The following is a 72,089-nucleotide window of genomic DNA, read 5'->3' as shown; positions in this document are numbered from 1 at the left end:
TAGTGAAGTCAGTGTCAGGACCGTCTGTGTTAGGGGGGTCATGTCTGTGAGGGGACCGTGTGTGTGAGGGGACCGTGTGTGTGAGGGGACCGTGTGTGTGAGGTGACTGTGTGTGTGTGTGTGAGGTGACTGTGTGTGTGAGGTGACTGTGTGTGTGTGTGTGTGGGGACTGTGTGTGTGTGTGGGGGACCGTGTGTGTGGGGGACCGCCTGTGTGTGAGGGGACAGTGTGTGTGAGGGGACCGTGTGTGTGAGGTGACTGTGTGTGTGTGTGGGGGGACTGTGTTTGTGGGGGGACTGTGTGTGTGAGGACTCTCTTCTCTGTTCAGCTCTTATCACTGGCACTGCAGGTCTTTGTACTGGTAGCAGTGGGGGTCACTGTTGTTAAATGTATCTAATATTTAATCATCCTCTTTTGAATTTGGAGTAATTGCTCTACTTCAGCTCCACAGGTGTGATCTGTTGTTTATTTGTTGTTGAACTTACTTTACAAAATACAAAATTTGGTTTGCAGAATTTCATAATAATTTTATAACACACACACACACCCGCACCCGCAAACACACTATTGTTCTATGATGTGCAAAACACAGGAACCAAGTGACATTAAAGTTGCCATGACAACAAAGTAATTAGAAGATAATTTATTATGATAATTTTGTAGTAATATAAGAAGTGTACTGAATGTCTTACAGAATCAACTGTACATTTTGGGCTCAAATAAATGTTAAACTAATCAAATCATGTGAGCTGTTAACCCACAAGACTAACAGTAAATTAGCAGGATGTAGGGAACTCTGTGAGTGTGTGTGCGATATCCATTCGTAATCGCTGGCTTTGATGGCTACACTGAGCTCCTCATCTCTGAATTCTCATTTCCAAATGTAATCCAGTAAATTGCGGGCGTTAGTGGGGGATTAACAGGTCATTTACAAACATCACCGAATTATGTCATATGCTAAAGAAATATTTAAATGAGCCTTTCGTGTGTGATAAGTGTACTCAAAAGTAATGGTATGGATTTCGAAGGGAACTTCCAGAAACAAACTGACACAGAACTAAAATCTGTGTTATTATGCTGTTTGAAACGTGCAAGTAAGTATAATGGACTACATGTTTTGTAAAATAAACAAGCAAACAAAGAATATCAGAGCTGAGAAGAATGCAGCACTGGAAGAGAAGACGAGAAGAATTAACCTTTAACATCTACACATTCTCCTTTGGTTTAGATAATCCAACATTATCATCTACACATTCTCCTTTCTCCATCACCATTGTGGAGGCTTGGTTAATCACTTGGCCAGCACATTAACCTCTACTCAGCCTGTATTTTGCCACCAGACAAAGTTGTCAATTTGGTAATAACCACAAATCAGACTACACATGCAGACACACGACACGTGCTAGCTGCCTTGTCTGGAAGTGTGTGTGCTCTGATGATCCTGTTAGTAGGTCAGTCTGGGAAATTTCTGTTGCAGGCTGCATTTTCACACAGGTTCTCACTGGCAGAGCAGTAGTAAACTGGTGTGTGTGTGTGTGTGTGTGTGTGTGTGTGTGTGTGTGTGTGCTCGGTAAAGATCTGCTAACGGCCCAATCAGTGAGGAGACGGTCCCTTCATCCACTCACTGCCGTGCCCTCCAGCACACACCATTAAGGGGACTCCAGGCAGCTGTGTATGTGCACATGGTTTAGATGATGGGAGCTGCTCTTAGGGGCCCTCAGAAACCCACCTGCTCAGACGACTGTCTGGCTCGTTCATCTGTCATTCTTCTTATATGAGAAGCACTTCCCTGCTCTGATCTAGAACTCTTGCACAGATAACGATTCCAGCAAACCTTGTTTTACGCCATCTTACAAATGACACTGATCCAGCAGAACGAAGCCATTTGTTCGTTTATTTACCTATTTGCTTATTAACGTACTTATAAGTGAAGGCTCCATACAGCAGTGTTATCATGGCCCAGCACCTGGTAACAGTCCCAGCCTGATCTCTCGCTGGAGTCTGTGTGCAGGTATCCCTCCCACCCTGACGCAGATCAAGGAGACCAACCCTTGAAGGAAGATCAAACTGGTCCCGTATGAAAGAGCTGTCTGTTTCCGCAGTAACTGCCTCACGCTCTCACGCTCGCGCGGTTGGACGCCACGTTCTTTTTGCGGGTCCGTTTCCTGGACGCACAGATGCGACGGCATCTTCATGTTCCGCCAGACGTGGTGTCGCAGGTCCAGGTGCTGCGTTGGCTTGTATTCCCCGCCCTGCGGACCAGGTCAGCGCCGCCGGCTGTTCGACCGGCACCGGCCAAGTGTGTCTGGGACGAGCCGCGATGTCTGTGCTCGCTCCCGAGAAACCAACTTGTGTTTACTGCCAATTCTCACTCCGCATTTATGAACTTGGTGACATGGCACTGATGTAACTCTGAGCCCTGGCCCTGCAACTGCAGGTAAACGTTTGTTAGATCACCGCCACCCCTACACGCAATCAAATTATGAGGTCAGTCCACCAGAGCAAAAAATAAAGGTGCTCTGCACACTTCCAGAAGCTGGTGTTTACAGAGGCTGGTGTTTACAGAGGCTGGTGTTTACGAAGACTGGCGTTTACAGAGACTGGCGTTTACGGAGGCTGGCGTTTACAGAGACTGGTGTTTACAGAGACTGTTGTTCCATAGGCTAATGTGTACAGAGGCTTGTGTTGACATAGACTATTGTTCCAGATGCTAATGTTTACAGAGGCTGGTGTTTAAAGTAGCTGGTGTTCCAGAGGCTGATGTTAACAGAGACTGGCGTTCCAGAGGCTAATGTTTACAGACTAGTGTTTACAGAGACTATTGTTCCAGAGGCTGGTGTTTACAAATGCTGGTGTTTACAGAGACTATTATACTAGAGGCTGGTGTTTACAGAGTCTATTGTTCCAGAGGCTGGTGTTTACCAAGGCTGGTGTTTACCAAGGCTGGTGTTTACGGAGGCTGGTGTTTACAGAGGCTGGCGTTTACAGAAGCTGGTGTTCCAGAGGCTGATGTTAACAGACTGGTGTTTACAGAGACTATTATTCCAGAGGCTGGTGTTTCCAGAGACTGGTGTTCCAGAGGCTGGTGTTTACAGAGACTAGTGTTTACAAATGAAGTGTCATCAGTAAAACTTCAAATCACGCTCGATGGCTGATTGCTCCTAAAGGTCAACTGGAGCATCCACAACACACAGTGACCCCTCTGAATGATCTAGAACCCCTAACCTGGTTCTGTGTTTAATCAGTCGCTGTGTGCAGCTCGTCTGCGACAGTGTACAGTCGTTTGATGGCCAGATAACACTGCCTTTTGCTTTGTGTCTGTGTGATCAAGTGGGTGATTTAATTTTGTTTTTGATGTGTTATAATTTGCTTTGGTCTGATTTTGCCTTGGCACTGCAGGTCTTTGTACTGGTAGCAGTGGGGGTCACTGTTGTTAAATGTATCTAATATTTAATCATCCTCTTTTGAATTTGGAGTAATTGCTCTACTTCAGCTCCACAGGTGTGATCTGCTGTTTATTTGTTGTTTTCCTGCAAATTTGCTGGATATGTTTACAAAATTTGGTGTGCAGAATTTCTGCTGGATGTTTGTACCATTGGTCAAAATTATGACTTGAAATGGACCCCTCCTACCTCATTACCACACAGACGAGCTGCGACTGAAAGAACTGGATTGAAACTGGATTGAATATAAACTAATCTATAATCCTAAATAATTATAATCTGTACAGATGTCTAATTTTTCATCCCTAGCATTACGCATGTGTTCCCTGTAATCTTGCTCCTTTTTGGAAATCACTTTTTTGTTGGTAGTTCTGTTCCAGCAGGTCCAGACTCTGCAGACCCTGTTCTGTGTTGGACATCAGAATCTGGATTTCTGCATGGAGCAGAAGTGTGTGTTTAGACTTCCTGAGTGGTCTAGACTAGGACCAAGTGCCGCAGTGCATTATATAATGGTGGCTGCTTCATTGATGTAGATGTAGAATAATGTTGGACAGTCTGGACTCACTCCACACTTCTGAGAAAGTTTTATACTTATTGTCTTACTATATATGGATTAAATAAAATCATGTTTTCATATTTCAAATACATTTTATAATTTAAAATTCCATATAATGTTTTTTTTTTTCATGAAAGTCAGTTAGGGTGTGTGGAGTGAACTGTTGTGAATTCATTTGGTGTGACTCAGATCTGACGTTAGTAAACACAGTGTGCTTCATGGGGATGTGTATGAATCCTGAATTAATCATTCTACAGAACACCTTCCCCAGGTCCACACAGATGCCCCGCTGGTTATTGGGGTCGAATTTATCTCCACTTTTGAAAATGGGTGTTATAAGACCTTGGGTCCACCTGTCAGGCATATAGCCCACACTCACAATCATGCTGGCTAGTTTGAGAATGGCCAACTGGAATTTTCTACTTGTGTGTTCGATCATTTCATTTAAGATGCCATCATCATCACCACCACCATCATCATCGTTTCTCTTGCCCTCTTTTCTCCCCTTCTCTCCGACTTACACCTTCTATCCATCCCACTACATCTTTCCCACTATGTATCTCTCGCTCTCCCTTTATCTCTCCCTCTATACATCTCTCCCTGTATCTCTTCCTCTGTCTCTGCCTGTCTTTCTGTGTCGTGCTGTTTACTTCAGAGAAGGTGACTGGTACAGGGAGGCTGTTCTGAGTCGAGTGTTGGCGGAATGTTTGACCTCTTTTTCAAGTGCCGTTCTGAGTGGGTAAGTGCACAAAACTCGATTTTTCTCTTCAGAAACTGAAAGAAATTGTACTTCTCTCATGCAGGTGAAGGATGTGAACCGTCTTTCTCTGATGCATCTCGCGGAGATGCTTTTCTTTCACGCGGGCCCTCCAGTTCACTCAGCATCTGCTACACCGTCCAACGCTGTTTACCTGCTGACGTTTCTAAAAGTAAACAAGGTTTATTAATAGCTCATTTAAGACGCTTTGTTTGCTACAACACCTGCTGTGTGTTGGTGACATTCCTGTCTTCCAGGAATCTTCCTGATATCTTCCTGAAGTCTTACTAAACTTCACAAAGAGCATGAGTGTCCCAGACTGAGGAACACAAGGATGCAGATTTATACTGGGGTAGGTGGCATTGAGATTTGTTAGGTGGTAATGAGATTTGGTGGGTGGTATTGAGACCGGGGAGGTAATATTGAGACTGGGGAGGTGGTATTGATATTGGGTATGTAGAATTGTCATAGGGTTTATGTGGTATTGAGATTGGCTTAGGCGGTATTGAGATTGGGGTAGGTGGTATTGAGATTGGGGTAGGCGGTATTTAGATTTGGGTAGGTGGTATTGAGATTGGGGTAGGTGGTATTGAGAATGGGGTAAGTGGTATTTAGATTGGGGTAGGTGGTATTGAGATTGGGGTAGGTGGTATTGAGATTGGGGTGGGCGGTATTTAGATTGGGGTAGGTGGTATTGAGATTGGGGTAGGCGGTATTTAGATTGGGGTAGGTGGTATTGAGATTGGGGTAGGCGGTATTTAGATTTGGGTATGTGGTATTTAGATTGGGGTAGGCGGTATTTAGATTCGGGTACGTGGTATTTAGATTGGGGTAGGCGGTATTGAGATTGGGGTCGGTGGTATTGAGATTGGGGTAGGTGGTATTTAGATTGGGGTAGGTGGTATTTAGATTGGGGTAGGTGGTATTTAGATTGGGGTAGGCGGTATTTAGATTGGGGTAGGCGGTAATGAGATTGGGGTAGGCGGTATTGAGATTGGGGTAGGCGGTATTTAGAATGGGGTAGGTGGTATTTAGATTCAGGTAGGTGGTATTGAGATTGGGTAGGCAGTATTGAGATTGGGGTAGGCAGTATTGAGATTGGGGTAGGCGGTAATGAGATTGGGGTAGGCGGTATTGAGATTGGGGTAGGCGGTATTTAGAATGGGGTAGGTGGTATTTAGATTCAGGTAGGTGGTATTGAGATTGGGTAGGCAGTATTGAGATTGGTGTAGGCAGTATTGAGATTGGAGTAGGCGGTATTTAGATTGGGGTAGGCGGTATTGAGATTGGGGTCGTTGGTATTGAGATTGGGGTAGGCGGTATTGAGACTGAGGAGGTGGTATTGAGATTGGGGTAGGCGGTATTTAGATTGGGGTAGGCGGTATTTAGATTGGGGTAGGCGGTATTGAGATTGGGGTAGGCGGTATTGAGATTGGGGTAGGTGGTATTGAGATTGGGGTAGGCGGTATTGAGACTGAGGAGGTGGTATTGACATTGGGGTCGATGGTATTGAGATTGGGGTAGGTGGTATTTAGATTGGGGTAGGCGGTATTGAGATTGGGGTAAGGGGTATTGAGATTGGGGTAGGCGGTATTGAGATTGGGGTAGGCGGTATTGAGATTGGGGTAGGCGGTATTGAGATTGGGGTTGGCGGTATTGAGATTGGGGTAGGTGGTATTGAGATTGGGGTAGGTGGTATTTAGATTGGGGTAGGTGGTATTTAGATTGGGGTAGGCAGTATTTAGATTGGGGTAGGCGGTATTGAGATTGGGGTAGGCGGTATTGAGATTGGGGTAGGCGGTATTTAGATTGTGGTAGGTGGTATTTAGATTCAGGTAGGTGGTATTGAGATTGGGGTAGGCAGTATTGAGATTGGGGTAGGCAGTATTGAGATTGGGGTAGGCGGTATTTAGATTGGGGTAGGCGGTATTGAGATTGGGGTCGTTGGTATTGAGATTGGGGTAGGCGGTATTGAGACTGAGGAGGTGGTATTGAGATTGGGGTAGGCGGTATTTAGATTGGGGTAGGCGGTATTGAGATTGGGGTAGGCGGTATTGAGATTGGGGTAGGCGGTATTGAGATTGGGGTAGGCGGTATTGAGACTGAGGAGGTGGTATTTAGATTGGGGTAGGCAGTATTGAGATTGGGGTAGGCGGTATTTAGATTGGGGTAGGCGGTATTGAGATTGGGGTCGATGGTATTGAGATTGGGGTCGATGGTATTGAGATTGGGGTAGGTGGTATTGAGATTGGGGTAGGTGGTATTGAGATTGGGGTAGGTGGTATTGAGATTGGGGTCAATGGTAATGAGATTGGGGTAGGCGGTATTTAGATTCGGGTAGGTGGTATTGAGATTGGGGTAGGTGGTATTTAGATTCGGGTACGTGGTATTTAGATTGGGGTAGGCGGTATTGAGATTGGGGTCGGTGGTATTTAGATTGGGGTAGGTGGTATTTAGATTGGGGTAGGCGGTATTTAGATTGGTGTAGGCGGTATTTAGATTGGGGTAGGTGGTATTGAGATTGGGGTCGGTGGTATTGAGATTGGGGTCGTTGGTATTGAGATTGGGGTAGGTGGTATTGAGATTGGGGTAGGTGGTATTGAGATTGGGGTAGGTGGTATTTAGATTGGGGTAGGTGGTATTTAGATTGGGGTAGGTGTTATTGAGATTGGGGTAGGTGGTATTTAGATTGGCGTAGGCGGTATTGAGAATGGGGTAGGCGGTATTTAGATTGGGGCAGGCGGTATTGAGATTGGGGTAGGCGGTATTTAGATTGGGGTAGGTGGTATTTAGATTCAGGTAGGTGGTATTGAGATTGGGTAGGCGGTATTGAGATTGGGGTAGGCGGTATTGAGATTGGGGTAGGCGGTATTTAGATTGGGGTAGGCGGTATTGAGATTGAGGTAGGCGGTATTTAGATTGGGGTAGGCGGTATTGAGATTGGGGTAGGCGGTATTTAGATTGGGGTAGGCAGTATTGAGATTGGGGTAGGCGGTATTTGGATTGGGGTAGGCGGTATTGAGATTGGGGTAGGTGGTATTGAGATTGGGGTAGGCGGTATTGAGACTGAGGAGGTGGTATTGACATTGGGGTCGATGGTATTGAGATTGGGGTAGGTGGTATTTAGATTGGGGTAGGTGGTATTGAGATTGCGGTAGGCGGTATTTAGATTGGGGTAGGCGGTATTGAGATTGGGGTAGGCGGTATTTAGATTGGGGTAGGTTGTATTGAGATTGGGGTAGGCGGTATTGAGATTGGGGTAGGTGGTATTGAGATTGGGGTAGGCGGTATTGAGACTGAGGAGGTGGTATTGACATTGGGGTCGATGGTATTGAGATTGGGGTAGGTGGTATTTAGATTGGGGTAGGTGGTATTGAGATTGCGGTAGGCGGTATTTAGATTGGGGTAGGCGGTATTGAGATTGGGGTAGGCGGTATTTAGATTGGGGTAGGTTGTATTGAGATTGGGGTAGGCGGTATTTAGATTGGGGTAGGTGGTATTGAGATTGGGGTAGGCGGTATTTAGATTCGGGTACGTGGTATTTAGATTGGGGTAGGCGGTATTGAGATTGGGGTCGGTGGTATTGAGATTGGGGTAGGTGGTATTTAGATTGGGGTAGGTGGTATTTAGATTGGGGTAGGTGGTATTTAGATTGGCGTAGGCGGTATTGAGATTGGGGTAGGCGGTATTGAGATTGGGGTAGGCTGTATTGAGATTGGGGTAGGTGGTATTTAGATTCAGGTAGGTGGTATTGAGATTGGGTAGGCAGTATTGAGATTGGGGTAGGCAGTATTGAGATTGGGGTAGGCGGTATTGAGATTCAGGTAGGTGGTATTGAGATTGGGTAGGCAGTATTGAGATTGGGGTAGGCGGTATTGAGATTGGGGTAGGTGGTATTTAGATTCAGGTAGGTGGTATTGAGATTGGGTAGGCAGTATTGAGATTGGGGTAGGCAGTATTGAGATTGGGGTAGGTGGTATTTAGATTCAGGTAGGTGGTATTGAGATTCAGGTAGGTGGTATTGAGATTGGGTAGGCAGTATTGAGATTGGGGTAGGCGGTATTGAGATTGGGGTAGGCGGTATTTAGATTGGGGTAGGTGGTATTGAGATTGGGGTAGGTGGTATTGAGATTGGGGTCGATGGTATTGAGATTGGGGTCAATGGTAATGAGATTGGGGTAGGCGGTATTTAGATTCGGGTAGGTGGTATTGAGATTGGGGTAGGTGGTATTTAGATTCGGGTACGTGGTATTTAGATTGGGGTAAGCGGTATTGAGATTGGGGTTGGTGGTATTGAGATTGGGGTTGGTGGTATTGAGATTGGGGTAGGTGGTATTTAGATTGGGGTAGGTGGTAATTAGATTGGGGTAGGCGGTATTTAGATTGGGGTAGGCGGTATTTAGATTGGGGTAGGCGGTATTTAGATTCAGGTAGGTGGTATTGAGATTCAGGTAGGTGGTATTGAGATTGGGGTAGGCGGTATTGAGATTGGGGTAGGCGGTATTTAGATTGGGGTAGGTGGTATTTAGATTCAGGTAGGTGGTATTGAGATTGGGTAGGCAGTATTGAGATTGGGGTAGGCGGTATTGAGATTGGGGTAGGCGGTATTTAGATTGGGGTAGGCGGTATTGAGATTGGGGTAGGCGGTATTTAGATTGGGGTAGGCGGTATTTAGATTGGGGTAGGCGGTATTGAGATTGGGGTAGGCGGTATTTAGATTGGGGTAGGCGGTATTGAGTTTGGGGTAGGTGGTATTGAGATTGGGGTAGGCGGTATTGAGACTGAGGAGGTGGTATTGACATTGGGGTCGATGGTATTGAGATTGGGGTAGGTGGTATTTAGATTGGGGTAGGTGGCATTGAGATTGCGGTAGGCGGTATTTAGATTGGGGTAGGCGGTATTGAGATTCAGGTAGGCGGTATTGAGATTGGGGTAGGCGGTATTTAGATTGGGGTAGGCGGTATTTAGATTCGGGTAGGTGGTATTGAGATTGGGGTAGGCGGTATTTAGATTGGGGTCGGTGGTATTGAGATTGGGGTCGATGGTATTGAGATTGGGGTCGATGGTATTGAGATTGGGGTCAATGGTAATGAGATTGGGGTAGGCGGTATTTAGATTCGGGTAGGTGGTATTGAGATTGGGGTAGGTTGTATTTAGATTCGGGTACGTGGTATTTAGATTGGGGTAGGCGGTATTGAGATTGGGGTAGGCGGTATTGAGATTGGGGTAGGCGGTATTTAGATTGGGGTAGGTGGTATTTAGATTGGGGTAGGCGGTATTTAGATTGGGGTAGGCGGTATTTAGATTGGGGTAGGCGGTATTTAGATTGGGGTAGGCGGTATTGAGATTGGGTAGGCAGTATTGAGATTGGGGTAGGCGGTATTGAGATTGGGGTAGGCGGTATTTAGATTGGGGTAGGTGGTATTGAGATTGGGGTAGGTGGTATTGAGATTGGGGTAGGTGCTATTGAGATTGGGGTAGGTGGTATTTAGATTGGGGTAGGTGGTATTTAGATTGGGGTAGGCGGTATTGAGATTGGGGTAGGCGGTATTGAGATTGGGGTAGGCGGTATTTAGATTAGGGTTGGTGGTATTGAGATTGGGGTAGGTGGTATTTAGATTGGGGTAGGTGGTATTTAGATTGGGGTAGGTGGTATTTAGATTGGGGTAGGCGGTATTTAGATTGGGGTAGGCGGTATTTAGATTGGGGTAGGCGGTATTGAGATTGGGTAGGCAGTATTGAGATTGGGGTAGGCGGTATTGAGATTGGGGTAGGCGGTATTTAGATTGGGGTAGGTGGTATTGAGATTGGGGTAGGTGGTATTGAGATTGGGGTAGGTGCTATTGAGATTGGGGTAGGTGGTATTTAGATTGGGGTAGGTGGTATTTAGATTGGGGTAGGTGGTATTTAGATTGGGGTAGGTGGTATTTAGATTGGCGTAGGCGGTATTGAGATTGGGGTAGGCGGTATTGAGATTGGGGTAGGCGGTATTTAGATTAGGGTTGGTGGTATTGAGATTGGGGTAGGTGGTATTTAGATTGGGGTAGGTGGTATTTAGATTGGGGTAGGTGGTATTTAGATTGGGGTATGTGGTATTTAGATTGGGGTAGGCGGTATTGAGATTGGGGTAGGCGGTATTTAGATTGGGGTAGGTGGTATTTAGATTCAGGTAGGTGGTATTGAGATTGGGCTAGGCAGTATTGAGATTGGGGTAGGCGGTATTTAGATTGTTGTAGGTGGTATTGAGATTGGGGTCGTTGATATTGAGATTGGGGTAGGCGGTATTGAGACTGAGGAGGTGGTATTGACATTGGGGTCGATGGTATTGAGATTGGGGTAGGTGGTATTGAGATTGGGGTAGGCGGTATTTAGATTGGGGTAGGCGGTATTGAGATTGGGGTAGGCGGTATTTAGATTGGGGTAGGCGGTATTGAGATTGGGGTAGGTGGTATTGAGATTGGGGTAGGCGGTATTGAGACTGAGGAGGTGGTATTGACATTGGGGTCGATGGTATTGAGATTGGGGTAGGTGGTATTTAGATTAGGGTAGGTGGTATTGAGATTGGGGTAGGCGGTATTTAGATTGGGGTAGGCGGTATTGAGATTGGGGTAGGTGGTATTGAGATTGGGGTAGGTGGTATTGAGACTGAGGAGGTGGTATTGACATTGGGTATGTAGAACTGTCATAGGGTTATGTGGTATTGAGATTGGCTTAGGCAGTAATTTGAGATTGGGGTAGATGCTATTGAGATTGGTATAATGCTACAAGGAAGCCAGAAACACAGGGATCCAGTGGCAGAAGTGAAAGTGTATTAACTCATCTCTTAACAGACACCCTAGGAAGACGAGTGGGTCAGGAGCAGTTCTGATGTAGGTACTAGGGTTCAGAGAGAGAGATGTAGTCCAGACAGGCTTGGGTCAAATCAAGACAGCTGAGTTAAGTCCAGATCCTAGGGGCAGGCAGGTCACAAGGTCCAAGGAGAAAGCAGAGGTCAGACTCACAAGAAATAACACTTGGTGAGGGACATGGTCAACAATACTTCGCATTGAGACACAGACAGGTAGGCGTATATATGGTACTGGAGGGCGTGGCTAATGAGAGACAGGTGTAGGCTAGTACTCTAGATGGCACTAGATGGTGCTAGCGAGTTCAGAGAGTGGGTGGAACGTGTGTGTGACGTGACGGTTGGGTAGGTGGCATTAAGATTGGGGCAGGTGTTATTGAGAATGGGGTAGATGGTATTCAGGAGGTAACTCTAGGTGGTATACCAACATCATTTAACCAATCAGCTGCTTTGAGGTCCAGGGGTTGCTGGGTAACACTCTTTCTCCCTCTATATCACTCACCATGTCTCTCATCCAAGGGATTGCATGAAGAACTTTAAATTGAGCTGAAGATGGACAGGTGTGTGCAGCGAATCACTAAGCAGATAACCGGGACTGGGGGTTTCATTGGGGAATGTGATTGGTGGCTTGCTGCCAGTCAGGCATTAGCAGTTCCTTTGGTGCTCATGTGGTGCATTCTGGGTTAGCAGATTTTAAACCCAACTGCCAAAGAGATTTGTTTTGGAAAGATGGATGAAATAACTTTCATAAAGAGTTTATTAAAAGACCATACCAATAAAACAATTTATATTAATAAATAACTTTCATAGTCATTTAAGTGCTTTGGACCAAAAAAAAAAAATTCTAAACCTGGACCCAAAATTTTGTTCTTCGTCATCATAATCATTATCATCATCATCATTTTGTAGTTGTTTATTCGTTTGTTAGTTTGTTAATCCAGGATTAGTTTGAGGATGAACAGCAGGTGTGTGCCTTACGTGCAGATTCATTATTTTACTATCAAAAAGGTAAAAAGAAAAAAATAAAAGTTTCTGCAGTTCAATATGTCGCACATTTATACTTTTCTAAAGAAACATCTTGACACATTAAAAAGCTGTTTCTATGGCAACTGTAACGTTGAAGTACCCAGTGTTCTACGTACCGCGGCTTTTCTGCTTTATAAAGATCCCCAAAGTGTGTGTGTGTGTGTGTGTGTGTGTGTGTGTGTGTGTGTGTGTGTGTGTGTCTTTTTAAAGCTACAAGGCCATCATTTCCATAAGGATCTGAAAATACTACTCGGTGGGAACCCAAAAAGTGTCTCTCCCAAACACAAATCCTCGTTTGCTCTCTGTCGCATTCACATGCTCTTTCTCTCTCTCTCCGTCACACACACACACACACACACACACACACACACACACACACACACACACACACACACACACACACACACACACACACACACACACACACATTCTGTTTTTTTCCCTCTGTGTCATGTATTGCATATTTTGGAATCAAAGCTACACTGAAATGAAGTGCTGCTGACTCACACAGAAGACAACAACCCCATTAGCGCATGTGTAGAGGGTTGTTGTTATAGTTACTTACCCCTGTGCAGCTTACGCACAGCCTTATAGGAACACGCAAATAAAACTGGATATTTATCCGTCTCCACATCCTAATGGACAAACCTGTTAGGAAGAGCTAACTCTACTGCATAGACCAGTGTGGTGAGGACGTGCAAGCCACCATCCCACTGGGTTCTTCTGCGTCATCGTCGTACAGGTGTGCAGCAGAGCGGATGCTGTACAGCGGTCTGGTGTTGGTGAAATATCTCCACCTGGTTCGTCACTCTGCTTAGTGAGTTCTTAACCATCTCCATTTCGTAATGTGGAGCGATGAGCTTCCACTGAGTTTGAGATAACAGGGCTTCACAGACCTGCTCTCACCTGTCTCCTGGGCACACAGATGCACTAATCACACACAGATGCACTAATCACACACAGATGCGTTCAGATATATTTGGCCCTCTCTCTGACACACACACACACACACACACACACACACACACACTTAAGCTGTCATTTTCAGGACACATATATATGCTCACATAGACACACCAGCAACCTACTGCAATCAGGCCTGACACCACTGATCCACTGATCTGCTGACCCTTCTTACGGGATATGATGATTAACAACAATAAACCACAATACACAACACAGGAAGTAGTTGAGGTGAGACCTTGTACACAGGCGACGCAGGGTAACCAGACTGATGAACATCAGAGCTTTCATTAGAGACACACAAAGCAGCCATGACTCAACACACACACACACACACACACACACACACACACACACACACACACACACACACACACACACACACACACGTATTATCAGTTCATCAGTAAAATGCCTGCCAAACCCAGACTGTGCTGTTGTTATGGTGAAGATTGCCTCTCCTTTTACCACAATCATCTCCTGTCATCAAGTGGAATTGCAGTTTGAGACAGTAATGGATGTGATGTGGACAATGAGTTTGCTACCTTGGTACCTCTCTCACACACTCACACACACTCACACATTCCCACATACTGTCACACACTCCCATATAGTGTCACACACTCCCACACACTCTCACACACTCCCACACACTCTCACATACTGTCACACACTCCCGCACACTCTCACATACTGTCACACACTCCCACATACTGTCACACTCTCCCACATACTGTCACACTCTCCCACATACTGTCACACACTCCCACATACTTTCACACACTCCTACATACTTTCACACACTCCCACACTCTCCCACATACTGTCACACATTCCCACACATATCCACACTCTCTCACACACTCCCACACACTCTTACACACTCCCACATACTGTCACACACTCTCACACACTTCCACACACTCTCACATGCTGTCACACTGTCCAATACCAGGACACATTCTCCAAAAGAAAGGATGAGAGATAGATAAGGGAGTGATGAGAAAGTGATACTGGGTTGAATGAAGAGTGATGTGGGAGTGATACAGTGATGAGAGTGTGATGTGGGAGTGGTGTGGGCATGGTGAGGGTGTGGTGAGGGAGAGGTGTGGGAGTGATGAGGGAGTGGTGTGGTGTGGTGTGGGATTGATGTAATGGTGTGGGTGTGGTGTGGTGTGGGATTGATGTAATGGTGTGGGTGTGGTGTCTGTGTGGTGAGGGTGTGGTGAGGGTGTGGTGTGGTGTGGGATTGATGTAATGGTGTGGGTGTGGTGAGGGTGTGATGAGGGTGTGGTGAGGGTGTGGTGTGGGAGTGGTGTGGGCGTGGTGTGGGATTGATGTAATGGTGTGGGTGTGGTGTGGGCATGGTGTGGGCGTGGTGTGGGAGTGGTGTGGGCGTGGTGTGGGATTGATGTAATGGTGAGGGTGTGGTGAGGGTGTGATGAGGGTGTGGTGAGGGTGTGGTGAGGGTGTGGTGTGGGAGTGGTGTGGGCGTGGTGTGGGCGTGGTGTGGGATTGATGTAATGGTGAGGGTGTGGTGAGGGTGTGATGAGGGTGTGGTGAGGGTGTGATGAGGGTGTGGTGTGGGAGTGGTGTGGGAGAAGTGTGGGAGTGATGTAATGGTGTGGTGAGGGTGTGGTGTGGGTGTGGTGAGGGTGTGGTGAGGGTGTGGTGTGGGTGTGGTGTGGGTGTGGTGAGGGTGTGGTGAGGGTGTGGTGAGGGTGTGGTGAGGGTGTGATGTGGGAGTGGTGTGGGAGTGGTGTGGGTGTGGTGAGGGTGTGATGAGGGTGTGGTGTGGGATTGATGTAATGGTGTGGTGAGGGAGTGGTGTGGGTGTGGTGTGGGTGTGGTGTGGGAGAGGTGTGGGAGTGATGTAATGGTGTGGGTGTGGTGTGGGTGTGGTGTGGGTGTGGTGAGGGTGTGGTGAGGGTGTGGTGTGGGTGTGGTGTGGGAGAGGTGTGGGAGTGATGTAATGGTGTGGGTGTGGTGTGGGAGTGGTGTGGGCGTGGTGTGGGAGTGGTGTGGGTGTGGTAAGGGTGTGGTGTGAGAGAGGTGTGGGAGTGATGTAATGGTGTGGGTGTGGTGAGGGAGTGGTGTGGGCGTGATGTGGGAGTGATGTAGTGGTGTGGGAGTGTTGTGGGAGTGATGGAATTATGGGTGAGTGATGGGAGAGATGTAGGAGTGATAAGTGATTTAGGTGTGATGAGAGAGTATTATAGAATATAGATGAATAATGGTGTTTTGTCGTCAGTGTTATAGAAGGTTGGGACCGTAGGCAGACACTGTCCCAGTATATCAGAGAACAGAGGGAATACTGGGAGAGAGGGAAGATGACAGACGGGACAGAGAGAAAGAAGAAATGAGGAATGGAAAAAGATGGAGAGAAAAGTAGATGGAACGCACGCACGCACACACACACACACACCCCCACACACACACACACCATTAAAGAAGAATTTAGGAATCAAAGCTTTTCTCCAGCTCTTAAATGGGTTCGTTTTAAAAGTGTAGTTAATGTGACGCATATAACCAGCATGAACAAAATGTCAATCACTTCATAAATTATGCAGCAAGGAGCAAGCATGCACACTTACTGGTAGAGCTCTGATCTGGGGTCTGTCCTGATAATGCTCTTATCTGGGGTCTCTCCTGGTAATTCTCTGATCTGGGGTCTCTCCTGGTAATGCTCTGATCCGGGGTCTCTCCTGGTAATGCTCTGATCTGGGGTCTGACTGGTAGAGCTCTGATCTGGGGTCTGACTGGTAGAGCTCTGATCTGGGGTCTGTCCTGGTACTGCTCTGATCTGGGGTCTGTCCTGGTACTGCTCTGATCTGGGGTCTTTCCTGGTACTGCTCTGATCTGGGGTCTGACTGGTAGAGCTCTGATCTGCGGTCTGTCCTGGTAATGCTCTGATCTGGGGTCTGTCCTGGTAATGCTCTGTTCTGGGGTCTGACTGGTAGAGCTCTGATCTGCGGTCTGTCCTGGTAATGCTCTGATCTGGGGTCTGTCCTGGTAATGCTCTGTTCTGGGGTCTGACTGGTAGAGCTCTGATCTGCGGTCTGTCCTGGTAATGCTCTGATCTGGGGTCTGTCCTGGTAATGCTTTGTTCTGGGGTCTGACTGGTAGAGCTCTGATCTGAGGTCTGTCTGGTAGAGTCTTGGTAATGCTGTGATTAGTGGTATATTAGAATCACAATTATCTTGGCCTTGGTTGATGAGTAATGATACAGTGTGAGAATCCACTTCAGTGTTATGAATCCATCTTAATGTTATGAATACATCTCAATGTTATGAATCCACCTCAATGTTATCTGAATGACACTTAAAAGCCACTCGCACTGAAATCAGCAATGATACTTTTGTAAGTGTCATTAATATGGCTGTAGTAATATTAATGGACTATTGCACATGTCATTAACTCTTGAAGAATAAAAGATTATTTCTGTGTGTGTGTGTGTGTGTGTGTGTGTGTGTGTGTGTGTGTGTGTGTGTGTGTGTGTGTGCGCGTGTGTGTGCAAGAGAACGTGTGAGATGAAGCATTATGGTCTCAATTATGTGCCTCTATTGAGATTTTAATTACCAGGCTAAAAGGCCCTGCTGTATCTGGTTCTGGAGGGTAATGGTCCACATTCAGCTACTGTGGTTCTCCATGTCACGGCACTCCAGGTCCAAACATGTTGAAGACGGGTGGAGCCTGTACCGGTGCTGATAATGAGCTAGGGAGCAGCCAGTTCTGCAACACCTTTCTGAACCTCCACCACAAAGTTTATTCTCCACAGTGTATGAAAGGGTGGTGAAGGAGGGGGTCCTCTGTGGAGCAGAAGTACGTTGTGTCACGCCGTCTGACAGGAGCTTGGAGAGGGGGGGGGTGGGGGGTGGGGGGGGTCTGGGGTGCACTGTCGCCGGGGAGTGTTGTTGCCGTGGAGCACTGTCGCCGTGGAGCCCAGCGGGTGTGTCTCTCTGAACGGGGATTGAGTGCCCCGCTGACTCGTGCAGGCTGAAATACTAATGATGAGCTCACACACACACACACACACACACACACACACACACACACACACACACACACACACACACACACACACCCTTGCTGCCTCCCCCCTCCGTCCTGTCTGAGGAAACGTGGTAAGAAAGGTGAGGAGGGCAGACAGTCTCCTGGAAAACACCAAGATTAGTAACAGACACAACAGCTTTGTTGATTAGTAACAGACACAACAGCTTTGTTGATTAGTAACAGACACAACAGGTTTGTTGATTAGTAACAGACACCACAGGATTGTTGATTAGTAACAGACACAAGAGTTTTTTTGATTAGTAACAGACACAACAGATTTGTTGATTAGTAACAGACACAACAGCTTTGTTGATTAGTAACAGACACAGCAGCTTTGTTGATTAGTAACAGACACAGCAGCTTTGTTGATTAGTAACAGACACAGCAGCTTTGTTGATTAGTAACAGACACAGCAGCTTTGTTGATTAGTAACAGACACAGCAGGTTTGTTGATTAGTAACAGACACCACAGGTTTGTTGATTAGTAACAGACACCACAGGTGTGTTGATTAGTAACAGACACCACAGGTGTGTTGATTAGTAACAGACACCACAGGTTTGTTTACTAATAAGACACAGCAGCTTTGTTGATTTGTAACAGACACAACAGGCATGTTGATTAGTAACAGACACAACAGATTTGTTTATTTGGTTGTTTATGATGTGTTATTTAGCTGAGCCTTATATGTTGGAACATTTGAAATCCCCAAACTGGAGCTACACATAACAGGCTTTTAACCCATTAACATGGAGTCTGCAGGAACAGGCCACTGATCTAAGGTTTACGCTCCTGTTCAAAACCGCAACACATATTCCTGAAAGCACTGCATGAAAAGGACTATGACAGATGAGTTAATTCACCTGCTAATCTCACACACTCACTAATTACAACGGTAGAAACAGGCAATGCTACATGCTTGTGGTTCCTATAGTTACGATTAGACGACAGATGAGTTAATTCACCTGCTAATCTCACACACTCTCTAACTACAACGGTAGAAACAGGCAATGCCACATGCTTGTGGTTCCTATAGTTACGATTAGACGACAGATGAGTTAATTCACCTACTAATCTCACACACTCTCTAACTACAACGGTAAAAACAGGCAATGCCATATGCTTGTGGTTCCTATAGTTACGATTAGACGACAGATGAGTTAATTCACCTGCTAATCTCACACACTCTCTAACTACAACGGTAGAAACAGGCAATGCCACATGCTTGTGGTTCCTATAGTTACGATTAGACAACAGATTAGTTAATTCACCTGCTAATCTCACACACTCTCTAACTACAACAGTAGAAACAGGCAATGCCACATGCTTGTGGTTCCTATAGTTATGATTAGACGACAGATGAGTTAATTCACCTGCTAATCTCACAAACTCACTAATTACAACGGTAGAAACGGGCAATGCCACATGCTTGTGGTTCCTATAGTTACGATTAGACGACAGATGAGTTAATTCACCTGCTAATCTCACAAACTCACTAATTACAACGGTAGAAACAGGCAATGCCACATGCTTGTGGTTCCTATAGTTACGATTAGACGACAGATGAGTTAATTCACCTGCTAATCTCACAAACTCACTAACTACAACGGTAGAAACAGGCAATGCCACATGCTTGTGGTTCCTATAGTTACGATTAGACGACAAATGAGTTAATTCACCTGCTAATCTCACACACTCTCTAACTACAACAGTAGAAACAGGCAATGCCACATGCTTGTGGTTCCTATAGTTACGATTAGACGACAGATGAGTTAATTCACCTGCTAATCTCACACACTCTCTAACTACAACAGTAGAAACAGGCAATGCCACATGCTTGTGGTTCCTATAGTTACGATTAGATGACAGATGAGTTAATTCACCTGCTAATCTCACACACTCTCTAACTACAACGGTAGAAACAGGCAATGCCACATGCTTGTGGTTCCTATAGTTACGATTAGATGACAGATGAGTTAATTCACCTGCTAATCTCACACACTCTCTAACTACAACGGTAGAAACAGGCAATGCCACATGCTTGTGGTTCCTATAGTTACGATTAGACGACAGCTGCAACAGACAGTGATGCAGCATGCAATAAGTGCATTCAAATCTGGACTTTCTATCATCAATTAAATCCTCCCTCACTGGTATTTTCAATCTTTCCTCCCTGGCGTTGTGAACGATTGTTGAGTTTGATTGATGTTGCATGAATTCTGATCTGGTGGTTCAGAGTCGTGCTGAATTCTGATCTGATGTTTCAAACAAAGTTGTGCTGAATTCTGATCAGATGTTTCAAACAAAGTTGTGCTGAATTGTGATCTGGTGGTTCAAACAGTCGTGCTGAATTTTGATCTGGTGGTTCAGACACAGATGTGCTGAGTTCTGATCTGGTGGTTCAGAGTCGTGCGACATATCGGATTTTGGAGTAAAGTGCCACATATGAAGTGCTGAAATTAGAATTGAAAGTGACAGTGGACCGTTTGCTCACAACGCCTTCCAGATGACAAATGTCACACATGGAGGAAGATGTTGGATTTGGGCCACACGTGCCTGCTGTTTACCCATATTTACAGCATTTTATTTTGGTTGTATTCCAAGTGACTTTCAGAAAACTATATGAGTATATGTGTATGGAAAGTTTTGAGTGGATTTGGTGTGGCGTCAGAAAGCTCCTCTTAAGCCGAACACACGTGTCTGATCTGCAGCTCTCAGCAGGGAGTGTAGCAACGAGCTAATTCTGCGGATTCAATATCCTTAAGGAAGGGCATACATATGTATAACAGAGTGGGAGAGAGAGAGAGAGAGAGAGAGATGATGAGGCTCATAAGTTCTAGTTTTCTCCTGCTTTATTGCTCTCATCACTTCTTAACACACACTTCTGTTTAGATGAACAAAATGACCTGAGGAGCTGTGACCTCTTGCTGACCTAAAGTAATGTCTCCTGGGTTATTGTGTGTGTGTGTGTGTGTGTGTGTGTGTGTGTGTGTGTGTGTGTGTGTGTGTGTGTGTGTGTGTGTGAGGTTCATTTGTAATCGATTCATCACCTGGCCCTGCATCACACGGTGCTAACTGAGACTACTCTCCTCTCTTTGTGTCTCTGTCTCGCTTTCTTTAAGATATGTGGTGAAACAGTCTGAGCAGCAGTATACCTGCACAGAACTAGACAGAGCTGCACAGGACTACAGTGAGATATGCAGTGTTATGTAAAGCTACATAGATTAGCACAGGGTTACATAGTGCTACACCGATTAGCACATGACTACACAGAGATTAGGACAGGGTTACACAGGACCACACAGAGCTGTACAGTGCTATATAGAACTACAGAGGTTTGCACAGGGTTACATATGGCTACAGAGATCTGTACAGGGCTGTATAGAACTACAGAGATTAGCACAGGACTACATAGGGCTACAGAGAGCTGCACAGGGCTATATAGAACCACAGGGATTATAACAGGGCTAGATAGGGCTACAGATTAGCATAGGGCTACAGAGAGCTGTACAGCGCTGTATAGAACTACAGAGAATAGCACAGGGCTACCTAGGGCTACAGAGAGCTTCACGGCATTGTAAAGAATTCAGAGATTAGCACAGGGCAACAAAGAGCTGCACGAGGTTACTGAGACCTCGAGAGAGGTGCACATAGCTAGAGTGCTCCATTTAGTTGAGTTCTTTGTGTTTCTCCTGGATGATTTAGAGTTATGCACCATGGGTGATGTCTGAGAATGTTGCAGTGAAAGAGAACGTTTCAGTAGGAATCAACATAAAAATGTCAGTAAGGTTCCTAGTGTTGTAAGTAGCGAGACATTTGGGGTTGACGGCAGCAGAAGGTCGAACGAGGTCAAACTTCTCCATGGAAAGAAGAGTAATCAGACGTGTAATCAGATGTGTAATCAGATGGGTAATCAGACGAGTAATTAGTCGGCTGCTGTATGTTTAATGTTCTGAATTAAGCTTGTGTCTGAATGTGCCACAGCTGTTTATATTGTAGCGTTTGACTTTGTTGAACTCCCTCCCCCACAACCCTCCACTGCATCCTCTCTTCACTCCAGCAGCTCCATCTCTTCATTATTCCCATCACTGCAACTACTGAATAACTCACGGTATTGACTGAATAATATATTCTTGTGAAATAACAGAGCTACTCGCGCTAACAGCGCGTCTCTCCTGACGAAGGCTGATGATGAGGATGGTGATTCTCAGCTCTCTGGACTGGAGGTTCTTCACCACCTCCACCTCCACCTCCACCTTTCCCGTTCGGATAACGCTCCGGCTTCCACGTGTTGTCTTGACGAGAGAGCCGGTGTTTCTGCAGGTGTTTCTGTTCATGCTGGGCGTTCTCAGCGTTCACCAGCGTTCAGAAGAAACTGCCAGCACGCCTGACCTCTCATGACTCCTCAGAAATGTGTGTTTAAAGGACTTTTTACTCTCTCCTGGAGTTCCTCTGTATGTGGGTGTGTACGTGTGTGTGTGTGTGTATATATATATATATATATATATATATATATATATATATATATATATATATATATATATATATATATATATATATATATATATATTTATGTTTACTTTTTTCTACATATTTTTAAAAAAACAGGGAAGATGAAATAACACAGTTTGATTTTGCTGTGATGAATGTCTCGTGGAGAACCTGTGGAGAATCTTCACAGGGTCTCCTCTACTCTGAAGACAGCGCTGAGTGTGTGTTCAGTTCAGCAGTGTCATGGGGCCCTATGGAGCGTCTCTATCGGACCTGAAGATGTTCTGACACACGCAGGGCACCTGGAGGGGGAGGGGCTAAAGTTTAGGAAGAAAACTATTTGCGGAGATTTCGTGTAAAAATGTATGTGCTGAGTGTGTGTGTTGAAAACGAATTAATAATAGACCTTATATATATATGCCTTTCCCAAATATATATATGCCTTTCCCAAACTTTACCCATTCGATTAAAATATTAAAATGCCTGCCTTAATTAGTTTTAAAACATTCATTCAGTCAGGTGTGTCCAAACAGAAGTCAGTACAGCCTTGTGCAATATCACTTAAATGTCAAATCATTCAAAACGATTTCCTCTCCACTGCATTATTTCAAAGTTGAGTATTTTCTATTATGCACAAAAAATAATAAAAAATAAAAAAATAAAAATAAATAAGTCAGGTAAGTTTGTTTCCAAGACAAATATAATTTGGGAAAGGTGCCTTTAGTTTAGAAAAAACTAAATTGAAAACAGCCCTAAAGCAGAAACAACAATAAAAGTATATCAGCGCTCACTCACACGTTGTGAAGAGTGCACGCTCTTCTTGCCGAATGTTTTTCAGGGATGTGTAAAAAGCATGTTTCGCTCCGTGTGTTTTTACTGAATATACAGGGGGACTAGAGTTAACCCGAACACATAAACATTTCAGCACAGGAACTTTTATTTTTCCACTATAATCAATAAAATAGAATATTAGGATATTTGTTGTCTGTGACTGGTTGTTGGATGGCTATGTTTTAGTTGTTTGATGACTGCATATTTGGGTGTTGTAAGACTGTGTCTTTGGGTTGATAGTGATGGAAGGAATGCATTCTCTTCCTCTCTCTTTCTCTCTCTCCCTCTCTACAGAGATTCCTATATCTCTGTAGTTTTCGTTTGGTTATTCACTATGTGGGTGTCATTAAATGAACGCTTTCATAGTAAGAATTATTCAAAATAATGATGCATTCATAATAATGTATTCACAATAATAATGCAGCCATAACAATAATGTATTCATAATAATGACTTTATTCAATTAAATATGGAACAAATCTAGAACTAGACTAAGACCATGTGCTAGACCTCATCTAAATCCATAAATGCCTTCTTAAATGATGTTTAAATGAACTTCATGAGTTAATAATATATAATAATAATAATAATAATAATAATAATAATATATAATAATATAATAATAATTCTGAAACATTCTGACATCATGGCTGAGCCCTGTTGGGAAACATTAAAAGCTGGTCTGATGCCCTGCTTACCTGTCTGTCAGATATAGCTCCGCCCTCCACCCCTGTCAGGTGTTTTGGTTCATCCTCCCTCCTGTCAGTCATGTCTGTGTTTTGTTACCCATGCGTGTCATTTGTAACTCCGCCCCCTCGTCATTGTTTTCAGCTGTGTTGTGTTGGGTTCTTGGCAGAGTTCATGTATTTAAGTCATGTATTTTGTCTCTTGCTTTGTCGTTTTGCTTTGTTTGCGTTTGAGTTCTGTCTGTTCCTGTTTTCCAGGTTCATGATTTCTAGTGATCAGTGTGATTTATTTAGGTCTCTGTCTGTCATTTCTGACATTACCCTATCTTTAATATTAGCGGTGTCTGAGGTGTCTGTGTATTAACTATTGTATTGTTTGGTTTTGTTTGATCCCTGCGTTTCTGTGTACGGTTGTAAGCATTAATGAAACCTTGTTTTCCTGCACTTGTATCAGATTCACCTCACTCTGAACGTTACAGTGTTTACCTTATTACCTTATTAGATCTACATACTTCACAGTTATGACAAATGGTGGTTCTTTTCATGTGGGCAACATATTTGAAATGGTTCTGCATAACTGAAATCTATATTTTGTGTAAATACTGTCTTAGAACAGTGCATCTGGGTAGAAACAGGAAACGGTCCTTTCAATGGCACTGTCCGGTCCTATCCGGTGTCATGTAGCAGGTTGCGTTTGGTTGGCGTTTGGTTTGGTCTGCAGGCCAGTGGTTGTTGACCTCACTGACTGTGTCATCCATGAACAGAACAACTAGGCAGTTTTGACATTTTCTTGTTTCTCCTTTCAAAGCTGTTTCAAATGTTTCTGTAATTCTGTACACACATGCAAGTGTGTTCCTTTCTGCAGACGATTAAACTATAGATTTTAAATTACTCCAGCAGTGATGCCACACGGATGCCTGCACTGCTCTGAAATAGAGAGAGGGAGAGAGAAAATGTGCAGATGGGAGAAAATGTGAGAAGGCTATTTCAGACAGGCTATTTCAAAACAGAAGGAATGCAGAAGAGATCAGCGCTGTACCTGCGTGGGACAGATCGGCTGTGATTTCTACATTGGTTACTGTTCTCAGAGATGCTCAGATCCACCTGCTCATGTCTGCAGGCTGAACCAGGGACTTCACATTCATGTACCAGCTGTGCTCTGTCCCCTACTGTCTCCTAATGTCCCCCACTCTCTGTCTCCTACTGTCCCCCACTCTCACTGTCTCCTACTGTCTTCCACTCTCTGTCCCCTACTGTCTCCTACTGTCCCCCACTCTCTTTGTCTCCTACTGTCCCTCACTCTCACTGTCTCCTACTGTCTTCCACTCTCTGTCTCCTACTGTCCCCCACTCTCACTGTCTCCTACTGTCTTCCACTCTCTGTCCCCTACTGTCTCCTACTGTCCCCCACTCTCACTGTCTCCTACTGTCTTCCACTCTCTGTCCTCTACTGTTTCCCACTCTCTTTGTCTCCTACTGTCTTCCACTCTCTGTCCCCCACTGTCTTCTGTCCCCCACTCTCTCTCCTACTGTCCCTCACTCTCTCCCCCACTCTATCTATCCAAAAATCTGTCTCCCATCTCTCTCCTCCTCAGTCTGTTTTTCTCTCTCTCCCTCCCACCGTTTCTCCCTTTCTCCTTCTAGTTCTCTCTCCTCCTCTCCTTCGTTCTCCATCTCTCTCTCCTCCTCCCTCTCTGTTTCTCTTTCTCCCTGATATTTTCTTTAACCATCCACAACACCCACTGAGGGATAAGTTCCTTTTTTATATTTCTTCTTTGTGAGGTGAAATATATGGCTTCACTGAGATGAAAGACTCTAAAATGTCGATTTGAAGTAAATGAATGGAAGTGCTGTATCCAGCCTTGACTAATAACGGGGGCTGGCGCAGAGAAGCACATATGCACAGGAGCACAGTGACCCCGAATACTAATAATTCCCACACACTCTGCTTTCTCATTTTACTGTGTGTGTGTGTGTGTGTGTGTGTGTGTGTGTGCGCGGTCGCGTGCGTGTATGAGAGGGGGGTATTTTAATCTCTTTGTAGGGGCTGAATGACCCTATGAAAGTACTAGCATTATGGGGATGATATGGTTGGTGGAGAAAGGTGCTTTTTTACCACAAAAAATGTGCTTTCTATTTGAAAAACCGCAAGAGAGGAGATTTCCATTTATTTACTGATGATAAGGTTAAGATTAGGTGTAGATGATGGCTACTTTTCTTCTGAAATGCAGAGTACCAGGGGAAACCTGTGTGTGTGTGTGTGTGTGTGTGTGTGTGTGTGTGTGTGTGTGTCAGTAGACTTCATCCTGTCACTATGACTCATCTTTCACAGACAGCATCAAATTGGAGGGCAGACAGGTTGCTGTGTGATTGGCAGACAGACCAAAGGGGCAGGAGACAGGATGTTTAAGGAGCTCTTGTGGTGTCCACTATTAGACATGAAGGCTTCTAATGAACTTTGACGTGTCCCACTTGCACAAGGTGACCGGCTGACCCTGGATGACTCTGGAGAACCCTGGGTGACTCTGAATGACACTTGGCTGCCCTGGCTATCTCTGTCCCATGTGTTCCATGTGCTTACACAGCCTACGTGTCCCCTGTGCTTACACAGCCTATGTGTCCCCTGAGCTTACACAGCCTACGTGTCCCCTGTGCTTACACAGCCTACGTGTCTTCTGTGCTTACACAGCCCACGTGTCCCCTGTTCTTACACAGCCTACGTGTCCCCTGTGCTTACATACCCATATGGAAAAGTTTTTCAAAAAACACATATGATTCTTATGTTTTTTTCCTGAATAATATAAGTTTAGTGTATGACACTACAAATCCATATACAATGCATATTAATTTAACATACTGTGAGACATATATGTCATACATACATGTACAATCTGTATTAAATCAATATATTGCCCAACATATGTCCTTGACAATGCAAGATTTTACAAAGTTAGAGTAAAATCATATAGAATGAACATGGATGGATAACAACAAAACTAGCGTGATGAGATATGAATGTAGCATATGTCTTCCTAAGCTACATTGTAAATGATCTCTATCAATGTACCCTGAGTTTACACAAACGTTGTCTGATTCAGCTTCATGTAATAAAAAGTATATGAAGGTGCCAAGGCATTTATGACCCCATCCACACTCCACCCCCTCCTCCACCCCAAGGTCACATAATAATAAATAAATTCTAATATTTTTAATCTTACAGAAATTCATGAAAAAACAATACAATGAGTCAAAGAACAAACTATTTATTACTGTGTATTTGAACAAGATGACATTCACAGGATATTATTATTCTTTATTATTTATGTGCATTTTGACACATTAGTTCTTAAAATCCAAACTTTTTTACTGATATTTACAGACATCATGTAGATAAAAACAAAGAAACAAAAATATGTGTGAAAAGTTCATATATATACTGTAAACTGGCAGCTGTTACTGGTCCTGAAAGTAGGCCTGCCTCAAGCTGTAAAATTGTAGAACATCATCACATCATTTTATAATGACAAGACCTATGTCATTAAAGGTTTAACCAAATGGGGAAGCTTTGTTCAGCTTTGTTCACTTACTATAATAGGTCTTGATCTGGCTACACACAATAGGCCCTGACTTTTCAGAGTTAATGTAAACACATGGTCTCACAATATAATTGGTGTCAATGGCTCTTTCAAATCCGGTAGGAAAATGTACAGACTTCATAAAGGACAATGATATCCTGACTGTGTGTCCTTTAACCAAATTCTGTACTGTACTATTACCAAATTTGCCAATTGCATAGAGGTGCTGTTGGTTGTCACTGACACAGAGGAAATGTGAAATCTTGAAAATACTACCATCTTTCAAGATTACAATGGAGTTGTTTCTTTTCTTGCTCTTTGTGTAGGTTAAGCTGTGAATAATTTCTCCATTGACAGATATTCTGTTATAGTAACTCCCAACTGAGTTTGCTGGTACCTCATGTACTGCATGTAGAGCACAAAGGTCATTTTCAGACACCAACCTCATCTTTGGCACTCCAAGAGCAGTCACCCTATCAAATCTAGCACAGTTTCTTACATTGTGTCTAATGGAAGTCATTTCTGTGTAGAAAGCTTTCACTTCAGGGGAGTCATCTGATAAATAGCGTTTAGCTATGCATGGTAATTTACGAGACCATGTTACTCTTTTGCAGATCTGCTGAGGCACTGCATTTGAACTTTTTACTTGTTTGAGCAAATAGCCATTAAAGTTTTCAAACATGAATGCAGAATGGGCCCACAGTGGACCCAAATTCTCTACACTCTGGCTCAAATGCAGGAGTGAATGCACATTGAATGACATCTGATCTATGCCATACAAACTCTGAATGGATCCAACAAAGAGCATGAGAGCTTCATGAGCGTGGTCAATTTGTTCTTGTGTAATCTCTGAGCCAAGCAAAATGCTAATGCCCTCCACCAGTAAAGCCCAATGACTGAGATATTTGTTTGGTAGTATCCCCTTCAAGACTGGCACACTGTAATACAAAAGCCAGTTTTGCCATTCGTGAGCCTTCCAAAATTTTCGTTCCAAGACTGATCGTGGGACTCTAGAAATAGTGCTTGGAGGCTTAATTGACATAAGATTTGCATCTATTCTTGCAGTGTTTAAACCAATGTACCATGGGTGAGTGGAATTTTTGGAATCAAACCACAATGCAGAGATCTGTCTACACACTCCAAGCAACACACAATGCATGTAATCAGGAACCACTCCATTTATTATGTCAAAATGACGTAAATCTGCAATTGCTGATGGACCTTTAATGCCTAATATGATTTGTTCTTCGATCTGAGCTATCTCTGCTATCTCTACAGTTGTATTATGATCTCTGCTATCTGGCAGCTGTTCCAAGCAAGGGTAGACTCGTGCAGTCCCATTGCCTTTTCGTAACTGCATACCAGGATGAAGACAATGCCCACAACCATACTCCCCATTAAACTGCTTTAAGTTTTGGAGTAATGGTCGTGCAACAGCATCACAGATGGCACATAATGGAAAGACTCTAACAGTTTTAACCAGCTGATCATTTGGATCCTGCCACTGAACACCAGTTTGTGCAAGACTGTTGCATTCTTCAACAAAAGGCTTGAAGAAGCTGGTCATATTGGGTTTTGATGAGCCAAACCACAATCCACACAGAAGGACATGTTTGTCCCTCTCTTCTGGGGGTATCTCGTTCACTGAGCACAGTAAAGGCCAAATGCTAAATCTAGATGACCGGAAAACGGGCACACCATCACAATTAAATGATAGGGAAAGAAAAGAATCACAATTTGATTTCAAATTCTTGTACATTTCTCCATCTGTAATATCAGAGATGGTATGACTGCTATGCTCACTGGAATAGTACTGCACATTTTGATTCTCCAAAAGATCCTTCAGTTGATCCTTCAATGATACATAGATGAAAAACTCACCATTCTCTACACTTTGTCTCACAGTTTTGGATGATGAACAGTACTCACATTTCAATTCATTTTCTTTTGACAATGAAGACCCAAGATAGTTGGCACATACGCCACAATAATGATGATACTCAGGTTTGTCTAGAAAATCAGTAAAAGGCTTCTCTAACATATACTTGCTTGCAGGGATAGAAACAGAACCTTGACTATGTAACTTTAACAGTTTTAAAAGATCCTCCATTAATGCACCTGTGACATTGTGTTTCAGGGAAAATGCAAGGATGGTCAGCCAACTAACATCTTCAACAGGAACAACTGGGGGGCCCATATATCCGTCCATTGCTACTTGCTCTGATGTTGACTGTATTCCCTCCTATGGGAAGAAAGTAACAGCATGATTAATCATAATTTGTCACTTAAAAATTACAATACAAAATTTATGGCAGTACCCAGTTCTTGCTTGCAATTTAAACTACTATGGTAACTAGTATTAATTTACTTAAGCTAATATATATATTACTAAAAAACAAAACACAGATTAAATGGCATCTGAAATCTACAAATGTACAGGGATACCTAAAACTTTATATGATTTCACCACTAAATTCCATGCATGCATTATATAATACAGATAGTCAGGTAAACTCAATATTTTAAGGCACACTGCTGGATAGCTTTATAAAATTATTACAGCTTGAAGAAAATTTAGTCAAAAGCTTTTCCAACTCATGTTTAGTACTGCATCTCTGTTTGGGCAACCATTACAAGTGAGCTTACTTAAAAATGATTAATGTGGTTGCTTCTTTATTACCGGTAACTGTTTAAATAATTTAAGATTTTTCCAATTCCCCCACAGACTCGGACTTTGCCACAGTTCAAAATCATGATCTCCTGACAATGCAGTTTGCCAGTTTTGCCATAAAATTTTAGAAATAAAGAATGAAATACTATCAAAATGATTAATAACATTAACAAAAAAGAAAAATATGTGAATGTGAAAATATTTCTAGTTTCGTTAATTCTGAACTAAAAATCGGTGCAGCTAGTTGACCTAGGAGAGCGGATAGGATTATAGCAGACCCTTCTCACCCCGCACATGGACTATTTGACCCACTCCCCTCAGGCAGGAGGCTTCGGTCCATTCGGACCAGAACCTCCCGCCACAAGAACAGTTTTTCCCCTCTGCCACTGGACTCATGAACACTACATAATCATCATGTAACTTTAACACTTCATAACTCTGCCTTGGTCACTTTACTTGCATTGTATTACTCCATTTGCATTGTTGTACATGTCTTTTATTTTTATTTTTTCTATCTATATTTTATATTTTTAGAGTATTTATTTATGTGTACTTAATTTTGCTGCACCTGCAAATTCCTAGTCCGTGAAACCTGTTTTCATTGACAATGGCAATAAAACTGCATCAGATTCTGATTCTAAACATTTAAGCAGTAGTTTCTAATCTATTAAATTTAAGAAAAGATAAATTAATGAATGCTCAGACAACTGCTCACTTACCTTCACTGTTGAGGAGGTGCATTGTTCATCAGTGTCTGGTAAGTGTGACACAGGGCCCTCATTCTAGAAGAGGAAGTAATACCATGTAATATCTGCAAGAAATACATGTTCTAACATAGCCAGCTGCTATCTGAAAAGAAAAAGTCTACCTGTGTTTCTGTGAAAATGGAAGCTCCTTCTTCCACCAGGGAGTGTGACATATGATCCTGAAAAAAATTAAATGTTTAAAAGAAACAGTTATATATAATAGCATTGCATCTAGATAAACAACAATATATTTTATATAAATTACTTGTAATGTGACATATTTCAAGCCTCTTTTGTTTAACATTTACTGAATGAATGTCTAGTGGAAAATGCTCACTTACCTGTACTGTTAAGCAGGTGCAGTGTCCTGTAGTCTCTGGTAAGTGTGGCACAGGGCCCTCATCCTAGAAGCGGTGAGAACAACATTTAATAACTGGAAGAAATACATGTTCAAATATAGCCAGCTGTATCTGGGAAGAAAACGTCTACCTGTGTTTCTGTGGAAAGAGTCTGTCCTGTACTATCTGGGTGGTCTAACAAATAATCCTAGAAGAAAGAAGGCTCAATTGTTTTAAAGGCTATTATACACACTTTAAGAAATAACAAAGTACAAACAAGGATTACATCAACAGAAACTAAAGACTACCTGTGTATCTGTGGAGACAGAATTCCATTCTTCCACCAGTGAGTGTGACACATGTTCCTGAAAGAGGTGAAAGACCAAATAAAACATGCAGGGCAAGATAAATGTTTGTTCAAATGTAGCTAAGTAACAAGTTTAATACAAAAGTTAATAGATAGATGAATTCACATTTAAAGATAAACATGCCTCACAGACTCAATAATATGTTAGATAAAATCTGACTTTTAATCTGCAGGAGCCTACCTGTGCAATAGCTGAAATTGCTGTGTTCTGCAAAATCTCCCTTTCCATGCTATGCAGATATGATTCTATTTTCCTGTACAATTTAAGAACAAATTATAAACAGACCATACTGCAGACCATACTGCTATATTCTCTATACTTGTATATATGACATACTTTGTTGATTTTTAATGTAAAAATACACAACGTAAAAAGTTTGGTATAAGCATTTTCTGCAAATATCTGAGCACAATTTATATTTATTTACTGAGTTTAACATAAAAAGCATAAAATATGTCATAATCCCGGTAAAACCAAATTATATATGTTCATGTTTGGTTAAATTCAGCAAATAAACATTTATTCTATATTAAAATGTACAGAACCGTGTTATCTAGACATTGTGCTAATGTATTCCACAAAATAAAATCAACAAAACTTTACTTGCAGCTTTATGATACAGCAGTGAAACAATTAAAGCATTTAATCATGGTAAATCATATTTTGTGTAGATCACAATTAAAGGAGATTTTAAATGGTTATATCATGCATAATTTCATATAATTTAATAACATAATTTGTGTTTAATTTTATTTCCATTGTGTGAACAATGTTGAAATTGAGCATGAAGTTCCCCTTCCACTTCAGGGTGAACACAGTGAACCATTACATGCTGCACTTAAACCAGAGGACTAGAGCGACAGTAAAAACAGTCGCTAATCAAACTCATGAAAGTAATGCTTCTTCAACAAAATACTGAATTAACTTATAAACAGGAGTTGTGTAGCCTATGGCTGAACATACATTGCCTTACTTTAGTTGCTAATGCGATATTCTTAACAGTATATATACAGTCTGACTTCAGTTAGGATTTATCCAACTTTATATTCACCTTTTTTTCCACCTTGTTAATGTGCGATTCGGAATCTTTCTTTCTTTTTCTTGTGCATTAAAATGGCAATAACGTTTTCGTTTCTGCATTTCATTTACTTTCTGCTCTCTAAATTGACTCTATATAGGACACACTTCTACCGCGGTTCTCTGCCCTAAACGAGAGCGGGCTTTTTTAAACGAAAAAAAAAACAAACAGTAAGATGTAATGCGCTGATTGGCTGTTAGTAGAGCTGCTGCGCTGATTGGCTGTTAGTAGAGCTACTGCGCGGGTCTAAACGGCTGAACATTCCCACATTTTAAACGATCTCTGCCGCAGTCATCATTTCGCCACTACTAAATTCAGGTAAGAAGATATTTTGTATTTACATGTGTTACTTCAAATATAGCGAGGTATAATTACTTTGTTCAGAGCACACCAGCTAGTATATGCATTACCTGGGGATTTTAGAGGATGTACATGTAGTGGCGCTTTTACCAAAGTTAGTTTTCTAACGTTAACGTTAGTCGACCCCCCCACACCAAAACGGTATGTAGCGTAAGCTCTCGGTGTAGTTTTTACGGACACTTTTTACATTGGTTAGACATAATGTATTTCTGTCATCTTGACTGTTGTTAACACATTGAAAATGTCTTGTCGACTTTGTTGCTTTAACATTAGCTAACACGAGCTAGCATTGGCTACCGCGAGACCTACCTGGACTGATTATACCAGTGAAGTGTTGTATCATGATGGCTTGTCATACGCTTTTGATGCTTAGAGAATTTAGTTTAAAAATTGGTCTCATTTCAGTTGCAGCATTAATTGACCGATATATGACAAACTCAGCATATAGTTAGACACCACCTTATTTCTGCTTTGTATAAGCTAAACTAGCTAATAAACTACAACACGCGTTTTGCAGCCCCGGTGTTCTATTTAGCTCTGACACCCTCCTTGAAGGAAACCTTCTCCCTCACTTGCACTTGAAATGAGTGTGACAACATCACACTGTTGAGACGTGCACTTTAAATACAGCCATGACTAAAGAGTAGCTGTGATGGCATATGCATTTCTTTCAATCTTTCAAGCAAGATGAGAAAGTTTGCAGTGGAGTAGTGGGGAAGATGCTGGTAGCTACAGTGAAGTCAAAACTGAAGCAATTAGGAAGTATGACGACACCAAGATGGATGAGGATGGCTACCCCATTACGGACTACAGGGCAGCCATAGAGTGGCGGAAAGGGAAGAAACCGAAACATGGCTGGCCAATATACTGCGCCTCCATCAAGTTTGTGAGCAGTAAGTAACTTCTGTTGAATTTAATATTGAATTTGAACTTGTATATTGAACTTAAAAAAATTTCACCTGTTTTCTTGGGTTAGTAACCATGGCAACATGGCATGGTTTCATGGCAACAGTAACCAATGTTAAATCTGTCTGGTTAATGTAATAGAACAGTCAAAATGTATAATGTTTTATATAGGTTTAAAGGACACTACATTGGGAGCAAGGTGCCATTTGAGATTCAGCTGCGAAGCAATATACATGATACATACAGTTTGCATTGTTCAGCTTGGAACAACAGATAATTCAAAGGGTCAAACCTAGGAAAATTAATAAATATTTGGTCTGAGTGAAGTATGATGAGTGTTTTTCTACTTTATATTTCAAACTACTTTTCAGATAATCGGTTTCACATCAACAACAAGATCAGGGAGTTTCTGTGCTCACTGTCCGTGGAGAGAGAGGAGCCATTGCCCAAAAAGAGGGTGCCTGTTCCACCAAAGAAACTGACTGAAGATGATTCAGAAGACACTGACATAGAGTGTGCACCGGTAAGAGTTTATATACCATTAACATTGTATTTACAATGTTTGTATTTTCAAAAAATTAACAATTAGATCTTTAGGTTGTTCCTAGTTCCAACTAGGTGATCACAACAGAATTACAAATATGATTAGAAAAAAATGACCTGCCCACACTTTGTTTTTGTTCTATTTAAATCACAAGATTTGACCCAGCAAGGGAATAAAGAACTCAGAGCTTAGACAAAGCAGTCTGAACCACTCTAGCCACCAGCTGACTGAAATAATTTGCAATATATTGATGTTAACTACTTTCTTTCCTATTTCTCACTCCAAAAAACCGCAAGGTGATTCCAAATACACAAAAGGGCACTGCTCAGACGTTCCTTAAAAAGTATCACTCAGTGGCTTCAGTGGGAGTTCCAAGAAAGCTTGAAGAGCTTGCTAGTGAAAATGAAGAACTGAAGAAAGAAAATGAGAAGTTGAAATCCATGCTTTTCAAAGGTATGGCATCTGGGACAATATGTCCAAAAATTAAACCATGCATGTTTTTTTCTTTTTTTATTTTTTATTTTTATTTTTTCCCTTCAACTTGTGCAATTGTCTGTTTGCTTCCTGTGAGGTATGGATCACAGCAGTTGCTGAGATGGACAGTCTGGCCCACACTTTTAGCCCACTCTTTCACTAACCTTGTGTCTAAGCAGGTTACAACTCTGACATTTCCATATTCTCTCTATGTGCCCTTTTTAAACAACATGATGTAACACTTTCACATCTCATTTGTGAAAGTGGAGCAACAGGTGAAATTCTGCAATAGGTGTAAACAGATTCTGGCTGGAATTCTATTACTAATATAATTTTTTTTGTGATTTTGTATTTCTAGAACTGCCAGAGATTATTAAGGAAATGAAGACTGTCCTGAAGACAAAAACCTCGTCATCAAACTCTGACTTAGAGTCAGTGTCAGAGGAATCTTCTAATGTCTGCCAGCCTTCTGTGCTGAGAGCAGAACAGGTAATATGGTAATTCTTAAAAGTATTTCTCTAATATATTACAAGTAGCAGTTAATTCTATTAGAAGTAGTATATACAGAGAGAGAGAGAGAGAAACACAGTTGAAACACTGTATGCCTGTAGTAAGTCCCTGTTATTGTTCACATCTAAAATAGGTGGAAATTTATCCTGGATCCAACATATTCATTGATCGGCTTACCTGGGCTGTGGCGCAGAATGCAAACTCTGCCTCATCTTTTGTTCGGACACTCCTAACAGCAGTGTTCCCCATGGATGTGCTTCTTGTTAGCAACCTTCGTGGCAAGTCAAGGGATTCTGGTGATCAGCGTCAAGCACTGGAGAAGAGCAAAGTGGATGCAATCTATAGTAAGTTTTTAATTTCATTACAGCTTACACAAACTGCTTGTACTGTGTCCAGTGGACTACCACTCCAAAATATGTCTGCTCGGTCCTGGTCCTATGGTGGCTTCTATCCATTGTTGGACAATTGATTGAGCAATAATGGATGGTGTGCAGCAAGTTTCTGGATGAAGGATACATCAATGTTCAGACACTCTTACATCAAAGAATTGTGCAGTTGGGCCAGATTTGGTGGAAGCCTTCCCTGGTGTTTTACTGGTTGTTTCATGTGGGATTCTGGCAAAGCTCAATTAAATCAAATTAAGTCTGTGGATGTAAGAATGTTTTATGTAGAATGTACATGCATGCATTAACTAGCCTAGAGCTCTGTATGAGTTTTGAAACTTACTCTTAATAAAAGTTACTGGGTGTATAAATATGGCCACCAAATATAGACATGCTATGACTGAATGTTTACAGTCTGTATATTTTGACTTTTCCTTTTTTCTGTTAGGAGCAACTCTGGCTAAGTGGCCCCACGTGATTCCTTCAACTATTGGCACTACGATTAATGCTAAGTTGACAGAAATAAGAGCAAAGAGGAAACTACAGAAGCCTCAGGAAAAACACATGCTGTGTGATCAATAAGTATTTTTACCTCTTACATCTAAGGTGGTCAGCACCACATTATTTTGTTTGATTTCATTTAGTAATTTTGAATTAAAGCTGAATTAAAGTGCATTGAGTTGCAATACACTTTAAAATGTTCGGTATTAAACTGACTGCATTGATTAAAGTGCATTTTTGTGCTGTTCAAGTTACATCATGTAGATAAAGATTTTATTTTTCTTTTTTAAAGTGAGTAATAAACAATGCTGAAAGTTTTCCTGTGTGTTTGTGTGTGTGTGTGTGTGTGTGTGTGTGTGTGTTTAATGTAACATTTGAATACACATGAACATATTTACATTTAAAACATTTAGCAGATGCTCTTTTCCAGAGCAAATTACAAAAGTGCTTAGTGTTAAGTCTTATCTGTGTGCCTGCGTATTGTGTAACATAGTGTACCATATAGGGATAATATAGTAGTAATGAAAGTAATCATGAAAACACTTTCTTGTCCACAACGCATTTATCACATTAAAACCACTGTAAAAATGTAAGTATAATATGAACATTTTCTAGAAATCATACATGTTTTTTTCTAAAACCAGTGTAGAATTTTATTAGGAAACAAGAACAAACAAACATATTTCCTATTGAAGTCATATGTTAGAACATACAATTCAAATGTAAGATTTATGCAAAAAATAGAATAAATATAATATAACATAAATGCAAAATAATATAATACAATCCTATAGTTTTCCTATAGGAGTCCCTTATATGTCATGTGTGTCTTTTTGTATGAATGTGGCCATAATCATACAAGAAAACACACTGACTTGTAGTGAACATATAAAAAACATTATATGGTATCATATCTGATTTAAGGAAGAAAAACACCTGTTCACCATATAGGAACCATATAGTTTTTTTTCATATGGGATAGCCCACGTGTCCCCTGTTCTTACACAGCTCATGCGTCTTCTATGCTTACACAGCCTACGTGTCTTCTGTGCTTACACAGCCCACGTGTCCCCTGTTCTTACACAGCCTACGTGTCTTCTGTGCTTACACAGCCCACGTGTCTTCTGTGCTTACACAGCCCACGTGTCTTCTGTGCTTACACAGCCCACGTGTCCCATGTGCTTACACAGCCCACGTGTCCCATGTGCTTACACAGCCCACGTGTCTTCTGTGCTTACACAGCTCACGTGTCCCATGTGCTTACACAGCTCACGTGTCCCATGTGCTTACACAGCTCATGTGTCCCATGTGCTTACACAGCCCACGTGTCCTCTTTGCTCACGTGTCCCATGTGCTTACACAGCTCATGTGTCCCATGTGCTTACACAGCTCACGTGTCCTCTTTGCTCACGTGTCCCATGTGCTTACACAGCTCACGTGTCCTCTTTGCTCACGTGTCCCATGTGCTTACACAGCTCACGTGTCCTCTTTGCTCACGTGTCCCATGTGCTTTCTCTGCTCAGGGCTGGGGTTCTTTCCCTATCACCATGACTACTGAAGAGACACTTAGCATGAGGAAGTAAAATCATTCTTGTGTATTTAAGACAGACAATGAGCAACTGGGGTGTGTGTGTGTGTGTGTGTGTGTGTGTGTGTGTGTGCACTAATGTTGAAGGGCAGAATTATTCTACTCCTTAATACCTCTAGAGTGTCAGTGACACACAGGTGATGCTAGAAAACCCAGACACTCTGCCAGCTGCCTTCACACACATCTCTCTATCCCTCCCTCTCTCTCACTGTATCTCTCCCTGTCTCTCCATCCCTCCTTCTCTCCCTATCCCTCCCTCTCTCTCTCCATCCTTCTGCTTCTTCTCTTTATTTCTCTATTACTCTGTGTCCACTACTCTGTGTTTTGTGTGTGTGTACAGACTCCCCTGTAGCATGTAAGGGTTTGGATCTTGAGAAATTCAGCCTCCATCCATCAAGTATTATCAGTCCAGCATACCCTCAGAGACTCAAGCATGCATTCACACACGCAGCCATGCATTCACACACACAGCCATGCATTCACACACACACACACACACACAGTGAGGCTGTGTTATCTGTATTTGTAATAGATTAATGCGGTGGCTGTTGTGGCAGAGGTTGTGTTTGCACTAACATTGCATACTGGCCTACTTTTCAATACACACACACAAAAAAACACAGACACACAAAGATACTCAAACACAGAGGTATTCGCATACACAGAGACTATCATACAGGCAGAGACACACTCATGCAGAGACACATTCTCGCAGAGACACACACCTGTATGGACACATTCAGACAGAGACACACTCATGCAGAGACACATTCTCGCAGAGACACACACCTGTATGGACACATTCAGACAGAGACACACTCATGCAGAGACACATTCTCGCAGAGACACACACTATCATCTCTATCATCACTATCATTCTATCATCTCATCCTGGAGCCCTGATGTGCAGGATGCTGTGATGGTCACAATGGTGATGGTCTGACTGTTAACATCCCTCCTGACAGGTACTAGTCCCTAACAACATACACACTTCTGTAGTAACTACTGAAACGCTCAGTCAAAACTGTATATATCTGCAACCTTATCCAGTTTCAGCTTTCTGTAAGTAAGCTGTGTTCAGTATATAAACTATGTTTTTATATAAACATATATAAAACTTCAAGGATTTGGGATTTGTGTGATTAGGGAGATTAGGATTAAGCTAAAATCATTCTGCTAGGGATTATTTACATACAGCAGATGAAAGCATGTCCTGGCTGAGATTATTTCCAGTTTATTACTGCGTGCGTTAAGAGATTATTCCCAGGTTGTTACTGTGTGTGGTGGTTGGGTGTGGGCTCAGCTACTGCAGGCCTGATCCACTCTCGGCCGCTGGGTGGATTTCTACACCCGACTGCAGGGCGTGTGGACAGAAGGAAAACAGGTCAATGCGTGAACTCAGCAGTGCTGGGGAATGTTCGATTGCAGAATCTCTTTGAAACACAGTGTTGCAATGTGATGCTTGGAGACATCCATTAAAGTTCAGTGTGTTTATTTCATGCGGTGCGAGTGGTTTGGGTCGTCTGAGTGTTTAAGCAGCTCACACTGTAACCGCCTCGTGTAAATACCACTGCAGCCAGAAGAGTACCCTTCATCCTGGTATTCATGACGCCACCTTCGCTTAGGAAAGGTTTAGAAGTGTGTTGTAAAAGAAGCATGTGTCTTCTGGATTGGGTGGTGTGTGGGTGGTGTATGGGTGGTGTGTTGTGGAAAGGGTGGTGTGTGGGTGGTGTATGGGTGGTGTTGTGGATAGGGTGGTGTGCGGATGGTGTATGAGTGGTGTGTGGGTGGTGTATGGGTGGTGTGTTGTGGATAGGGTGGTGCGTGGGTGGTGTATTCTGGATAGGCTGGTGGAGCATGGGTGGTATGTTCTGGATAGGGTGGTGTGTGGGTGGTGTATGGGTGGTGTGTTCTGGATAGGGTGGTGCGTGGGTGGTGTATGGGTGGTGTGTTCTGGATAGGGTGGTGCATGGGTGGTGTATGGGTGGTGTGTTCTGGATAGGCTGGTGGGTGGGTGGTGTATTCTGGATAGGGTGGTGTATGGGTGGTGTGTTCTGGATAGGGTGGTGTGTGGGTGGTGTATGGGTGGTGTGTTCTGGAGTTTAAATGCTGTAGAAATGAGTTTGATATTGGTCCAGCGCTCAGCCAATGGAGGATGACAGATCCAATACTACAGCCTGGAGAGAGAGAGAAAGAGAGAGAGAGAGAGAGAGAGAGAGAGAGTGAGAGTGTATGTGTGAGTGTGTGTGTGTGTGTGTGTGTGTAGGTATGTGTATGTGCGTGTGTGTGAGTGTGTGTGTGAGTGAGCGTATGAGTGTGTGTGAGTGTGTGTGTAGGTATGTGTGTGTATGTGTGTGTGTATGTGTGAGCGTATGAGTGTGTGTGTGTGAGTGTGTGTGTAGGTATGTGTGTGTTTGTGTGTGTATGAGTGTGTGTGAGTGTAAATGTTTGTGTCAGGCCACCAGCGGTGCAGTGAAGGATAAAGGGTTCATTTAGGTGCTCTGCTCAGACTGATCTTTCTTTCTCCTTCCCTCTCCTACGCGCTCTCTCTCTCTCTCTCTCTCTCTTTCCTCCCATGTCTCTTTCTCCCTTTCTCGTTTTCGTGTGAGGTGAATAAATACGTGCCACGTTTCCACACCCAGCTGGAGGCCTTTTGTGGAGGACAGGGACCACTGTAAATACTTCACTTCCCACAATCCTCCACTGCCCCGCCTCTGCTGCGTTCTGGAGTTTCCAGGCAGGACAGAGGAACTTCCTGTCAGTGTAATCACACCTCAGTCAGGAGTCCCTGCACCTCACAGGCGATGTCATAACAAAGGAACCTGTCAAACAACAGTGTGGCAAATCTGTATCGTTCAGCTTCACAAAACAAACATCCACCCAGACGTTTGTTTTACCCACCAGGCTTTGCTCATTAGCACCTGTTTGGAAGTTTGAACTAATTAGTGAGACCAGCAGGGCCTCACAAAACCACTGCAGGACATTAACCTGAAATTACACACCTCTGTCATGATGTTATTAACACGTGCAGTGGTTGAGCCACTCTCTCTTTCTCCCCCCCCTCTCTCTCTCCCCCTCTCTCTCTTTCTCTTTCTCTCTCTCTCCCTCTCTCTCTCTCTCTCTCTCTCTATCCCTCTCTCTCTTTCTCTCTCTCTCCCTCTCTCTCTATCCCTCTCTCTCTCTATCCCTCTCTCTCTCTCTCTCTCTCTCTCTCTATCTATCCCTCTCTCTAGCACTGATCTGTTCATCTCTCTTGTCCAGAGCTGAAACAACAGTGTGAAGTCTTGTGATTAAGGTGACCTGGTGTAAAGAGCTCTGTGTTGGGGTGGAGGGTGACCTCTGTAGCTCCTGTAGAAATGAGGTTACACACACATACACACACACACACACACACACACACAAATGGCAGCATGGCCCTGCTTCAACAAAAAGCAAGAGCCGAGAAATAGTGTGAAAGAAGCTGATTGGCTTACTGACCTTTCTGACATTGTCACATTGACTGGCAGCCCATTCAGAAAAGAAAGAAAAAACAGAATGTCATCACAGATGGTTAAGGACTGCCTCCCCTAGTCTAGAGTGTAGTCTAGACCTCCGCACCCTAGACATGGGACCATCAGCCTTAAAACATCTTAGAGAATGAGAAGTGTGGATATCAGAGAGAATGGGAGAAATACCCAGGTTGAAAGACAAAAAACATTCTACTTGAGTGTGAGGGGGTGGGGCCCCCAAAACCCCTCCCATACACTTACAAACACCTTCCCCAAACACCTCCTCATACACCTTCCACAAACACCTTCCCCATACACTTCAGCAAACACCTCCCACAAACACCTCCCACAAACACCTCCCCCAAACACCTCCTCATACACCTTCCACAAACACCTTCCCCATACACTTCAGCAAACACCTCCCCCAAACACCTCCCCCAAACACCTCCCCCAAACACCTCCTCATACACCTTCCCCAAACACCTTCCACAAACACCTCCCACAAACACCTTCCCCATACACCTCCTCATAAACCTCCCACAAACATCTTCTCTATAAACTTTATGCAACCACCTTGGGCTAAGTGGCGTCTCTAACAGATATGCATGGTGCCGGATGCCAGGCCCAGCAGGGTTCTGGCCCGCTGTGGTGGCAGAGAGAACCAGCTTCTGCTGTCGTCTCCCCTCCTTTCATCTCCAGACCCATGTGGTGCTCTGCTGAAATTTTGGAGCAGTACAAACTGATTCAGAACCTCCCTGAGTGGTGCAGCCAGGGCTGGGAGCACAACCACGTGCACCTTCCTGGACCCAGCTCCACGTGCACCTTCCTGGACCCAGCTCCACGTGCACCTTCCTGGACCCAGCTCCACGTGCACTTTCCTGGACCCAGCTCCACGTGCACCTTCCTGGACCCAGCTCCACGTGCACTTTCCTGGACCCAGCTCCACGTGCACTTTCCTGGACCCAGCTCCACGTGCACCTTCCTGGACCCAGCTCCACGTGCACCTTCCTGGACCCAGCTCCACGTGCACCTTCCTGGACCCAGCTCCACGTGCACTTTCCTGGACCCAGCTCCACGTGCACTTTCCTGGACCCAGCTCCACGTGCACCTTCCTGGACCCAGCTCCACGTGCACTTTCCTGGACCCAGCTCCACGTGCACTTTCCTGGACCCAGCTCCACGTGCACCTTCCTGGACCCAGCTCTACGTGCACCTTCCTGGACCCAGCTCCACGTGCACTTTCCTGGACCCAGCTCCACGTGCACCTTCCTGGACCCAGCTCCACGTGCACTTTCCTGGACCCAGCTCCACGTGCACTTTCCTGGACCCAGCTCCACGTGCACCTTCCTGGACCCAGCTCTACGTGCACCTTCCTGGACCCAGCTCCACGTGCACCTTCCTGGACCCAGCTCCACGTGCACTATTCTAGAGAGATGAGATGTTTGTAGCAGTCACACTGCATGCAGATAATGACGTGTCCACAGAGATATGGGTTATTCAATTTAATTCCATTTAGTTTTATGAATGTAACCAATTCATAGCCATTGATTTATATAAACTTTAAAGTACCGCACAATATGACATAAAACACTGAGAGGAGTTTAAAGCATTCACACTGACACTGATTCAAACATTACTGAAAGAGTAAAACAGATCATAGAAATTGCAGTAAAGCAAAAATAAATTATTGCTAAAAAATAAATCAATTTTGCTGTGCCACATGTGGTTCAATGCACTTAGAAGCACAAGTCCAGTCTGGGCTCAGAGATAGGTGTGTGTGTGTTTGTGTGTGTGTGTGTGTGTGTGTGTCTGTGTGTCTGCATGCGTGTGTGTATGCACCTTCCTGTGTACGTGTGAGTGTGTGTGTCTGTGTGTCTGCATGTGTGTGTGTATGCACCTTCCTGTGTACGTGTGTGTGTGTGTGTGTGTGTGTAAAAGTCAGATAGGTAGTACCTGTTATCTCTGGAATAAGCATAAACTCATTTAATTTAATCAGCCAACGTCAACAGCACCAAACTTTGCTTATGGCACTTTTACATGGAGCCCAGTAGGCTGGATTCATGAATGCCCCATCCAGAAATATGACATTCTTGGCACTAACACACAACACACACACACACACACACACACACACACACACACACACACACACACACACACACACACACCTCTGAGATCCGCACCTAGGGCAGGTTGATCACCAAACATTCGTATCTCCTTCCAATGACGAATAATAAACACTGCAGTCTCACTAGACTTACACTTCAAATAACCTGAAAGGTGAAACTAATTTTGCTCATTAGGACGGCACTCTGCTTTCCTTCTGACTCACTTCCCAGCAGCTCCACGGTCTGTGCAAAACAATGGATGAAGCAATTATTCTAATGGACTGTAATGTGTGTCCGTGTGTGTGATTGGGCGTGAGTACAGGGGCGGGTGTGCGCGTTTGTGTTGGTAGAGTGCAGCGTGATGGACACTGGTGATGGTGTTAACAACCTCACTCTTAACACCCCACCTCCTCCACTAGTGCAGCCCGTACGCACAGCGTGAGTGTGTACTTAACAAATTAGAGCTGGAACGCGCCCTGGAAGCTTTATTAGTGTTCAGCAGGTGTTGTGTTACATCTGAGAATGTACACACTTCTGGAAAAAAGAAAAAATGTCAGTGTTGGGTGGTGATGGTGGTGGGTGAGTCCTCTGGTACTATTAGGAATCAATGCAAAGGTTTTTTTTGGAATTTCTGCACACACACACACACTCAAAGATAGATATATATAAAGCACACATGCTCACACCACTTAATTACATACACCTGTGCAGCTGTTCATTCATGCAAATATCTATTCAGCCAATGACATGGCAGCAGTTTGGGCTGGGGGAGGGGGAGGGAGGGGCAGGGGAAGGGGGAGGGGCGGGGGGGAGGGGGAGGGGGAGGGGGAGGCACTGGAGGTTCACATCATGGATCTGGAGCCAATAATACAGCAGCAAAGCAGCACTGTCATGTCAATAGGACCAAAGTCTCTGAGAAATTGCTGAAGTTAAAGCACACACACACACACACACACACACACACACACACACACGGTGTCTCAAAAGCAAAACAAAACAAGTCTTCATGCTCATTTTTCCAGACGTGGCTGAATGCCATGAACATAATGTCTTTAAGATGAACAGCAATCTGTATCTTCACACAGTATATGTTTTTAGACTGGCATATCCTTACTTTTGCCATAATCTGTGTGTGTGTGTGTGTGTGTGTGTGTGTGTGTGTGTTGATAAAAAGATGTAGAGGTAGTCAGAATTGTGGTGAAAAACCACAGGATGTTTCCAATTCCTTCAGTAGCTGTACAAACGGTGTGCTTCACAAGCACCATCCTAGCTGGTGAAGACCCACCGATGAAGACCCACCGATGAAGACCCTCTGATGAAGGCCAATTTGTTTTTGACTGCATGTTTCTTTGCGTCATGGTGCAGTACTGCTGCACTTTGGCCAGTGGGCGGGGTCAGCACTGGCACTCTGGTGCTCTGGTCAGTACTGGTGCACTGGTCAGTACTGGTGCTCTGGTCAGCACTGGTGTTCTGGTCAGCACTGGAGCTCTGGTCAGTACTGGTGCACTGGTGCTCTGGTCAGTACTGGCGCTCTGGTCAGTTCTGGTGCACTGGCACTCTGGTCAGTACTGGTGCTCTGGTCAGCACTGGTGTTCTGGTCAGTACTGGTGCACTGGCGCTCTGGTCAGTACTGGTGCTCTGGTCAGTACTGGTGCTCTGGTCAATACTGTCGCTCTGGTCAGCACTGGCGCTCTGGTCAGCAGTGGAGCTCTGGTCAGTACTGGTGCTCTGGTCAGTACTGGTGCACTGGCGCTCTGGTCAGCACTGGCGCTCTGGTCAGCACTGGTGTTCTGGTCAGTACTGGTGCACTGGCGCTCTGGTCAGTACTGGTGCTCTGGTCAGTACGGATGCACTGGCACTCTGGTTAGTACTGGTGCTCTGGTCAACATTGGCGCTCTGGTCAGTACTGGCGCTCTGGTCAGCACTGGCGCTCTGGTCAGCACTGGAGCTCTGGTCAGTACTGGCGCTCTGGTCAACATTGGCGCTCTGGTCAGTACTGGCGCTCTGGTCAGCACTGGTGCTCTGGTCAGCACTGGCGCTCTGGTCAGCACTGGAGCTCTGGTCAGTACTGGTGCACTGGCGCTCTGGTCAGTACTGGTGCACTGGTCAGTACTGGTGCACTGGGCAGCACTGGTGCACTGGTCAGTACTGGTGCTCTGGTCAGCACTGGTGTTCTGGTCAGCACTGGCGTTCTGGTCAGCACTGGCGCTCTGGTCAGTACTGGTGCACTGGCGCTCTGGTCAGTACTGGCGCTCTGGTCAGCACTGGTGCTCTGGTCAGCACTGGCGCTCTGGTCAGTACTGGTGCACTGGCACTCTGATCAGTACTGGTGCACTGGCGCTCTGGTCAGCATTGGCGCTCTGGTCAGCACTGGTGCTCTGGTCACCACTGGTGCTCTGGTCACCACTGGCGCTCTGGTCAGCACTGGTGTTCTGGTCAGTACTGGTGCACTGGTGCTCTGGTCAGTACTGGTGCTCTGGTCAGCACTGGCACTCTGGTCAGCAGTGGAGCTCTGGTCAGTACTGGTGCACTGGCGCTCTGGTCAGTACTGGTGCACTGGCGCTCTGGTCAGCACTGGCACTCTGGTCAGCACTGGTGTTCTGGTCAGTACTGGTGCACTGGCGCTCTGGTCAGTACTGGTGCTCTGGTCAGTACGGATGCACTGGCACTCTGGTTAGTACTGGTGCTCTGGTCAGCACTGGTGTTCTGGTCAGCACTGGCGCTCTGGTCAACATTGGCGCTCTGGTCAGCACTGGTGTTCTGGTCAGTACTGGTGCACTGGCGCTCTGGTCAGTACTGGTGCTCTGGTCAGTACTGGTGTTCTGGTCAGCACTGGTGCTCTGGTCAATACTGGCGCTCTGGTCAGTACTGTCGCTCTGGTCAGCACTGGCGCTCTGGTCAGCAGTGGAGTTCTGGTCAGTACTGGTGAACTGGTGCTCTGGTCAGTACTGGTGCACTGGCGCTCTGGTCAGCACTGGTGTTCTGGTCAGTACTGGTGCACTGGCGCTCTGGTCAGTACTGGTGCTCTGGTCAGTACGGATGCACTGGCACACTGGTTAGTACTGGTGCTCTGGTCAACATTGGCGCTCTGGTCAGTACTGGCGCTCTGGTCAGCACTGGCGCTCTGGTCAGCACTGGAGCTCTGGTCAGTACTGGCGCTCTGGTCAACATTGGCGCTCTGGTCAACACTGGCGCTCTGGTCAGCACTGGGGCTATGGTCAGTACTGGTGCTCTGGTCAGTACTGGTGCACTGGTCAGTACTGGTGCACTGGGCAGCACTGGTGCACTGGTCAGTACTGGTGCTCTGGTCAGCACTGGTGTTCTGGTCAGCACTGGCGTTCTGGTCAGCACTGGCGCTCTGGTCAGTACTGGTGCACTGGCGCTCTGGTCAGTACTGGCGCTCTGGTCAGCACTGGTGCTCTGGTCAGCACTGGCGCTCTGGTCAGTACTGGTGCACTGGCACTCTGATCAGTACTGGTGCACTGGCGCTCTGGTCAGCATTGGCGCTCTGGTCAGCATTGGCGCTCTGGTCAGCACTGGCGCTCTGGTCACCACTGGTGCTCTGGTCACCACTGGCGCTCTGGTCAGCACTGGTGTTCTGGTCAGTACTGGTGCACTGGCGCTCTGGTCAGTACTGGTGCTCTGGTCAGCACTGGCGCTCTGGTCAGCAGTGGAGCTCTGGTCAGTACTGGTGCACTGGCGCTCTGGTCAGTACTGGTGCACTGGCGCTCTGGTCAGCACTGGCACTCTGGTCAGCACTGGTGTTCTGGTCAGTACTGGTGCACTGACGCTCTGGTCAGTACTGGTGCTCTGGTCAGTACGGATGCACTGGCACTCTGGTTAGTACTGGTGCTCTGGTCAGCACTGGTGTTCTGGTCAGCACTGGCGCTCTGGTCAGTACTGGTGCTCTGGTCAGTACTGTCGCTCTGGTCAGCACTGGCGCTCTGGTCAGCAGTGGAGTTCTGGTCAGTACTGGTGAACTGGTGCTCTAGTCAGTACTGGTGCACTGGCACTCTGGTCAGCACTGGTGTTCTGGTCAGTACTGGTGCACTGGCGCTCTGGTCAGTACTGGTGCTCTGGTCAGTACGGATGCACTGGCACACTGGTTAGTACTGGTGCTCTGGTCAACATTGGCGCTCTGGTCAGCACTGGCGCTCTGGTCAGCACTGGAGCTCTGGTCAGTACTGGCGCTCTGGTCAACATTGGCACTCTGGTCAACACTGGCGCTCTGGTCAGCACTGGTGCTCTGGTCAGTACTGGTGCTCTGGTCAGTACTGGTGCACTGGTCAGTACTGGTGCACTGGGCAGCACTGGTGCACTGGTCAGTACTGGTGCTCTGGTCAGCACTGGTGTTCTGGTCAGCACTGGCGTTCTGGTCAGCACTGGCGCTCTGGTCAGTACTGGTGCACTGGTCACCACTGGTGCTCTGGTCACCACTGGCGCTCTGGTCAGCACTGGTGTTCTGGTCAGTACTGTTGCACTGGTGCTCTGGTCAGTACTGGTGCTCTGGTCAGCACTGGCACTCTGGTCAGCAGTGGAGCTCTGGTCAGTACTGGTGCACTGGCGCTCTGGTCAGTACTGGTGCACTGGCGCTCTGGTCAGCACTGGCACTCTGGTCAGCACTGGTGTTCTGGTCAGTACTGGTGCACTGGCGCTCTGGTCAGTACTGGTGCTCTGGTCAGTACGGATGCACTGGCACTCTGGTTAGTACTGGTGCTCTGGTCAGCACTGGTGTTCTGGTCAGCACTGGCGCTCTGGTCAACATTGGCGCTCTGGTCAGCACTGGTGTTCTGGTCAGTACTGGTGCACTGGCGCTCTGGTCAGTACTGGTGCTCTGGTCAGTACTGGTGTTCTGGTCAGCACTGGTGCTCTGGTCAATACTGGCGCTCTGGTCAGTACTGTCGCTCTGGTCAGCACTGGCGCTCTGGTCAGCAGTGGAGTTCTAGTCAGTACTGGTGAACTGGTGCTCTGGTCAGTACTGGTGCACTGGCGCTCTGGTCAGCACTGGTGTTCTGGTCAGTACTGGTGCACTGGCGCTCTGGTCAGTACTGGTGCTCTGGTCAGCACTGGAGCTCTGGTCAGTACTGGCGCTCTGGTCAACATTGGCACTCTGGTCAACACTGGCGCTCTGGTCAGCACTGGTGCTCTGGTCAGTACTGGTGCTCTGGTCAGTACTGGTGCACTGGTCAGTACTGGTGCACTGGGCAGCACTGGTGCACTGGTCAGTACTGGTGCTCTGGTCAGCACTGGTGTTCTGGTCAGCACTGGCGTTCTGGTCAGCACTGGCGCTCTGGTCAGTACTGGTGCACTGGTCACCACTGGTGCTCTGGTCACCACTGGCGCTCTGGTCAGCACTGGTGTTCTGGTCAGTACTGTTGCACTGGTGCTCTGGTCAGTACTGGTGCTCTGGTCAGCACTGGCACTCTGGTCAGCAGTGGAGCTCTGGTCAGTACTGGTGCACTGGCGCTCTGGTCAGTACTGGTGCACTGGCGCTCTGGTCAGCACTGGCACTCTGGTCAGCACTGGTGTTCTGGTCAGTACTGGTGCACTGGCGCTCTGGTCAGTACTGGTGCTCTGGTCAGTACGGATGCACTGGCACTCTGGTTAGTACTGGTGCTCTGGTCAGCACTGGTGTTCTGGTCAGCACTGGCGCTCTGGTCAACATTGGCGCTCTGGTCAGCACTGGTGTTCTGGTCAGTACTGGTGCACTGGCGCTCTGGTCAGTACTGGTGCTCTGGTCAGTACTGGTGTTCTGGTCAGCACTGGTGCTCTGGTCAATACTGGCGCTCTGGTCAGTACTGTCGCTCTGGTCAGCACTGGCGCTCTGGTCAGCAGTGGAGTTCTAGTCAGTACTGGTGAACTGGTGCTCTGGTCAGTACTGGTGCACTGGCGCTCTGGTCAGCACTGGTGTTCTGGTCAGTACTGGTGCACTGGCGCTCTGGTCAGTACTGGTGCTCTGGTCAGTACGGATGCACTGGCACACTGGTTAGTACTGGTGCTCTGGTCAACATTGGCGCTCTGGTCAGTACTGGCGCTCTGGTCAGCACTGGCGCTCTGGTCAGCACTGGAGCTCTGGTCAGTACTGGCGCTCTGGTCAACATTGGCGCTCTGGTCAACACTGGCGCTCTGGTCAGCACTGGAGCTATGGTCAGTACTGGTGCTCTGGTCAGTACTGGTGCACTGGTCAGTACTGGTGCACTGGGCAGCACTGGTGCACTGGTCAGTACTGGTGCTCTGGTCAGCACTGGTGTTCTGGTCAGCACTGGCGTTCTGGTCAGCACTGGCGCTCTGGTCAGTACTGGTGCACTGGCGCTCTGGTCAGTACTGGCGCTCTGGTCAGCACTGGTGCTCTGGTCAGCACTGGCGCTCTGGTCAGTACTGGTGCACTGGCACTCTGATCAGTACTGGTGCACTGGCGCTCTGGTCAGCATTGGCGCTCTGGTCAGCATTGGCGCTCTGGTCAGCACTGGCGCTCTGGTCACCACTGGTGCTCTGGTCACCACTGGCGCTCTGGTCAGCACTGGTGTTCTGGTCAGTACTGGTGCACTGGCGCTCTGGTCAGTACTGGTGCTCTGGTCAGCACTGGCGCTCTGGTCAGCAGTGGAGCTCTGGTCAGTACTGGTGCACTGGCGCTCTGGTCAGTACTGGTGCACTGGCGCTCTGGTCAGCACTGGCACTCTGGTAAGCACTGGTGTTCTGGTCAGTACTGGTGCACTGACGCTCTGGTCAGTACTGGTGCTCTGGTCAGTACGGATGCACTGGCACTCTGGTTAGTACTGGTGCTCTGGTCAGCACTGGTGTTCTGGTCAGCACTGGCGCTCTGGTCAGTACTGGTGCTCTGGTCAGTACTGTCGCTCTGGTCAGCACTGGCGCTCTGGTCAGCAGTGGAGTTCTGGTCAGTACTGGTGAACTGGTGCTCTAGTCAGTACTGGTGCACTGGCACTCTGGTCAGCACTGGTGTTCTGGTCAGTACTGGTGCACTGGCGCTCTGGTCAGTACTGGTGCTCTGGTCAGTACGGATGCACTGGCACACTGGTTAGTATCAATCAATCAATCAATCAAATTTTATTTATATAGCGCTTTTTACAACAGTTGTTGTCACAAAGCAGCTTTACAAGTGCCGAGTCCTAGCCCCCAGTGAGCAAGCCAAAGGCGACAGTGGCAAGGAAAAACTCCCTAGTTTTTGCATGAGGAAGAAACCTTGAGAGGAACCAAGACTCAGGGGGGGAGCCCATCCTCCTCTGGCCGACACCGGTCACCATGACAACAACAACAATATAGACAGAATGTAGACAGAATGTAAAAGATGCAATAATGTCCATTTAGACCGAAAAAGATGTAATAATGTCCATCATGGTGTAGGCATCCGGTTAGGCAGGAGGTGGCCGGCCAGGATGGATCGCTTGTCTCTCCTCATCTCATTATACCTCAAGCAGGCGGGCAGCCATGTGGAGAAATGAAACAGGGAAAATTAGCTCTGTATGAGGACATATACAGGACAGGTAAAATTATAAACATTTCTGGAGTGTGGCAGCAACTCCGGCACTAAGTTAAATTATTACAGCCTAGCTAAAAAGGCAGAACCAGAAGGTAACATAGGCTTGGGGGCATTCTGAGACAATGGCATCCGTCCACTGCACTGTCAACAAACTTGAGTGACCACGAGCAGTGACAGGATGACAGCACCAGCACCCCAGTCTACCATAAAACCCTTCGTCTATGAACCCCTGGATCTGTACCTTTATCTAAGGGGGATATTAATTATCAAACGCTAGACTAAATAAGTGGGTTTTCAACCTAGATTTAAAGATTGTGACTGTGTCAGAGTCCCGGACACATTTAGGAAGATTATTCCAAAGCTGGGGGGCCTTATAAGAAAAGGCTCTTCCCCCTGCTGTTACCTTGTTAATTTGTGGAACTAATAACAGACCAGCACCCTGTGATCTTAGTTGACGTGGGGGTTCATAGTAGGAAATAAGTTCCTGGAGGTATTCAGGAGCAAGCCCGTGTAGTGCTTTATATGCTAATAATAGAATTTTAAAATCAATACGAAATTTAACTGGGAGCCAATGCAGGGCTGATAGGACTGGTCTAATATGCTGAAATTTTCTAGTTCTGGTCAGAACTCTAGCTGCGGCATTTTGAACTACTTGAAGTTTATTTAGATTCCTATTTGAACATCCTGACAGTAGTGAATTGCAGTAGTCTAGTCTAGAGCTAACAAAGGCGTGCACCAATTTTTCTGCATCATCCTGTGATAATGCATTTCTTAATTTGGCAATGTTGCGGAGATGTAGAAAAGCTATCCTAGTAGTATTATCTATATATTTATCAAATGATAGGTCAGAGTCGAGTATGACGCCTAGGTTTTTGGCTACTGTGCCAGGTGTAATGGGATAGTCTGCAAGATTAAGCATTAAATTTGGAATTTTCTGTCTTGCGGCCTTAGGGCCCACAAGGAGAACTTCTGTTTTGTCCTCATTTAATTGTAGGAAGTTTAGAGACATCCAGCACTTAATATCTCTTACACAGGCCTCAATTTTTCCTAAACTGAGTTTGTCATCGGGTTTGGCTGATATGTAAAGTTGAGTGTCATCCGCATAGCAGTGAAAATTGACACCATGTTTGTTTATAACTGTGCCCAATGGTAGCATATATAATGTAAATAATAGTGGTCCTAAGATGGAGCCTTGCGGGACCCCATATTTAACCATTGTACGTTTGGATGAAATATTATTGAGCTCTACAAACTGATAGCGATTTGTTAAGTAAGACTGAAACCATGAAAGGGCTGTGCCTGAGACTCCAACCCAGCGTTCTAACCTTTCTAGCAAGATCCTATGATCAATTGTGTCGAAAGCTGCACTAAGATCAAGAAGCACTAACAGTGATACATAGCCTTGATCTGATGCAAGGAGGAGATCATTTGTTACTTTAACTAATGCTGTTTCAGTACTGTGATGGGGCCTAAAACCAGATTGGAACTTTTCAAATGTGTTATTCCTATGCAGATATAGGCATAATTGCTGGGCAACAGCTTTTTCTATGATCTTAGATATAAATGATGTGTTTGAAATGGGTCTATAATTAGATAGCACAGTCGGATCAAGATTTGGTTTCTTGATCAGAGGTTTGATAATTGCTAATTTACATGATTTGGGCATGTAGTACTGGTGCTCTGGTCAACATTGGCGCTCTGGTCAGCACTGGCGCTCTGGTCAGCACTGGAGCTCTGGTCAGTACTGGCGCTCTGGTCAACATTGGCGCTCTGGTCAACACTGGCGCTCTGGTCAACACTGGTGCTCTGGTCAGTACTGGTGCTCTGGTCAGTACTGGTGCACTGGTCAGTACTGGTGCACTGGGCAGCACTGGTGCACTGGTCAGTACTGGTGCTCTGGTCAGCACTGGTGTTCTGGTCAGCACTGGCGTTCTGGTCAGCACTGGCGCTCTGGTCAGTACTGGTGCACTGGCGCTCTGGTCAGTACTGGCGCTCTGGTCAGCACTGGTGCTCTGGTCAGCACTGGCGCTCTGGTCAGTACTGGTGCACTGGCACTCTGATCAGTACTGGTGCACTGGCGCTCTGGTCAGCATTGGCGCTCTGGTCAGCATTGGCGCTCTGGTCAGCACTGGCGCTCTGGTCACCACTGGTGCTCTGGTCACCACTGGCGCTCTGGTCAGCACTGGTGTTCTGGTCAGTACTGGTGCACTGGCGCTCTGGTCAGTACTGGTGCTCTGGTCAGCACTGGCGCTCTGGTCAGCAGTGGAGCTCTGGTCAGTACTGGTGCACTGGCGCTCTGGTCAGTACTGGTGCACTGGCGCTCTGGTCAGCACTGGCACTCTGGTCAGCACTGGTGTTCTGGTCAGTACTGGTGCACTGACACTCTGGTCAGTACTGGTGCTCTGGTCAGTACGGATGCACTGGCACTCTGGTTAGTACTGGTGCTCTGGTCAGCACTGGTGTTCTGGTCAGCACTGGCGCTCTGGTCAGTACTGGTGCTCTGGTCAACATTGGCGCTCTGGTCAGCACTGGCGCTCTGGTCAGCACTGGAGCTCTGGTCAGTACTGGTGCACTGGCGCTCTGGTCAGTACTGGTGCACTGGCACTCTGGTCAGTACTGGCGCTCTGGTCAGCATTGGCGCTCTGGTCAGCACTGGCGCTCTGGTCAGCACTGGTGTTCTGGTCAGTACTGGTGCTCTGGCCAGTACTGGTGCACTGGCGCTCTGGTCAGTACTGGTGCACTAGTCAGCACAGGTGTTCTAGTCAGCACTGGCGTTCTGGTCAGCACTGGCACTCTGGTCAGTACTGGCACTCTGGTCAGCACTGGTGCTCTGGTCAGCATTGGAGCTCTGGTCAGTACTGGCGCTCTGGTCAGTACTGGCGCTCTGGTCAGTACCGGTGCACTGGCACTCTGGTCAGCACTGGCGCTCTGGTCAGCACTGGTCCTCTGGCCAGTACTGGCACTCTGGTCAGCACTGGCGCTCTGCAGTGACACACAGCTCGTTACAGAGCACGCAGTGATGAATGACGTCACAACTCCTTCCTGTTATAGCCTGCATTAACGTGCTCAGTAGCGTGTGCTACTTCCTTGCCATCAAAGCAGATTGCTCATGCACATCTTTCCAGAAGACCTGGCGTGTTGGAGATGCTCTGACTCACCTGGCCTCTCCTCACACTTTGGCCCTCATCACAGTCGCGCAGATCTTATCCTTGCCCGTTTCAGACACATCATCACCTGACTGTCCACACGCTGCCCGATATATCTCACCTGTTGACAGGTGTGACTATAATTAGTAATAGTGTTATCCACGTCATCTATCATTGGTTTAAATGTGTGGCTGATCTGTGTGTGTGTGTGTGTGTGTGTGTGTGTGTGTGTGTGTGTGTGTGGAGAGGGTAATGGAGAGAGGGGGAGATGGAGAGAGAGGATGAAGAGAAGCGTTTCAGGCAGAGGTCATCCATCAGCTGCGTAAGCAAAATTCTTTATTTGTCCAGCTGATGAAGAATCTTGGACTGAAATGTTCTGTTTTTCTTGTGTAATTCAGTGCGTTTTCACTACCCCTCTATCAATACACTGCAATGCCTCCTTGGAATCCTCCTCACACACACACACACACACACACACACACACACACACACACACACACACACACACACACACACACACACACACACACACACATCCATCAAAGCCACTATCCAGGGTGAAACACCAAAGATCCAGGAGTATTCCATGATGTCCCCAAGTGCTTAGTGAGCACCTCAGACAGCAGAAACCTGAGGAGGATGGGACTGAGGAGGATCAGGAACCATCACGAGAAGATCATTTCCTATATGGTGTGTACCATTAGCAAATAGTGGAAGTGGCTGATATGAAGAAATCCTACCAATGGATGGAAAAAAACTGGATAAATGACATGACAAGGGCTGGGAGAAGATGTGGAAGGTGAAGATCCAGCCGATTCCAGCAGATTCTGCTGTTTGTCCAGGAACAATATCAGAGATCTCCGTCCACAAGAGTCCAGTCCTGGGATCTGCTGAGATACTCCGCAGGACCCTCAAGCTCCTAGACGTCTGGTAGATGATCTGAGCTTGAAGGAAGAGGAGAGTGAGTGTGAAATGTACACAGGTGCATCTCAATAAAGTAGAATATCATCAAAAAGTTAATTTATTTCAGTAATTGAATTCAATACAAAAAGTGAAACACGTACATGATATAGATTCATGACAAAACAGAGTGATCTATTTCAAGTGATTATTTCTATTAATGTTGATGATCATGGCTTACAGCCAATGAAAACTCAAAAGTCATTATCTCAGAAAATTAGAAATGTCCTACTGAACAGTATTTACAGTAAATGCACTCAATACTTGGTTAGGACTCCTTTTGAATTAATGCATCAATGCGGTGTGGTATAAAGGCGATCAGCCTGTAGCTCTGCTGAGGTGTTATGGAAGCCCACGTTGCTTTGATAACAGTCTTCAGCTCATCTGTACTGTTGGGTCTGGTGTCTCATCTTCCTCTTGACAATACCCCATAGATTCTCTATGAGCTTTAGATCAGGTGAGTTTGCTGGTCAATCAAGTACAGTGATGCTGTGGTTATTAAACCAGGTATTGGTGTGGACAGGTGCCAAGACCTGCTGGAAAATGAAATTTCCATCTTCAAAATCCAAGAAGGAACCATGAAGTGCTCAAAAATTTCCTGATAGACGGCTGCGCTGACTTTGGTCTTGATATAACACAGTGGAGCTGCACCACCAGATGACATGTCTCCCCAAACCATCACTCATTATGGAGACTTCACACTAGACCTCAAGCAGCTTGGGTTCTGTGCCTCTCCACTCTTCCTCCAGACTACGGGACCTTGATTTCCAAATGAAATGCAAAATTTGACTTTCATCTGAAAATACCACCTTGGACCACTGAGCAACAATCCAGTTATTTTTCTCCTTGGCCCAAGTAAAATGTTTCTGGTGTTGTCTCTTGGTCATGAGTGTCTTGACACGAGGAATGCGACAGTTGTAGTCCATGTCCTGTGTGTGGTGGCTCTTGAAGCACTGACTCCAGCAGCAGGCCACTCCTTGTGAATCTCCCCCAAATGTTTCAATGGCCTTTTCTTGTCAATCATTTCAAGGCTGCAGTTATCCAGGCTGCTTGTGCACCTTTCTCTACCACACCTTTCTCTACCACACCTTTCTCTACCACACCTTTCTTTACCACACCTTTCTCTACCACACCTTTCTCTACCACACCTTTCTCTACCACACCTTTCTTTACCACACCTTTCTCTACCACACCTTTCTCTACCACACCTGTGCCTTCCACTCAACCTTCCATTAATATGCTTGGATACAGCACTCTGAGAGCAGCCAGAGTCTTTAGCAATGACCTTTTGTGTCTTAGCCTCCGTATGGAGTGTGTCGGTGCCTTCTGGACATCTGTCAGAAGTTTTCCCCATGATTGTGTGGCCTACTGAACCAGACTAAGGGTTCTGAACAATTCTGAACAATTAGGAAACCTTTGCAGTTGTTTTGTGTTAATTATTCTAATTTTCTGAGATAATGACTTTTGGGTTAGCATTGGTTGTAAGACATAATCATCAACATTAACATTTGTCATTTGTCAGGTGGTGTAGGTGGGGGAGGTGGGGTAGGTGGTGTAGATGGTGTAGGTGGGGTAGGTGGGTTAGGTGGTGTAGGTGGGGTAGGTGGTGTAGGTGGGGTAGATGGTGTAGGTGGGGTAGGTGGGTTAGATGGTGTAGGTGGGGTAGGTGGGGTAGGTGGTGTAGGTGGTGTAGGTGGGGGAGGTGGTGTAGGTGGTGTAGGTGGGGTAGGTGGTGTAGGTGGGTTAGATGGTGTAGGTGGGGGAGGTGGTGTAGGTGGTGTAGGTGGGGTAGGTGGGTTAGGTGGGGTAGGTGGAGGGAGGTGGGGTAGGTGGTGTAGGTGGGTTAGATAGTGTAGGTGGGGTGGGGAAGGTGGGAAATGATTCTGTCTCTGTGCTTGTATATCAGAGCTTGTTTTCAGAGGCTGAATTGAAGGTGCCCAGAGGTGGCACAGTTTTAGTTCCTGATCTCTTAATCTCAGTATTTAGAGCATAATTAGATATTGACCCATAAGAGATGCATGAAAGACAGACAGAAAATGTCATTTAGAAGAGCAAACCAGCTGCCCTCCGCTTTCTTCAGGTTTAAGTGTGCTGAAAGAGATTCCATTATCTGATTTGATCCTCGAAGGACAGAAGACTGGAGTGAAGTTCACATACCTTCTCCTGTAGGATGGAGTGAAAGCGTGAGAGGTAGCAGAAGAGGCGGAGGGGCAATCGTGTCTCCTGGAGATGATGTCCTCACACAGGAGATGCTGGGTTGGTGAGTTTATCTTTGATCATCACACTAGCGCTCGCAAAAATGGACAATGCACATAACCAGTATAAAGGTGTGTATGGTGTGCAGCACTGATGTGATCTAGAGGTTCCTACCAGGTCTGTGTCCATAGAAACCAGGAAAACGTACTCTATACATCTACCTGGTTTTGGCTGATAGCAGCATGGTGTGTTGAAGGTCAGTAGAATAAACAGAGTGTGAAGAAAACCAGAGTGTGTCCAGTTTAAGCATCAAAACATGACTGTGTGTGTTTACTGCCTGACAATCAAATCCAAGACCTACAGTGTTGCTCGACCAGGTGAGATACAGGAGTACCAATACCAGCATCTACACTGTGTGTCCATCATAGGAGAAAAAATAGGAAGAGTGGGGCGCCAGTGTAGAAAGAATGGGTTTAATCTAGCCCTTCTCGAATGGGTTTAATCTAGCCCTTCTCGAATGGGTTTAATCTAGCCCTTCTCGAATGGGTTTAATCTAGCCCTTCTTGAATGGGTTTAATCTAGCCCTTCTTGAATGGGTTTAATCTAGCCTTTCTTGAATGGGTTTAATCTAGCCTGTCATGAATGGGTTTAATCTAGCCTGTCATGAATGCGTTTAATCTAGTCTTTCATGTATGGTTTTAATCTAGCATTTCATGTTTGGGTTTAATCTAGTCTTTCATTAATTGAGTGTCAACCTAGCCTTTCATGAATTGGATTTAATCTAGCCTTTCCTGAATGGGTTTGTCTCCATGATCTGGTAGATAAAGCCCAGAGCACTAAGACAAAGTCAAGACCTAAACCGCAAGATGTAATCCTAAAGACCTAACCGTGAAGACCTAATCCTAATCACCAGAATTGGTTTACAGTGGTTCAGAATCATTGTGTAGGGTTAGTAAAAGAGAACAACATTGTCTGTATAGCTTTTCCGTCTAGTACATAAAAATTCTGTACCATCAGATTGTGTGTGTGTGTGTGTGTGTAGGTGTGCACTCTTTTCTGTCTATTAGTCTGTCTTTCTCTTCAGGAAAGAAGCTATTTTTAAAACCATGTGATTAGTCCCCCCTGTTAAAAGAGCAGGTTGGGTCTGATATGGATTTAAACAAGCCTGCAGTTCCACTGGTCTCTGTACCTGGACTGAAGCATCATTAGAAATGTACTCATGTGTAAAATAAGGGTAAAATAAGGATCATCTTCACATTCAATTAATAATTCAGACTAACCATGTCTCTCACATCCCTGTACCTCCTGAGAGAGGATGAGAGAGAGGTGGAGAGAGAGAAGGGGGGAGGGAGTGAGGGAGAGGGAGAGAGAGAGAGACGGAGGGGGGGGGGAGGGAACGATGATATGAATGCCTGATGAGGCTGAGTGTGTGATGGAGGTTTTTTTGTACCAAGCAGATGAGAAAGTCTGGAATTAATATAAGAACAAGAATTTCACTGTTGAAACAGTTAATATAAGGGTGAGGGTTGTCTGTTTGAACAAGTGTCCATTCCACAGAACAGAGTCTTTATTATATATATAAGGATTTCAGAAATTAAATCTGATAAATCAGAGCCATCAGATTCATGAATATTTGGCCCGGAGGTTCTAAGGTTTGTTGGTTTTGATGGCCACAGATCCACACCTGACCGCAGAAGGAACTTGTCTTCCTCTAAATGTACATTACTACACTTCCCAGTCAGTTCTCCATTTTGATGTTGCTTCCCAGTTGGAAACCACCACTTTAAAGTTAGCTTAAGCTTATAATTTAATGTCAGCCATCATCTCCTAAACTGGTTTGTTTTGTGCTGCGGATAAATCTTTGAGTGACTGTAGGAAAGTGGTCCAGCTCGTCTCAACTGTAAATTGCAGCCCAGTCTTTACGGCCGAGCCGTTCGGAGAAACCAGCGCTCTATTCCTGTAGCTTCTTGTTTTCTTTTGCACATCTAGGGTTGAAAGTGTTTTGGCTAGCAGCTTCTTTTTGGCGGCGAACAGGCCACTCTGTGTGAAAAGTGTGTGACCTCTGGGAGACAAGCGGGACAGTCGATGTAATCAAAGTTCTGAGTGGTTACAGCTCAGCTAGAGTCGGTGCACGCCCGCTAGGAGGGATCCAGCGAAGAGTGAGACGTTGAAGGGGTGAGACGGCAGAGAGTGAGACAGATCTACTTCTGCCGGCAATTCTCTGAACTGGCTGTAAGTGGTTCGATGTCTGTGGTGGCGGTGAGCGGAACTAGAAATAAATAACTAAATAAATAAAGAAGTCATACAGGCCCTCTGCCTTTCATCTGATGTTATCTGATGTTCTTTCATCTGAGGAGCAGATGGCAGAAGAGTTCGGCTCTTTAAAGGGTCAAGGTCATCCAGCAACTCATCACCGACCATCGTTCAACGATCTGGACCTGAATGCTTGCGCTTAAGTCCACGGTCAGGCTCGGTTGTCAACAGCAACAGTTCGGTAGGGAAGAGGAGGCCCACGATCCACCGGGCCTGAATGGACTTCCCTTAGCATCCTCCACCGATATTCACATGACTCATCACGGTAACTCGAGAGAGACGTGTGACGACCCCAACGGTCTGAGATGATCACAATTGGACCAAGCTGATCCCCAAGGAATCTGAGCCGATGCCCAAGAGATCTGAGCTGATCTGTGGGTGTAGGAACTGTTGGGTGGGTGTGGGGGCTGCTTGTTCCTGGAGTATCGTGCTCCTCCTCGAGAGACTTGTTAACGCTAAGAGAGGCTCGTCGCCTTTCTTCCCAGACCCCTTCATCTCCTGGCAGACGGCCGGCGTGCGCAGATGGCACCAGCAGCGCGTCTCACTCCTCGCTCCTCTCCGTGAGTGCTGGACAATAGTGGATGGGCCCTTCATGTTGGATCGCGGGCACTGCCAGCCCAGAGAGGCATCTGCCCCTGTTGGCAGCCACACAAAGGCACCGATGCCACCACCAAGGTGTGCTAGCATTAGCGCTGCATGGCTAACTTAGCAAATCTGACACATTCAACTTGATAGGCTTGAGGAGAATCAGGAAATGGCATAAGTATGCTAGTTAGAGAAGCCGTGCCCGCTAGGTGCTGTACAACATGTGTACAACCATGTTTGTGAGAACAGGCCTGTCACTAAAGCCCAAGGTGGACAACACTGCAGCGAGCACGACCCCACCACTGAACCCTAAAGCGCAAACCGAAAGGTCACAGATTTGATCTGCGCTAGTCACGGTTTTCCAGGACCCAGTGTCGTTGAGACCGTAGCGCTGAACTGGAAACTGCGCTTTCATTTCAGGGTGCAAATCAAGAAGGTCAGGCTGTCTCAGCCAATCAGCTAACCACAGGGGGGAGGGTCAGAGAAGATCCACTTAGCCTCATAGCTCAGCAGAGCTAGCACAGCCCAGAAGGCCCTGCCCAGGCCAGAGACAGGAGCTGGTCCACAGCTTTATCCTTCACCATAAAGCACTGGCCGGCAGTAGTGGAGGAATGCCCGTAAGGCTACCAAATGTACTATGGAAGCATCCCTGTCCTGTGACACTTGTATGTATCAGCACCTGCAGGTGTTCCGCGTGCCCGGGTCAAAGGGCAGCATCCTGGTGTTCTGTGAGGCGGAGTTACAGACCGCTCAGGTTTACTCTGATTTGGTATCTGACAGGAAGGGTGTGCGCTCGAAAGCGTTTCACGACGACAGTGGCAGAAATTGGGAGAGTCTCTCAACTGTATCAGATCAGTGAGCCCAGAATGATGAAGCTTTTTGGACCGGCAGGGAAGACCAGAGGGCACACAATCTTCATCATCATCATCACAAGGGATGAAGGTTGGCCCTGCTACAGGCTGTCTCGCGCTAACCGAGTAATCGGTACGAGATGTTGCGGCGTGGAAAATTGCAGCGCTGGGGGGGGGCACTCCTTCATTTTTCGAAGCGCTCGCTCCCCTCTTCTGGGTCAGAGATGAGGAGAAGTACAGGGGGAAGAGCTATCAGAGAGGGAGAGAGAGAGGGAGAGAGAGAAAGGGGGAAGGAGAGATGAGGGAGGGGGAGAGAGAGACAGGCAGACTGAAAGAGAGCAGGAGAGAGAATTAGGAAGAGAAAGCAGGTAGGAGTGTGAGAGAGAGGAGAGAAAGAGAGAGAGATTGTGTGCGCTGAGGCACAGTGTCTGCTGGATGTCTAATTGAAGGCAGGCGCGGCGTGTCAGCTGTCTGGCCACCTGCCGACTCTGCTGGTAACAAGCACCTGAGAGCCGTGCTGCTCTTCATCACGGCGAGCGGGGCGTCCGTGTGCAGGGGAGGATGAGGAAGAGCGCAGCAGGCCAGAGTGAGAGCCGCTCCCCAAGGCTTTGACCCCTCGACCCCTTTTTCTTGCTCTGTCTGGCCTCTGGTACTATCTCTCTCTCTGCCCCGATCAAAGTTGTTAGAGCTTTGCTTTTTATATCTGCAGTGTTAGTAAAGTGTGTGTTGTGTGTCGTCTGTGTGTACACGATCTGGACAATGTCCGACAAGGACACTGGGCTACGCAAGAGCTGCTAGTCCACCACATTCCACGTTAATCCAGCCCGGACCAGTTTTCATCTAGTTTAGATGTTTTTCAAATTGTAATTTTTTTTGTTTATCCTATTCCCTGTTAGTTTTAGTTCATTTTGAGAGTGCGTAGTTTAATTTTGTTTTTCTGTAGTTTTTGACACTTTTTTTAATGCAAGATGTGATGAAAAGCGGGCATACAATTAAATTCCAAAATGATTTAGTTTCCTTCCAACAAGGCTTTTGCCTTTTTAGCATGAATAAATACCACAAATGGGATTTACACTCGGTAGTAGCCACCCACGTGACGTCACTGTTTGTGAGAGTCACCGTGGTGTTGGTACCATGGAAACACGAAAGCGCCTAAAAGATGAAAGCGCTTACTGAAACTCGGTTACCTTAACTCGCTATCTACATGTTAGCTAGCCAGATATATGTATTCAATATGTAATATACAATGACGTCAAAAATTTATGGATAGGATACTTCACATCATTGCCATCTCCTGGTTATTTTTTAGTTTTGACCTAAGAATCCAAGTTATTATAAATGTCTTGGATAAAATATGTTTTTTATATGTAATTCTATTTTGTTTTCTACAATAATGTGAAAATAATTGTTTTTATTTATTTTCCTTTTTTAGTTGAGTAAGTTATATTTCGTTTTCATGATTGCTTTCATTAACAATAATAACCCTGGCCTGAACTCAGATTGTGGCTGTTTGGGAACAATAATCCAGCCTGAACACAGACTACAGCTGCTGTGGAACGTTAATCCAGCCTGAACACAGACTACAGCTGCTGTGGAATGTTAATCCAGCCTGAACACAGACTACAGCTTCTGTGGAACGTTAATCCAGCCTGAACACAGACTACAGCTTCTGTGGAACGTTAATCCAGCCTGAACACAGACTACAGCTTCTGTGGAACGTTAATCCAGCCTGAACACAGATTACAGCTGCTGTAGAACGTTAATCCAGCCTGAACACAGACTACAGCTGCTGTGGAATGTTAATCCAGCCTGAACACAGACCAGCCCACAGAGTGTATGTGGGACTTGTGTATACAGTCTGATCCCCATCACTGCTTACAAATGTAAAGAGAACTCATCCCCACTGCCACGCACCCCTAGAGGTCACGACTGGCTGTGAGGTCATGCACCCCTAGAGGTCACGACTGGCCATGAGGTCATGCACCCCTAGAGGTCACGACTGGCCGTGAGGTCTGGAGATCTCACCAGCACTCTGGCATCACCCCAGCAACCCTCTCAGCCTGTCAAGGGCTCTCCGTGCCCACACTGGCCACGCCTCCCTCAGCTCATTGGCTCATCATGCTGGTGATGACGTGAAGGTGGGATTTGCTGGAATCTACAGACAGGGAGAGAGAGACGGCACCAGAACTCAGGAGAGTGACACCTAATGAGAGCTGAGTTTGTATTTACACTAAGACCCAGCTGTGTGAGTTACAGTCTTCATGGAGTTGGGAGCAACATTAATTACGCTTAATGAATGATTATTACATGTCATTACTGTCTCAGTCGCTGTTTTTTAATTAAATGTAGAACATGTAAATGTATTGGACTACTTTCCTGTGTATCACCACAGAGACAAGAAGTCAGTTGTGACCTCTCCCGCTATGGAGAAACTTAATGTCTTTTATTATGTGAATTGGCTGCTCTTCGTGACCTAAGACACTGGTGTTTGTTGCTCGGTGGTGTTGGGATGTTTGGGTGTAGTAGTAGGGTGTTTGTTGGGCTGTTTGGGGTAGTAGTAGGGTGTTGGGCTGTTTGGGGTAGTAGTAGGGTGTTTGTTGGGCTGTTTGGGGTAGTTGTAGGGTGTTTGTTGGGCTGTTTGGGGTAGTAGTAGGGTGTTTGTTGGGCTGTTTGGGGTAGTAGTAGGGTGTTGGGCTGTTTGGGTGTAGTAGTAGGGTGTTTGTTGGGCTGTTTGGGTGTAGTAATAGGGTGTTTGTTGGGCTGTTTGGGTGTAGTAGTAGGGTGTTTTTGGGCTGTTTGGGGTAGTAGTAGGGTGTTTGTTGGGCTGTTTGTGTGTAGTAGTAGGGTGTTGGGCTGTTTGGGGTAGTAGTAGGGTGTTTGGGGTAGTAGTAGGGTGTTGGGCTGTTTGGGTGTAGTAGTAGGGTGTTTGTTGGGCTGTTTGGGGTAGTAGTAGGGTGTTGGGCTGTTTGGGTGTAGTAGTAGGGAGTTTGTTGGGCTGTTTGGAGTAGTAGTAGGGTGTTGGGCTGTTTGGGTGTAGTAGTAGGGTGTTGGGCTGTTTGGGGTAGTAGTAGGGAGTTTGTTGGGCTGTTTGGAGTAGTAGTAGGGTGTTGGGCTGTTTGGGTGTAGTAGTAGGGTGTTGGGCTGTTTGGGGTAGTAGTAGGGAGTTTGTTGGGCTGTTTGGAGTAGTAGTAGGGTGTTGGGCTGTTTGGGTGTAGTAGTAGGGTGTTGGGCTGTTTGGGGTAGTAGTAGGGTGTTTCCTTCCTTGTTAATTTACACCTGGTCAGTGTTGCTGTTAATTCTCTTCAATGGAGTTTCCCGGATTCTAAGTGTGGCCAGGCTGTTAAAATATACAGTCTCACCCAACCACAGATTCACCCAACCACAGTCTCACATGGATTAAAGTCCACCACACAGTTTCAGTCGCACGCAGTTACAGTTGTACGTGGTTACAGTCCTAAATAGCCGTCAAGGGCTAATGATAATGTCCTAAATAGTTACGGACCTACATGATTACAGTCTCACATGGTTACAGTCCCAGGCAGTTACTGTCACACTTGTAGAAAGCTCTCAGGCCAACCAGAGCTCGACTTGACACCATGAGGCAAACATCTGCACATGGGCACTGTTATTTTAATGAGTTAATATGTCACGCATGACTACGAGAATTTCCACAACTCCCTAGATGCTATTTTAATATTATGACTATTAATGTTCTCTTGCTAACAAGAGAGGGACATAATACTGGGAGAGAAAGAGAGAGAGAGAGAGAGAGAGAGAGAGAGAGAGAGAGAGAGAGAGAGAGAGAGAGAGAGAGAGAGAGAGAGAGAGAGAGAGAGAGAATAACAAGTATGAAAGAAACAACAGCAGAGGATGTTTGTATATTTGTTGAATATTAATTAGCTGCTGAAAGGTTTGCTGGTCAGTGTGAGGCCACATGTCTGAGTGGAGCTTTGAGAGGATCTAAAAACCAGCAAGGCCAGGAGCTCTTTGGCACCCCTGGCAGGTCAGCTTCAGTACTGCAGTTATAACAGACAAATGTACACATCGTGAAATGGTCACCATGACTCAGCGTTTTGCCGTACTAACTGTGACTCAGCATGGTTCAGCAGTATGTGTTTGTGTGCACGTGTGCTATTCTCTGCAACTTTGACCTCCTAGCAGTGAAATTCCCTCCCTAAAACCTTTCCTTTCATCTTTAGATCTCTCTAGAGCTCTTTAGATCACAGCAGTGGTAGGAAACAGCTGATGTTTATGACTGCACCAGGTCTGGCCTGAGTCCAGCTGCCTGTATTCTGGGAGATGGAGCTTCTCTGAACAGGGAAGCCCTGTCTGGGTGTGAAGTGCGCTTAGGACCACCTATAATTGCCCTAATGCAGGAGGATGTAATGCACACATGCCATGCAGGAGGTCATAATGGCTCTCAGAGCACTTGAGCTCGTCATCGCCTCTCAGTGGAAACAAATCAAATGTCCATAAGAGGAAGTTTGATGGGGCCTTATTCATTCTCTCTCTCTCTCTCTGATTCTATCTCATGCTCTTTCTCTCTTTTTATTACTCACTTTACCCTCTCGTTATCTCTCTCTCCCTATTTATCTCTTGCTCTTTATCTCTCTTTTACTCCAACACCCTCTCACGTCACCCCCCCCCCCACACACACACACACACACACTCTCCCACACAGACACAAATATTATAGACCCTCATTCCTTCCAGTACACTTTATGGTGCTGCTGTAAAAAGCATCAACAGATGCCCGTGAGCTGAAGGTGGAGCTGGTTATTAACTCTCACTCAGATCTGATTCATCCTCAGCTGTATAACTCTGGCTAAAAGATCACGTTATACACACACACACACACACACACACACACACACACACACACACACACACACACACACACACACACACACACACACACACACACACACACACACACACAGGTGTCTGCTGCCCTGTGTAACATACACCAGTGCACCTGCTGCTGATCTACCTCTCACACACACTCTTACTGTCGCTATAGCAACTCCCTCAGGCGTTATTTACATGTTTTAGTGCCAGGGGAAAAGGTCAGAGAGAGAGAGAGAGAGAGAGAGAGAGAGGAGGGGGTAGAGAAAGATGGGGAGGAGATAACTAGGAGGAAGAGAAAGAAGGAAGTAAATCTAAGATACAGGTGAGATCTCGTTCAGAGTGTTGTGTGTGTGTGTGTGTCTGCTGTTGCTGTTTGGTGGATCCATTCAGGAATGATGTGGCGCTGAGAAGAGAGATTTCAACAGCTCAGGGATCAGGTGAGTAATCCCTCTCACTCTCACACCATCAGCTCAGGGATCAGGTGAGCGATCACTCTCTCACCATAGACATACTGGGATCAGGTGAGTGATCACTCTCTCACCATAGACATACTGGGATCAGGTGAGTGATCACTCTCTCACCATAGCCATACTGAGATCAGGTGAGTGATCACTCTCTCACCATAGCCATACTGAGATCAGGTGAGCGATCACTCTCTCACCATAGCCATACTGAGATCAGGTGAGCGATCACTCTCTCACCATAGCCATACTGAGATCAGGTGAGTGATCACTCTCTCACCATAGACATACTGGGATCAGGTGAGTGATCACTCTCTCACCATAGCCATACAGAGATCAGGTGAGCGATCACTCTCTCACCATAGACATACTGGGATCAGGTGAGCGATCACTCTCTCACTGTAGACATACTGGGATCAGGTGAGCGATCACTCTCTCACCATAGACATACTGGGATCAGGTGAGCGATCAATATCCTAGGCCTTCATTCCCTGTGTGTTCACTGTGCGAACACAGACACACACTTCTGATTCTCTGATGGTGTAATGACAGTAAAGGTGGTGTGTGGTGGTGTAATGACAGTAAAGGTGGTGTGTGGTGGTGTAATGACAGTAAAGGTGGTGTGTGGTGGTGTAATGACAATAAAGGTGGTGTGTGGTGGTGTAATGACAGTAAAGGTGGTGTGTGGTGGTGTAATGACAGTAAAGGTGGTGTGTGGTGGTGTAATGACAATAAAGGTGGTGTGTGGTGGTGTATTGACAGTAAAGGTGGTGTGTGGTCAGCTTATAAGGAGCTTGATTGATGATATCCATCACTGTAATGCAATGCAATTGTGATGTCAAAGTGTCTTATTTGAAGTAGAAGGTGTGTGTGTGTGTGTGTGTGTGTGTGTGTGTGTGTGTGTGTGTGTGTGTGTGTGTGTGTGTGTGTGTGGTAGTGTAATATTACAGCCTTGGAAAGGCAGATTAATTAGCTTAGCATGGATTGATTGGTCAAGTTTTAAGTCATTTGAGTGTGAGTTGCTTCCTGGTCTGATGGTCTGAGGGATCCAGAGTTTGAACTGACTGACTGGAAGATGTTTTCAAGTAAACCACCAAGCCGAGATCTACTTGAGAATATATGTATCAGTATGTCTCCCCTCCTCCTGTGTGTGTGTGTGTGTGTGTGTGTGTGTGTGTGTGTGTGTCTGAGAGAGGGATGTGGAGAGAGAACGTGGACCCTGATCTTTGTGTACTGCAGTGTTACTGTAATGATTTAATCATCTACCTACTGTGGGTTTATAGAACTGGTGGGTTATACATACGTTTACAACCCTTACACAGATAAGAGCCACTGAAGACCTGCCATCACGGCTGCTTCCTGACTCAATTATAGGACTTTATTCTCCGGGTGAATTCTACGCCGGATGGTTAGTTGGTCGTCTCACCATCATATATATGTCCTTGTTTTCCATAACTCCACATACCCCAAGAGCTGATGGAGTTTATCAACCACGGTGCCCTTTACATGTAAATATAAATGTAAATGATGTTAATGTCTGGGTGTGTGTCCTGAGACTGAAGGCTGTGCTGACAGACAGGTGTTAGACAGGTGTTAGACAGGTGTTTGACAGGTGTTTGACAGGTGACAGGTGACAGACAGGTGTTAGACAGGTGACATATGACAGACAGGTGTTAGACAGGTGACATATGACAGACAGGTGTTAGACAGGTGTTAGACAGACGACAGACAGGTGACATATGACAGACAGGTGTTAAACAGGTGTTACACAGGTGACACACAGGTGTTAGACAGATGAGACACAGGTGTTAGACAGATGACAGATAGGTGTCGTTGTTTTCTGCTTAGTAAATCCTAAGTTACCCTTCTGTTTGCCCTTTAACCTTTCACCTAAAGCACTCACACTCATGAAATGACCAGCATGTGTGTGTGTGTGTGTGTGTGTGTGTGTGCACATGCGAGAGAGAAAGGGGAGAGAGAGAAGGAAATAAATGTTCTTGTGGAGATTGAATTGTAGAGTTGCGGTCAGAGCTCCGAATCTGATGCTGCAGATTGTGATTTATAAATAGGAAATGACCCTCTGCATATTTGATATGTGGTTCCTGTGTCAGCCATGTGCTGTGTGTGTGTGGATGTTGATGTGTGTGTATGTGTGTGAGTGTGTGTGTGTGTGTGTGTGTGTGTGTGTGTGTGTGTGTGTGTGTGTGTGTGTGCTGCACGCTGCTGGACGCCTGCTGAAATATTTAAAGTCACTAGAGACAATTACTGGGCTGGGTGGAGTAGCGGCGTGTGGAGTCTGTGGTGCGGAGCGGCAGAGTGCTTCATATCTGCTCCACCACTCACAGATGGAGGCACAGGCAACTCACGCCTGTTTTAGACTTGTGACTAAACGCCTGTGAAAAGTGTTCAGTGCCATGTTGCAAATCTTTGTCCACTACTGCTTTTCCATCTCCGCTCTCTCGCTTCCGATCTGTCTCCTCTCCCCCTCTTTATCTCTCTCCATCTCCTCTCTCTCTCCCCCTCCTTGTTTCTTTCTCTATCTCTATCTTCCTTTCTCTCTCTCCCTCTCTCTTTGTCTATCACCCTCTTTCTCTCTCTCCTTTTCTCTCCTATTTCTCTGGTTCATCTCTCCCCTCTTTTTCTAGTGTAATGTCTTTATGGTCATCTTCTTCTTTGTTGTTCCTGCTCTTCTACACTGCTGTCTGTTGCTCCTATTATAGTGTTCCTGGTCTTCACCAAACATCCACTGCTGTCATCCGAGTGCTCTAACAAAGGAGGTACCGGCCCGGAGAAAGCGCCAGCGTTTGCAGAAATTAAATTCTTTCCCCTTTACCTCAATGCTAGCTGCTTCTGCTGTCTTTACTGCGCCGGTGAAGTTTAAAGCCGCTTTGTAGGTAAAACCCTGTGTGCAGCGTACGGCACGTCTGTTGGTGTGTGCTGTGTGTGTTTGTGATCCTCTCTGTCCAGTACCAGGAGGGCTGGTGTTGGCTGGTGGTTTTGGGTGACAGAGTCTCTCTTCCCCTGACACAGACACCGACACGAGGAAACACAGCTACATCCCTGCTGTCCGCACCCCAACACCCCACATACAACGGCCACAGTTGATCATAATCTGTCCTCAGTGACTGATGGGCAAGGGACCGGCTGGCAGTAAAGGGAGAAAAGTTGTAACCGTAACACCTGGGTTGTAACCGTAACACCTGGGTTGTAACCGTAACACCTGGGTTGTAACCGTAACACCTGGGTTGTAGCTGACGCCCCCAACAGGTGTATTTAAGCACGTATAAGGTGTGGGGTGGTGGATGTCTGAAGTAAGTCTTGCTAGTTCACCTGTCTGGAGTCTTGTCATTAAATTTGAAGGTGAGATAATCATGAAAACATCATGAAAACACTGCAAAAATGGGGTGTTGTCCTGTGTGTGTCCTGGTCTTAAAGGTACATACCCACAGATATAACCAGGCATTTTCCTAACAGTAATTTCTTTGATGAAACTCATTGAGACTTTTAAGAAACCAGCTATCAAAGATGAACCCTAACTGGACAGACTTGAACTTCTGGACGTGAAGCCCGTGGAGATGGTGCAGATACTCGGCCAGTGTGGAGAACACACACTCCGTCCTATGGTCAGGCTCTGGTGCTTAAACAACACACACACTTCACCACTGCTTCGGTATTCAGCTGTCCTCCACCGGCCATCTGGGGGCTGTACCACCGCGTTTACACACTGATGCTGAGATTCATTGGTGTGTGTGTGTGTGTGTGTGTGTGTGTGTGAGAGAGAGAGAGAGAAGGAGAACAATGCAGTTGCGTGTAGGTGTGTAGGAGTGTTGATGTGATTCAGAGACCTGCCTTTCCCTCAAGAACCAATTAAAGTCCAGAGAGCAGGCTGGTCTCTCTTCCAGGTGTACACGATGGTACAAGACGCCTGGTATCCTGCTGCAAAACACATATGTGAGCACACATACACACGCACGCACACACACACATACACGCAGACACACACACACATACACACATGCACGCACACACATAGACACACATACACACACACACACACACACAGTCTTATGCTCTTTGAAAACAACTCAGAGAAGAGCATTAAACACCTTGACTGTCTCCAGTGAAAGAGAGACAATGTCATTTAGTCATTAAAGTACCGTTGATAATTAGTGAATGTGTTTCTCCTTTAGGAGTTACTCTGTGTGTGTGTGTGTGTGTGTGTGTGTGTGTGTGTGTGTGTGTGTGTGTGTGTGTGTGTGTGTGTGTGTGTGTGTGTGTGTTTGGGGGGTGTGAGTGTGTGTGTGTGTGTGAGGGGGTGTGTTTGAAGGGTGATTTCGGATATACCTGCATGCACATATTTGTATCACTTGTTTCTAACTATGTGGCTAAGAAGTGTTGATCTTAAATGGGACATGATAGTAGGCAGCATGTATGTACATGTATATGCAGTATGATGTAATGTCATGGCAACAGTATATATGTACATATACAGTATGATATATTGTCATGGTGATAGTATTGCGCTGTGTGATGACCTCATCCTATCCTCCAACAGGTCAACACAAATAAAAAATGCTTCATTTGAAAATCTTTTTTCAATTTTTTTTCAAATATTGTTTGAGCTGTTTTCTCCAGATAATAATAAGAATATTCCTTCACCACATACCACTAATTGACCATCTACTGTGGATACAATTCTTGAATAGTGGAAGATGGAAACAGGAGTTTATCAGATACACGAGTCTGAGCAGAGTGTGTGTAGATGTGGAATAGTGAGATGGTGTGTGAGTGGAGTGTGTGTAGATGTGGAATAGTGAGATGGTGTGTGAGCAGAGCGTGTGTAGATGTGCAATAGTGAGATGGTGTGTGAGCGGAGTATGTGTAGATGTGGAATAGTGAGATGGTGTGTGAGCAGAGTGTGTAGAAGTGGAATAGTGAGATGGTGTGTGAGCAGAGTGTGTAGAAGTGGAATAGTGAGATGGTGTGAGCACAGTGTGTGTAGATGTGGAATAGTGAGATGGTGTGTGAGTGCAGTGTGTGTAGATGTGGAATAGTGAGATGGTGTGAGCAGAGCGTGTGTAGAAGTGGAATAGTGAGATGGTGTGTGAGTGGAGTGTGTGTAGATGTGGAATAGTGAGATGGTGTGAAAGCGGAGTATGTGTAGATGTGGAATAGTGAAATGGTGTGTGAGCAGAGCGTGTGTAGAAGTGGAATAGTGAGATGGTGTGTGAGCAGAGTGTGTGTAGATGTGGAATAGTGAGATGGTGTGTAAGTGGAGTGTGTGTAGATGTGGAATAGTGAGATGGTGTGTAAGTGGAGTGTGTGTAGATGTGGAATAGTGAGATGGTGTGTGAGTGGAGTGTGTGTAGATGTGGAATAGTGAGATGGTGTGTAAGTGGAGTGTGTGTAGATGTGGAATAGTGAGATGGTGTGTGAGTGGAGTGTGTGTAGATGGGGAATAGTGAGATGGTGTGAAAGCAGAGTGTGTGTAGATGTGTAATAGTGAGATGGTGTGAAAGCAGAGTGTGTGTAGATGTGCAATAGTGAGATGGTGTGTGAGCGGAGTATGTGTAGATGTGGAATAGTGAGATGGTGTGTGAGCAGAGTGTGTAGAAGTGGAATAGTGAGATGGTGTGTGAGCAGAGTGTGTAGAAGTGGAATAGTGAGATGGTGTGAGCACAGTGTGTGTAGATGTGGAATAGTGAGATGGTGTGTGAGTGCAGTGTGTGTAGATGTGGAATAGTGAGATGGTGTGAGCAGAGCGTGTGTAGAAGTGGAATAGTGAGATGGTGTGTGAGCAGAGTGTGTGTAGATGTGGAATAGTGAGATGGTGTGTAAGTGGAGTGTGTGTAGATGTGGAATAGTGAGATGGTGTGTGAGTGGAGTGTGTGTAGATGTGGAATAGTGAGATGGTGTGTAAGTGGAGTGTGTGTAGATGTGGAATAGT

At 45.6% G+C, this 72,089-nt stretch overlaps 2 protein-coding genes and 1 long non-coding RNA gene across 6 annotated transcripts in view; 2 read left to right on the top strand and 1 right to left on the bottom strand.

The window, feature by feature from the left end:
• Positions 1-27,061: 27,061 nt before the first annotated feature.
• On the bottom strand, positions 27,062-32,519 carry LOC143502765 (uncharacterized). Its single transcript, XR_013127165.1, has 8 exons — positions 32,397-32,519; positions 31,526-31,598; positions 31,286-31,342; positions 31,129-31,185; positions 30,981-31,043; positions 30,762-30,818; positions 30,613-30,675; positions 27,062-29,464 (listed from the first exon to the last, which is right to left on the bottom strand). It is a non-coding gene; the product is annotated as an uncharacterized LOC143502765 (long non-coding RNA).
• A 159-nt stretch (positions 32,520-32,678) lies between these two features.
• Positions 32,679-36,383, top strand: LOC143502764 (uncharacterized). 4 transcript variants are annotated; one of them, XR_013127164.1, is made up of 7 exons: positions 32,679-32,741; positions 33,467-33,676; positions 34,061-34,212; positions 34,530-34,886; positions 35,066-35,196; positions 35,351-35,561; positions 36,049-36,383. XR_013127164.1 is itself a non-coding variant. In XM_076995445.1 (7 exons), exons 2-6 carry the CDS (start codon positions 33,562-33,564, stop codon positions 35,515-35,517), a joined length of 588 nt encoding a protein of 195 aa, XP_076851560.1. In that variant the 5' UTR covers positions 32,679-32,741; positions 33,467-33,561; the 3' UTR covers positions 35,518-35,561; positions 36,049-36,383. The 4 variants fall into 4 exon arrangements, 3 of the variants coding, with proteins under 3 accessions (XP_076851560.1, XP_076851558.1, XP_076851559.1); XM_076995445.1 differs by having other exon boundaries at positions 34,530-34,686; positions 35,485-35,561; XM_076995443.1 differs by having other exon boundaries at positions 34,530-34,686.
• Positions 36,384-66,023: 29,640 nt separating this feature from the next.
• The window catches only part of LOC143502762 (phospholipid-transporting ATPase ABCA1), a 139,936-nt gene continuing 133,870 nt past the window's right edge, over positions 66,024-72,089 (top strand). Inside the window, exon 1 of the mRNA XM_076995442.1 lies at positions 66,024-66,118. The gene's annotated coding sequence lies outside the window, so the exon portion shown is untranslated. The remainder of the gene's footprint in view (positions 66,119-72,089) is intronic.

This window comes from Brachyhypopomus gauderio, unplaced genomic scaffold (genome assembly GCF_052324685.1).
Source record: "Brachyhypopomus gauderio isolate BG-103 unplaced genomic scaffold, BGAUD_0.2 sc207, whole genome shotgun sequence".
In the NCBI taxonomy this organism is placed as follows: domain Eukaryota; kingdom Metazoa; phylum Chordata; class Actinopteri; order Gymnotiformes; family Hypopomidae; genus Brachyhypopomus; species Brachyhypopomus gauderio.
The sequence above is the reverse complement of the archived record's forward strand: the minus strand, read 5'-3'. Positions and strand labels throughout refer to the sequence as shown.

Coding starts and splice junctions, on each gene's coding strand:
- LOC143502764 (XM_076995443.1), top strand. CDS start 33,562: ATGGATGAGGATGGCTACCCCATTACGGACTACAGGGCAGCCATAGAG. Junction 34,213..34,529: donor CTGACATAGAGTGTGCACCG/GTAAGAGTTTAT, acceptor AAAAACCGCAAG/GTGATTCCAAATACACAAAA. Junction 34,687..35,065: donor GAAATCCATGCTTTTCAAAG/GTATGGCATCTG, acceptor TTGTATTTCTAG/AACTGCCAGAGATTATTAAG.